Consider the following 52,891-nt stretch of genomic DNA (forward strand, 5'->3'; position numbering starts at 1 on the left):
TTGCTCTGGTTGTGGCATAGGCTGGTAGCTGTAGCTCCGATTAGACGCCTAGCCGGGAAACCTCAATATGCTGTGGGTGCAGCACTAAAAAGACAAAGAAAAAGAAGATTAATATTTTTGGAAGACAGAGGGAAATCTGTGTAAACTTGTGCTGTGCTGGTCCAAGGACTGAAGGAGCATGCAAGCTTTTCTGACTTTCTCTCTAGACACTAGCCACCCCCATCCATCCCTGCTCCTCTGATTAGAGTCAATCCTTCCCACCATAACAACAAAACTATGTGGTACAGTGGGTTCAGGATCCAGCATTGCTGCAGCTGTGGCACAGGTGGAAATCTCAGAGCAGGTGCAATTCCTGGCCCAGGAACTTCCACAGGCAGGGGTTGCAGCCAAAAGAAGGAGAAGGAGAAGGAGAAGAAACTATGGACTAACCTAGTAATCAAGGGTAAGAGCGATGAGGACAAGCACCCAGACAGTGTCAAACTTCCTTCCCTGGTCACTTCACATGGTGGAGTTGGGACTCAGACTGTCTTCTCTGTGCACACTTTGCCGAGGATGATAGAGCCAGTGTTAGTAGGCAGTACTGAGTACCTTGGAGGAGAGGCTCTGGGTTTAGATTCTATCTAAGTCAGCCACCCTGAACCTCAGTTTTCTTCTCCATGAAAATGAGACTAAGAGGTTTCACCTGGTGGCACAGTGCGTTAATGATCCAGCATAGTCACTGCAATGGTTGGGTCACTGCTATGGTGTGGGTTTGATCCCTGGATCCAGAACGTCCTCATGCCACAGGTGTGCCACACACACATCCAGGAGCCTGATGTGCCTGCCTTGAATCATTGTGGGGATTTTTTTTTTTTTTGGCAGCACCCTCAACCTGCAGAAGTGCCCTGACCAGGGAACAAAGCAGGGCCAGAGCAGTGACAATGCCACTCTTAACTTCTAGGCCATCAGGGAACTCTGGGGTGTCTATAGCCTCAGAATGAGCAGAGGAGAGGACACAGCTTATCCTAAGAAAAGGTGATTCCTAAGTGCTCTAGTCACTCTGTGCACATGGTTTTCTGTTCTGTCTATGTGTAAGGAGAGAGATCAGATTCCGCAGATCAGACCCGAGTCATACCTTTCCTACCTCCTTTCTCTTCTGGCAGGCACCTGAGAACAGGAACGGGAGGAGGAAGGTGTTGCCTATGCAGTGGGGCCCTCGTTCCAGTATCTGACCTGTGGGTTTCACACAGCTTGGGTTTTAGAATAATGGCAGGGCCCACAGGGCAAAGAGCGGCCTAGTGTTTGGGGAAGCAAAACTCACCCTGGCAGCCTCCCTACCTTGAAGACAGAAGCTATTCACTCTGCCGGAGACCCAGAGAGGAGAGGCTGGAGTTCATGAGAGCTAATACCCAACTCTTGCCCAGTGCAAGGTACACATTACAAACCTCAGCTTGGCAATTTCTGAATAAAGCATACCTCAGTGCACTCTGCCAGACCCTGCTGAACAGACTGCACCAGAGGGAAATTTCCGACTCGAGAGGTTGCTCCTCATCATTTGTTCCCGCCAAGCTTTGGTGTGAAGACTGCTTTCCAGGTGAGATCTCATGCCGAAAAATAAAAATAAAATAACCATTGCTTTGTGACAGCCTCTCCACTCACATGCCAAGTCGAAATGTTCACATTGTGTTATGCTCAGAATATGGTGACCAACATAGCTAAGGAATAGGAGGAACTTCCGCTGAAGAAGCGTATATCTGGCACCTGTTCTGTAAAAGGCACCTTGTTAGGTAGGTACGGCGAAAAATCCTTGTGGGTTTCTGATCTTAACTGATGAAGGAATAAGGAAAGATGTGGGCACTTTCTGGAGGCGAGCGGGTGAATGGAGCCCTTCATATGTGAGGACACGGTAAACATTCCCATATTTAACCTTTCTGGTTACAATTTAAAGTAGGCAGCTTTCGTTGCCTCCGTGACGGATAAGAAGGTTGTAATACTTAAGGTCAGAGAGGAAATGAGTAGATGAAAAAGGACACGAATACAGACCAGATTTATTGGGGGTTTTTGTTTGTTTGTTTGTTTGTTTGTTGCTTTTTGGCTGCACCAGCGGCATAGGAAAGTTCCCAGACCAGGGATCAAACCCGTGTCACAGCAGCAAACCAAGCCACTGCAGTGACAACACCAGTTCCTTAACCCTCTGAGGCACAAGAGAACTCCAGACCAGATTTATTGTTTATTTAAAGTGTATAATAAACATATTTACTCTCAACAGTTCACCCATACGGCTACCACCACAATCTATGTGTTTGTGTTCTCTTTCTCTCTCTCGCTCACTTTTTTTTTTTTTTTTTTTTTTTTGTGGTCTTTTTAGGACCACATCGGCAGCATATGGAAGTTCCCAGGCTAGGGCTTGAATTGCAGCTGTAGCTGCCAGCCTGGGCCACAGCCACAGCAACTTGGGATCCAAGTCTCATCTGCTCACAGGAATGCGAAATCCTTAACCCATGGAGTGAGGTCAGGGATCAAACCTGAGCCCTCATGGATACTGGTCGGTTTCATTACTGCTGATCCACAGTGGGAACTCCCTGTCTGTGTTCTCTTTTACATTTCTGCTTACAGAGTTTCCTTGTAGCTCAGCAGGTTAAGGATCTGGCATTGTCACCGCTGTGGTTTGGGTCACTGCTATGGCCTGGGTTCTATCTCTGGGCCAGGAATTTTCATATGTTGAAGGTGGGCCCAAAAACATTTTATGGTTTTATATATATATGGTATATGCCCTGTTTTGTGTCCTATGTGATCTCATTCTATTTTAACACTTTCCCATGTGTCCACACGTCTAGGAATTACGTCAATGTCATGGAGTTGCATCATATATTACATTTCTTTTCCCTGTTTCTAGACACTGGGATTTTGTTCAGCCCATACTTACTTATGCCTTATCAAATTCTGCTGAGCGTTATTCTTTTGACTCGTGTTCTTTGGATTAATTTCTCTTTCTGGGAATGACTAGGTCAAAGGTTCTGCATTTCCCTCCCAAGGACACCACCTGTTGCCCAATTCTGGCAGCTCACAGAATGTCCAGTGTCCTAGGAACATCAGGCTCCGTGGCTTTCAATCTACCTTATGTCTGAGGCACCATGCTGGCTTGTTGGTTTGTGGGCGCATCCTTGGAGGGTGGTTTCAAAACCTGTACTTTTCAGGAAATGTGGTAACATGACACCCCACCAATTGGATATGCATCTCTACATTGCATCTGAAACTTAGGTAACTTCCCCGTGAGTGGCCTCTAGATAAAAGGTAAGATTGGCCTTCAGGAATTCTACACTTTGTACAGTCTGAAGACCCTCCAACACACGGCAAGGGTATCTCTACCTTGGTCTGGACTTTTATTCCTGACACAACTTAGCACAAAGCAACTGAAAGTCTTTCCCAAGGCCAGCATATATTTATGCACTTGATAAGATTATCTCTCTATCTATCTATCTAGCTAGCTAGCTAGCTAGCTACCTACTATCTATCTATCTATCTATCTGTCTGTCTATCTATCTATCTATCTATCTATCTATCTATCTATCTGTCTACCTATCTATCTACCTATCTATCTGTCTATCTATGCGATCTATGCCTCTGAAAGTGGGAGTGTCTAGACAAGACAGGTAAATCCAAGCTTCTCCTACATTCAATCACTCACTACCCATTTATCGAAGGCATCCTATGTGCCAGATACTGTGATAAGCATCATAGAAAAGATAATAAATAAGATCGGTTGCCTTCCTTAGAGAAGCAATGGTCTAGGAAAATAAACTCTAACTCAATATAACAAGTTCTGTAACGCCGATAGGCATAAACACTTTTATGAGAGCAGAGAAGGACTAATTATTCGGTCTGAAGTAGGCCACCATAGAGGGAGCCACTGGGGCTGACAGGCCCTTCGGCTAGACTTGGAAGGATGAGTGGAAGCTGAGCTCAGCAGTGAGGACTCAGGGAATGGCAGATGGGGAGTAAAAGGCAGGAAGGACCGAGGTGCTACAGCAGACACCATGTTGAAGAACTGGCCTGTGGTCTTTGTGGTCAGGAGTAGCCTCAGAAAAGCGTACGGAGAGAGACCAGAGGCAGATGGTCAAGAAGGCCCCGTGTACATCTCCTTAAGTAAATCTCAAGGAGATCAGCAGCTGTGGGTCAGGTGAGTCAGAGCCTTTGTGGTCTGGCCGAGTCTGTCCTCCTTCTCCATTCTGAAGGAGACACAAGGGGCTATTAAGCACCTGCTGTTCTTGGAGTTCCCGTGGTGGCTCAGTGGCGAGGAACCTGACTAGTATCCATGAGGACATGGGTTGGATCCCTGGCCTTGCTCAGTGGGTTAAGGAGAAGGCATTGCCGTGAGCTGTGCCATAGGTTGCAGATGCGGTTTGGGTCTGGCAAAGCTGTGGTTGTAGTGTGGGCCGGAGGCTACAGCTCCAATTCGACCCCTAGCCTGGGAACTTCCATGTGCTGCAGGTGAAGCTCTCTTTAAAAAAAAAAAAAAATAGCATCTGCTCTTCTCTTCCAGTGATTGACAAGGTTCTGGGAAGGAAACAGGGGGACACCCACAGGGAAAACTTGAGACATTCACCAGTCCACACATTGCACAACATGTTAAAGCACCAGGATCCAAAAATCTAGGGAGTGAAGTCTTTGTACGCTTGACATGTTTTTCCATAGAAAGAAACTAATAATGGCTGCATTTCTGCAAATCTAAATCTTTTACAACCATCCTGAAGAGCCAGTAGTCCTGAGCAGTTAAGCTGAAAAGGAAGAATCCCTGAGTCCTGGGAAGTCAAAGCAAACAGAGAGCAGAGTCGGAACTGATGCCCTAGGGCTGAACACCTAATTTTGGCAAAGACTTGTAGCCAAAGATCCTTGGAACACGCCTGTAATCCACCAAAGTCGGGTTTACTGTCTCTTGCAATGAGAGAGACAGCACACCGCCAGGGAAATGCAGCGCCTCTCAGTAAGAGTGTGTTGGGAGGGACCTGCCTGGTAGGCGATTTGGGGGAGGGTTCAAGGACACCAGGGTTTGGTCTGGCTTGGATACTGCCAGGAAGCCTTACACTTCTGTTTAATCCTTTCATCTATGGAGCGGAAGGAGAAGAGTAGAGGCAAAGATAGAGCAGCTGCTTGTTAACTGGAGAGAGGAGTATTTGGCCAGATTTGCATAAGAGACAGTCTCCTTGTTTTTGTCTGTGTTCAAGCATGATTGTGACCTTGCATGATGTTGCTGTTCTGTGACAGGGCTATGTTTTAGGGGCTGATGTTTTTTCTTTCTTTGTCAAATTCAAGAAACACTTCTAAAGTGGAATGAGGACCTATTTTAGGTCGATGACCTGGGGAGCTGAAAGTAGCAGAGAGGCAAATAAGTACAGATGACAGGGACTTGCTTCCAACATGTACATTTTTCTACCAAGAAGTCCCCCTGACTGTTTAAAACTTCAAAATGATTTGTTGAAAAGACTCTCCCATTTCCATGTGCTTGTCTAGGCATCTTTGTTGAAAATCAGTTGACCGCAAATGCCCACCTACTTCTGGGCTCTCTATTGTATTTCATCGATTTATTTGTCTGTCCTTTATGCCGAGCCCATGATCACTCTATCTTTCCAGCCAGCCTTGAAATCATGTAGATTTTAGAATCAGCTTGACTTTCTACAAATGAAACTTGGGGTGTTTTATTACTAGCTTGAATCTATAGATCAGTTTTGGGGAAAGATGGTGACATATTAGCAAGGATGTGTCTTCCACTTTTTTTTTCTCTCCATGCTTCATTACAGATGGTTTTGATGGCTGTGTCTAGCTTCCTTCCTTTTGCCATGTCTTACATACTGTTAAGCACATCCAGTGTATTTTTCGCAGATGTATTTTTTCTTTTCTACAACCTCGATGTGCATTTTCTTTATATCTTCCATATTTCTCCTCATTATGCTCATGTGTTCCTCCATCTTCTTACATATGAGGTGGAAGTTAAGAACTATTTAAGATCCTTGTCTACAGGTTCCAACATCTCCGCAATTACCTACTTTTATTTTTATTAAAAAATATATATTTTTTTGGGTGTACTTGCAGGTTGCTGAAGTTCCCAGGCCAGGGATCGAAACTGCCCTACAACAGTGACCTGAGCCACAGCAGTGACAATACTTCACCTTAAAAAACTGAGCAACTAGGACCCTCCCTTTTTCTTTTTTAGATAAGGATAAACCTTATTCGCAAGGATTACTGCACTAGGGGGAGAGGTGCTGTTGCCATAAGAAAAATATTCCACAATAGTTGTGCAAATGTCTCTCCTGGGTCTCATTTTACTGATGTGTGTTTTTCTATTTTCTTGGGGTTTTATGTGGTTAGCATTTTTATTGACAAGTAGACCATTTGAATTATTTACTCTTTGTTGATGGATTTTTGTTATACTTACATATGGTATTGTCTTTTGTTCTGGTGCAGGGCTAAGTTACTGGAATCGATTGGATTATTTCAAGACTTGCTTGTTGCAAGTGTTAGGGTGGCTCTAGAACAGACAAGGCTGAATTTCACCCCCTGCTATGCCTGAGCATCTTACCCAAAGCCCAGTTATGAGGTCCTTCCATTCCAGCTCATGAGAACACAAATTATTCTCAGTCTTGTATGAGCAACAGCAATTTCCCTACCTACTCCTTTCCAGTGATTCTTTCAATAGGCAAAAGGCTGAGGTGGTTTCCCCTTAGAGAGATCAATCTGAACCAAAGAATTTAGGAGATTGCTCTTCCCCAAGAATTCTCCGGTTCTCCCTGTGCCTCTCTCTCTGAACCTCCACCCTGGTCTCCCCAAACTCCAGTCTCTTTATGCACAAGTTAGTGAGCTCCCATGATCTGGTCAATTTTCATTTCCCTGAGCTGCAGCCTTCAAACAATAAGTTGATTCCATCTCAAGTGCCACATTTCCCATTTCTCTGTTCTCAGGGATCATATGACTCTGCTGCCTGATGGCCAACATGGGAAAACTGTTGTTTCATTTACTTTGGTTCGTTTTGTCATTGTTGTAAGTGGGAAGGCAAATAATCTAGATCCTATTACTATACCTTGGCCTGAAACAGAAGTATCTTTGCTGCTCTAAAACACAAAGTTTACCAGTCCTGGAGTGTAGGTAGCATCTTCGGCATGGCCGGGTTTTTATTTTCTTTCTTTTCTTTTCTTTCTTTTTAGGGCGGCACTAATGGCATATGGAAGTTCCTGGGCTAGGGGACAAATCAGAGCTGCATTTGCAGGCCTTTGCTCCAGCCATAGCAATGCAGGATCTGAGCCACATCTGCAAACTACACCATAGCTTGCAGCAACACCAGATCCTTAACTCACTGAGCGAGGCTGGGATCGAACCCTCATCCTCACACAGACAACAGCAGGTCCTTCACCCACTGTGCCACAACAGGAACTCCTATGCATGGCAGGCTTTAACACAGTATCTTCTCAAAACACCTCTTTGGAGTCGTCATTACAAAGTAACTTTGTCCTCCTTCCAAATCACAGTTCCAAATACTTCTCTTCTTTTTTCAAGTCGATAGGATTTTATGGGCTATTTTGGCAATCCCAATTTGATGCAGTGAGTCAAATATGTACAAATGCTATTTTCACACCACCTAACAATTAGACAATATGTACTATAGATCCAAAGGTGAGTCTTAGGGATGGGGTAGAAGGTGAGGCTCCGTGATAAGGTGAGAGTAGCAGCTTGAAATATGACTTGGCACTTAAACAGATAAGCAAGAGTTAACTGTTTGTGGTTTAAACCATGTCAAAGTGCCCTATATGCAAAAGATGGCATCAAAATATCATGCAATAGGAGTTCCTGCTGTAGCTCAGCAGAAATGAGCCCAACTAGTATCCATGATGACATGGGTGCAATCCCTGGCCCTGCTCGGTGGGTTAAGGATCTGGCGATACAATTAGCTGCAGTGTAGGTCGCAGACATGGCTTGGATCTGGCATTGCTGTGGCTGTGGCATAGACTGCTGCCTGCATCTCTGATTCGACCCCTAGCCTGGGAACGTCCATGATGCCTTGCATGCAGCCCTAAAAGGACAAAAGTGGAAAAAACATAACCATGCAATATATAGCACTTTAACCCAAGTGGGGAGAAGGAGGAGGGAGAAAAGAGGATGGGGAGGAAGTGGAGGGTGAGGAAGAGGAAGGGTGGCAGGACTAAAATAATATCTGTCAATGCTTACTATATGGCAGATCCTTTTCTAAGCAGTAATGTCCTCTTTTAATGTATTAGCTCATTTAATCTTCACAAAAATTCTCTGAGTCGGATGGTAACATTACCCTGTCTACTTTGAGGAAATCAAGGCACAGAGAGGCTAGGTCACTTTCCCAGGTTTACACAGCTTATTCCTTGTACAGTCAGAAGTCCTGATGGAGCTTCAGAAAGCAAGCCCTGCGTTTTCTGCTTTTCTCATCCTCCTTTGGGATGGGGGAGGACTTTAGGGATGATAATACCACAAAGGAGACACTCAAGAGGGCTCTGGCATTTAGCATAGAATTTGAAATTAGCAGAGAACTTACTACTCTTGTTTCTGAATCTCCTCTGGCTCTTCTCATTTCTGGCTATTATTTGGTTGTCTCTCTAGGCTAAGACATCTCCCACGATGTTCCTATTGCAAGGTGCCCAGATGCTGCAGATGCTGGAGAATTCCTTGAGGAAGAGCCTTCCTACATCCTTGAAGGTGACAATGAAAACTTCTGAGAACCAAGAGGAAGAGGGACCAATATTGTTGAGCACTTATTCTGTGCCAGGCATCATTGCATGTTTTCTCTCACTTACTTTGCATAAGCTCTCTACAAAGATACTCGCTGTTATGACCATGTCACCAACGAGAGGGTGGATGCTGAGGGAAGTGATTTGCCTAACACCCCATAAATAGTGAGTTGCAATACTGTGGTGTGAAGATAGGAATGCCTGAGACCTCACACTGGTTTGGGCTGCAAGGTGATTCAAAAAGTATTCCCTGCCCCCTTTCCCAGAAACATTCCATAACAGCACTGGCAATTTGCCCCAGAGGTCTCCTGCAAAGTTAGCTACAACTACATGTTCGTTTTTAATCTGTTTTCCCTAAAAGAACATTTGCCAGGTGAGAGGTTGACCATCACAGGCTGTCTTTGAAATTAGAAATAACTCAATTTCTATTTGACTTAAATGTTCCAATTGCTCTGCACTTACTGCATATCAGGCTATTTTGCGGCTGACTCTGTACTCTTTCTGTTAACCTGGTACAAATGATCAGAAATCTCAGGATCAAGAAAGACATACACACAGGAGTTCCTGTTGTGGCTCAGTGGGTTAAGAATCTGACTAGTATCCTGAGGATTAGGGTTTGAGCCACAGCCTCTCTCAGTGGGTTAAGGATCTGGTGTTGCCATGAGCTGTAGTCTAGCTTGTATCTGGTGTTGCTGTGGTTGTGGTATAGGCTCGCAGCTACAGCTCTGATTTGACCCCTAGCTTGGGAACTTCCACATGCTGCAGTGGGGCTGTAAAAAAGACAAAAAAAAAAAAAAAAAGACATACACATAAATGCCCACATCCAGAACTGTTCAAGAGTAACACTGATGACAGAATCAAGTTTTTGATTGTGTTTTTCTTTAGCAACCAAAGAGATGGGATCCATCCCAGTGGAATTTAGGTATGACTCCGTGTGTGTGTGTGTGTGTGTGTGTGTGCAAGTGCGTGTAGAACAATTGTTTCTCTCTGAAACTTATTTTAGATAGACACAGAAACTAGGTTTCTACTGATTTACAAGACATTCCTATAAGATGCAAACATTCTAGGTAAGATCATCGCTTTCTCCTCCCTCACTCCCTAGTAGATTTGTTACTCTCTTCTTTCAGCATAAAGGAGAAAGATGTTAGTGTTAGGGTATTGATAGACATATGGCTTCCTTTTCATGTGTTAGAAATAGACTAATGAAACAACCTGCCCTGTTCTTTAACTACTGCCCCCCAGTAACCTCATATCAACTACTATAAAACTGTCAAGTCACTCACTTTGGTAGATCCCACTGACAGTCATCTCTGTTACCTAACATTGGTGAACTGTCTTCGCTTGCTAGTCCTTAAGATCCAGGCAACCGCTCGGAGAAACGGTCATTTTTCTTGGAGGTTACGTCAGGGATACCCTCTATGAACACTTGCCTAAGATGTATTTATGGTGAGCAGCTGTTTTTGAAAATTCGTCAGGCTTGAAGTTTTTCTTCCATGATCCGTTGTGTCGGATTTTGTGATTTAAACTTCTCTTAACTCCTTGTCTTAAATAGACCCCAAACACTTTGGGAAAACTCTCGGAGGTTCCCAAGTGTTCTTTCTTGGAGTATCTCTGTAGTAGTAAGATAAGTGGCCCTCTTGGCTCCTCAGCTCTTATGGAGAAATAACATCGGTGGTATACTAAAGATGTACAGTTTACCTAGGTTGGTAGCTAGAATAGTTGTTTGCCACTTACTTTTTTAAAATAAGATTTTTAGTCTTTCTATTATAGTTGATTGGCAGTGTTCCGTCAAGTTTGGCTGTACAGCAAAGTGACCCAGTCAAACATATACACATTCTTTTCCTTGCGTAATCCTCAAGCATGTTCCATCACAAATGACTAGATTAGTTCCCTGTGCTACACAGCAGGATCTCATTGCTTATCCACTCCAAATGCAATAGTTGCATCACGACTCCAAACTCCCAGTCCATCCCACTCCCTCCCCTTCAGGCTTGGCTCCAGGTCCATGAGTTTGCTTCTTTTCTGTGGATAGGATCATTTGTGCTGTTCATTAGATTCCAGATATAAATGATATCATATGGTATTTGCCCATCTCTTTCTGACTGACTTAGTGTGAGAGTCTCTGGTCCCATGCATGTTCATGCAAATGGCATTGGTTTGCCAGTTACTTTTCTTTTTTAAAATACTCAATGAATTTACTGCACATATAGATGTATAATGATCATCACAACCCAATTTTATAGCATTTCCATCCCAAACCCCAAGCTCATCCCCCCACCCCCCAACCTGTCTCCTCTGGAAACTCTAAGTTTTCCAAAGTCTGTGAGTCAGCATCTGCTCTGCAAAGAAGTTCATTGTGTTCTTTTTTTAAGATTCCACATGTAGATGATAGCATATACTGTTGGTGTCTCACCCTCTGGCTAACTTCACTCAGAATGATAATTTCTAAGTCCATCCATGTTGCTACAAATGCTGTTATTTCTTTCCTCTGAATGGCTGAGTAATACTCCCTTGGGTACATGCACCACAGCTTCCTTGTCCATTCCTCTGTCGATGAACACTTAGGTTATTTCCATGTCTTGACTACTGCAAACAGTGCTGCAAAGAACACTGGAGCACATGTGTCTTTTTGAGTCATGGTTATCTCTGGATAGATGCCCAGGAGTGGGATTGCTGGATCAAATGGTAATTCTATGTTTAGCTTTCTGTGGAATCTCCGCACTATTTTCCACAGTGGTTGCACCAGTTTACAATCCCACCAACAGTGCAATAGGGTTTTTTTTTCTCCACACTCTCTCCAGCACTTACTGTTTGTAGACTTTTGGATGATGGCCATTCTGGCTGGTGTAAGGTGGTACCTCATAGTGGCTGTGATTTGCATTTCTCTGCTAATGAGTAAAGTTGCACATGTTTTCACGTGTTTTTTGGCCATCTGTATGTCTTCTCTGGAGAATTGTCTGTTTAGATTTCCTGCCCATTTTTTGATGGAGTTGTTTTTTGTTTTTTGGTTTTTGGTACTCAGTGGTAGGAGGTATTTATAAACTTTGGAGATTAATCCCTTGTCAGTTGACTCATTTGCAAAGATTTTCTCCCATTCTGTGGGTTGTCTTTTTGTTTTGCTTAGGGTTTCCTTTGCTGTGCAGAAACTTTTAATCCTAATTAAGTCCCATTTGTTTATTCATGTTGTCACTGTCGTTACTCTAAGAGGTGGATCTGAGAAGATGTTGCTGTCATTTATGTCGGAGAGTGTTTGGCCTATGTTTTCCTCTAACAGTTTTAGAGTATCTGGTCTTGTATATAGGTCTTGAATCCATTTTAAGTTTATTTTTGTCCAAATTGTTATCCACATTCCACCAAAGGGCACCCCCACTTCACAAAGACAGTTCCACCTCTATCCCTAATAAGTACAGAATTATGTGCAAGATTTCAGGAATAGAAAGGCATTCTGGTGCTTCTAGAAAGTTGGAAAAGAGGAGTCCCAGCAGCTCCGAGGTGGCAAGAGAAGCAATTTCCAGCCACTCAGCTCTGCAAAGGCTCTTACCGCACTGCCCCCATCACCCCAGGACTCCCCACCACAAGCTCTCTGCCAGTTACGTTTAATGGAGGTGTGACCTAGAACTCAATAACGTGCTTTGGGTCTCAGTTGAGAAATCATCCAGTGGTTCTTCTAAGTGTTGGATCCAAAATACATTTTATTGTGTGTGTCAACTCTAATTGATTCCATTTAGATAGCTGCCTGACTCCCTGTGTTCTGAGTTCAGCAGAGGTGGAAAAAAAAAAAAAAAGAGTTTTATGTACTAAGGCCAGGGGGTTCCCGCTGTGGCACAGTGTAGTTAAGAATCCAACTGCAGCGGCTAGGCTTGCTGGGGAGGTGCGGGTTCACTCCCCAGCCAGCAGGGAGTTAAAGGATATGACGTTGCTGCAGCTGTGGCTCAGATTCAATCCCTGGCCCAGGAACGTCCATAGAATGTGAGTGAAGCCATTACATAAATAAATCAATAAATGCCAGGGGAATAAGGACGAGTAACAGTTGCACATAGTTTCAGATCTCATAATGTATAGCATATTAGTTAGTGTAAAACAATTTTGCAGAACTCCAAATGCAAATGTGTAAAAAGAAAATGTCTCTGCTTTGCAAAACTATACTGAATTTCCATATCAAGCCTCCATTCATGACTGAGAGTGGAATAAATTGGGATAAACTCAGCCGACTTAGGGAAATGTTTTCCCCCTCTTTATCTGCGTGATCTAACACCAGTAGTTCCCGTGGGGAGGAGGGTAGTCAGAGGGAAGGAAAGATGTTGGTACAGTCTTTGGTCATCATTTGTCCATGGCAAAAATCATTAAACTGTGTATCTTCTTTCTTTTGACTTTTGACCTTTGGTCATTGGCAAGTGTCCATGCTGGTATCTGCAGAGGCCTCTTGTTGACCATAGTCACGAGGCCCACGCTGGTATCCACTGCTGCACTCCTCAGCCCCCAAGCCACCAGGCCACTGAAGGTCCATAGGCTGTTTCATTCCTCCTTTCCCCCTTCCTCTCTCTCTTTCAACATGGTGGGATGGGAGATCCAACACTGGACTGAGGCTATGGGACCCCACACCCCTTTCTCTTGATCACTATGCTGTAGCCTCTGCTTATTGGTGGGGGGAAATTACCTTTCCAGGAGGTAATATGGACATATATGTTAAAGAGTTTCAAACATGTCCCTAACCTTGGAGCCAGCAATCAGCCTTACGGATAAACGAAGAAAATATCAGGTGCCCAGGCTAAGACTTCTCTGCAAGCAGGCTCTGTGAAAAATGGCTGGTTCAAGTGAAAATTTGTAAACCACTGAGATGACCGTCAACAGGCAAATGAATACATGAACTGTGGCATATGCATATAATAGGGAATCCTATGGAGCCATTAGAACATAATCGAAAAAGTTTGTGTTTATGAACATAGAAATAAGCCCACAATGCACTCAGTGGGGAAAACCACCATAGATCCAATTGATTTACATTTGTAACATTGCGTATCTCTGTATAGTCTACAGAAGCAAGTCTGGGAAAAGATAACATTAAATCCTACAGTCAAGAGTGGTGTTCTTCAGATCATTCACTTTATTTGCACAAAGATTTTACTGTACTAGATGTATGGTTTACATTAGATGGGAAGACAAATCTCTCACTTGAGGTGAAAACAAGGTAGCATCTGGAGATTTTTGATGTAGAGGCCTATTTTTCCCTTTTCCACCATAAAATTTCATGAAATCATAGAAACAAACCTTGTCCTGATCAATGTCCGTTGTCATACTTCTTCTTCTTTTTTTTTTTTTTCGTTAAGGCAGCACCTGCAGCATATGGAAGCGCCCAGGCTAGGGATCTGATCAGAGCTGTAGCCGCTGGCCTACGCCACAAGCACAGCAACACAGGATCCGAGCCACCTCTGTGACCTACACCACAGCTCACGGCAATGCCAGATTCTTAATCCACTGAGCAAGGCCAGGGATGGAACCTGAATCCTCATGGATGCTAGTCAAATTCGTTTCCACTGAGCCATGACAGGAACTCCTGCCATTCCTTCGTAATAACCCAATCCTCTCCTTTCTCGGGAAACTGCAGGTTTATGGCACCGTCTTCCACATGAACCAGGGAAACCCCTTCAAGCTAAAGGCCTTGGTGGACAAGTGGCCTGATTTTAATACAGTGGTTATTCGCCCTCAGGAGCAGGTAAGATGCCAGATGTAGAACACATATGTGCCCATGTTCATATTTGCTGGGTGCCTACCATGCGTCAGGCAATGTGATAGACCCTGGGAATACAGAAATGAGTCACAGTGATGGTAGATAAGTCCCTGTCCTCAAGAGCCTCCCAGCCTGGAAGAGAATGCAAACAAGCAAATAAATCACAACTCAGTGTAAAGTGTTCAGGAGAGTGTACAACATACAGATGCAGCACAGGCAAGAGCTCGTTAAACTGTGGAGGATGGAGTGGAGGGAGTTCCCTCTGTGGCTCAGCAGTAACAAACCTGGCTAGTACCCACTGAGATGGGTCCAGTCTTGGCCTTGCTCCCTGGGTTAAGGATGAAGCGTTGCCATGAGCTGAGGCATAGGACGCAGCTGTAGCTTGGATCCTGCCTTGCTGTGGCTGTGGCTTAGGCTGGCAGCTTCAGCACTGATGCAACCCCTAACCTGGGAACTTCCATATACCATGGGTGTGGCCCAAAAAACCAAAACCAAAACAACCAAAAAACTCTGGTGGTTGGAGATGGAAGTTACAGGATCAGATTAAAGATAACTTTCTTCCCCCCCCCCCCATGCCGGGCTGTACAGCATGGGGATCAAGTTATTCTTAATGTATACATTTTTCCCCCACCCTTTGTTCTGTTGCAATGTGAGTATCTAGACATAGTTCTCAATGCTACTTACTCAGCAGGATCTCCTTGTAAATCTATTCTAAGTTGTATCTGATAACCCCAAGCTCCTGACCCCTCCCACTCCCTCCCTCTCCCCCCAGGCAGCCACAAGTCTATTCTCCAAGTCCATGATTTTCTTTTCTGTGGAGATGTTCATTTGTGCTGGCTATTAGATTCCAGTTATAAGGGATATCATATGGTGTTTGTCTTTGTCCTTCTGACTCATTTCACTCAGGATGAGAGTCTCTAGTTCCATCCATGTTGCTGCAAATGGCATTATGTCATTCTTTTTTATGGCTGAGTAGTATTCCATTGTGAATATATACCACTTCTTCCCAAGCCAATCATCTGTTGATGGACATTTGGGTTGTTTCCATGTCCTGGCTATTGTGAATAGTGCTGCAATGAACATGCGGGTGCATGTGTCCTAAAGATAACTTTCTTGATGGATGTTTCATCCAAACTGGATTTTATATGTAAATATATTTTTGTTTGGCCGAGAAGGCGAGGACATTCTAACCAGAGAAAGTAGCAAGGAACAATATAGAGAGGTATGAAATAGGATGCATAGGATGATCATAAAAAAACAAATGCATAATATTTGAATTGTCATAGGCTCTCTAAGGAAAAAAATTAAAAATAGTGAAACTAGATAGTTAATTCCTTTCAAAAACAAAAAATCCTCAGCTTGTTTGAAAACATCCAGTAAAATTACAAATTTCTAAAAACACATCTTGCCTACAAATTGATAAAATATTTAAACACCATGAAATTAAGTGATGTATAAAAGGAAGAAATTTATATTAATAATAGAACTGAACTGGAATAAAATTGTTTGATCTTTTATCTTAAGTGGGATCTTCACAGAACAAAACGGGGTAGTGCACCATTGCTGCCTTGGGAGAGTATTTTCGTGCAACATATTTCAACTATTTCTAAAAATATTTTTGATACTGCATTCGTTGTGGTAATAGTTTCCTGTGCCTGCTTCTTCCCAATAATCTCAGCTCTTATTTAATAATTATAGGGGCTCTTTCTAAACAACTGGTTTCTTTGATTTTCTGTAACCACAGTTTGTTCAACTATTGTATTTTTTTATTGTTTTTGTTTTTTTACAGCCGCACCTGTGGCTAGGGGTTCAACTGGAACTGTAGCGCCAGCCTACGCCAGAGCCACAGCAATGTGGGATCTGAGCTGCATCTGTGACCTACATCACAGCTCACGGCAATGCTGGACCCTTAACCCACTGAGTGAGGCCAGGGATTGAACCCGCTTCTTTGTGGATGCTAGTCAGGTTCCTTAACCACTGAGCCATGATGGGAACTCCCTATTGTATTATTTTAAGAAAGCATTTCTAGATGGTCTTCATCTTCTTCGGCGTCATTAAGTATAGATAGAGATTTCAATCCAGAATTATCTATAACCAAACTCAATACTGTCATCTTCATCGTCCATGCATTCTGGAAGTATTTGAAATGTGGTACAGTTTCTCCTTGCAACAGATGCTCGTCCTCATCAATTGCTGTTCTCTTCTTCTGGTTGAGGAAGATGCCCATGTTGAAGAATGCTGTGTCTCTGAGTTGAAATTTTCACACAACATATGCGTAGAAAATAGGATCGTTTTGCAATTTTCCATCCTCGTTGGAATCCTGAATCTCTCATCTTGATCTCATGGTTTAAATGATTCAGAAAAATTTGTAATGCACCAGTACAAATACTAATATTTTAGTACCTAAAAATACTACAGGAGTTCCCATTGTGGCTCAGCAGGTTAAGAACCAGACTAGCATCCACGAAGATGTGCGTTCAATCCCTGGCCTTGCTCAGCGGGTTAAGGATCCAGGTTGCTGCACGAGCTGCGGCGTAGGTGGCAGATGCAGCTCAGATCCGGCATTGCTATGGCTGAGGCATAGGCCAGCAGCTGCAGCTCGGATTTGACCCCTAGCCCAGGAACTTCCATGTGCCACAGGTGTGCCGCCCCCCAAAAAACAGCAAAAACAAAATACCCAAGACAAAACAAAAAAATAGAGTAGAGTGGAATGGTTTTAGCTGTCACCATCATGAAACACAAGGAATTTATTTTATTCCCCTTTTCTCAATGACAACAGGAGATGACAGACGACCTTGATCACTACACCAATACCTACCACATCTACTCCAAGGACCTGAAGAACTGTGAGGAATTCCTTGGCTTACCAGAAGTCATCAACTGGAAACAGCATTTGCAGATCCAAAGTAACAGGAAGGGCTTATGTACTGGCTCACATCTCCATCTGCAGCAATTGCTCCTAGAACACATATCTCCTTTGCCCAAGCTCCACTCCCTCAGCCTGCTGTCAGCTTTTTTATTCAGCTGCAACCCTACCTGGAGAGGGGAAAAAACACCCTTGAAGCTCGCGCAGAATGGGCTTCCTATAGAGAACCATAGCATACTCCCCTGATAGCCAAGGATGTATGGCGTATTTTGCAGACGTAGCCAGGATCCCTTAGGGTGTACTGGGTGTCAGAGCAGAGCTTTCCCTAGGGACTTTCATTCCTGGGATAGGATGGCTATGTCTCAGAACACCCCCCCCCCATCATAAAGAACAACTGTCATCACTGTGAGCACGCCCTCAGAATCAGACCACCTAGGAAGGCATTTGCCTGTTACTTGCTGTGTGGTCCTAGCCAGTGACTTCTCCTATCTGAGATCATGGTTTTCATATGTACAAGTGGGGATGATAAAGGTAACTACAAAGCAAGAGTACTGAACAGAGTAAATGAAATCTCTGTTTTTTTGTTTTTGTTTTTGTTTTTGTTTTTGTTTTTTGGCTAGACCTGCAGCATGCAGAAGTTCCAGGGCCATGGATGGAATCCATGCAAACAGCCGTGACCCTGGCCACATCAGTGACAAGGCCAGATCCTTAACCTGTTGCACCACCAGGGAACTCCTAAATGGAATCTTGAGTAGAAATTGCTTAGTACAATATCTGGATGCTTCAGTTAACGTTCACCTCCTAAGTCTCAAAGTCCACAATTGGTCTGGGCTTTGCAAAACAGTTCTGCTAATAGCTTCTGGGTTTAGCTCTACAGTTGCAGTCAAAATTGACAGGTGGATTGTGTGTGTCTGAATGACGGTTCTGGCTGTCAGTGCTGGCTGTGCTGATATCATGATGGGAGTATGTGTCCTCAGCAGACTCCCCTAGGCCTAGTCACGTGGTATTGGCCTCCGTGTAACCAGGAGCACAAAGATATGACAAGCCCCAATTTGCAAGCACTTGTAAGCCTCTCCCCACATCAACTTTACTCTTTCTCTGACAAACAGCATGATATTGCTTATTACATGGAATCTTAAAAAATGGTATAAGTGGACTTACGTTGGAAAGTAGAAATAGACTCACAGACATAGAAAACAAACCTATGGTTACCAGACAGTAAAGAGGGGGAGGAATAAATTAGGAGCCTGGAATTCAAATATACACAGTACGGGAGTTCCCGTTGTGGCTCAGCAGGCTAAGAATCTGACCAGTACCCACGAGGATGTGGGTTTGATCTCTGGCCTCACTCAGTGGGTTAAAGGATGCACAATTGCCAAAAGGTTGTAGGTTTCAGATGCTGTGGCTTGGACCCTGCATTGCTCTGGGTGTGGCGTAGGCCCCAGCTGCAGCTCCAATTCGACCCTTAGCCCAGAACCTTCCATGTGTCGCATGTCAGCCCTAAAAAGAAAAACACAATCATTGCATTTCTCCTTATGATCCCACCTAGGTTCTCAGTCCAGCCTGAATGAGGTAATACAAAAGCTTGCAGCCGCTAAATCCTTCAACGTCCAGCAGACAGAAAACATTCTCTACATGACGCTTGAGACAATAAAGGAACTGGCTCCTTCCCTGCTGGATGAAAAGAACTTGTCCCTTACCGATGGTAAACCCAAGGCCATGTGAGTTTGATGAAAGCTACCCCTCACTTATTACTCCTCTCACCCCCAAAACAGCCTCCCAAATTTTCTCCTCCCTTTCATGCTGGCTCCCCACCAGCAATCTCCTTGAAGGCAGCCAGAATAATCTTCTCCTAAAAAGGTCTCTCTCCCCTCCTTAATATACCCCACCATTTCCTTTCTCATCTGGTGTACATCAGGCCTGGGTAAACGTCTTTGACCTGTCTTATTCTCTCAGCTCACGCACCCCCAAAAACGCCTTTTATTCTCTCCCTCTCTCATTACAAGGTCACTCGCACTCCAGGATCCCCATTCACTTTTTCCTCTGCCCGCTCTGTGTCTCAAGATTACAGAGGTAAGAAGAACAAACATAAACCTCTTTACTCATGACCTTTGCTTTTCTCTTGGAACCTCCCTAGTGACCAAGAGCAGTTTCAACTCTCATCCCTGGAACCTTCCCACGCTGCCTTGGTGAATCAATTATGGCAATTCGGTGGCAATGAGAGGAGCCAGAGATTCATCGAGCGCTGCATCCGGAACTTCCCCTCCGTCTGCCTGCTAGGGCCTGAGGGGACCCCGATAGCTTGGTCCCTGATGGACCAGACAGGAGAGATGCAGATGGCAGGCACCAAGCTTGAGTACCGGGCCCAGGGCCTCGTCACCTACGTCGTCTTTTCCCATTCCCAGGTTCTGACCAAACTCGGTTTCCCCTCCTATTCTCACGTAGACAAGAGAAACAAAATTATGCAGAAGATGAGTCACACTCTGAATCACCTTCGCATGCCCTGTAGCTGGAATCAGTGGAACTGTGTGCCTCTGTGAAGCAGCCCTGAACCCAGGACAGTGGGGATGGGCCTGAGGCTGTGGGTAGACAGAGGGGGAGCCTAAACTGTCATTGTAATCATCAATAAAGTAGTGGATGCTGTCCGTATAAAAGGTATAGCCAATATGCCTATCCGGGACTTGGTCATTTAGAAACAATGAAACCACCCTTTTAGAAACGAATGAAACTGGACTTCCTGTTGTGGCTCAGTAGGTTCAGAGCCCAAAAGAGTTCCATGAGGATGCGGGTTCAATCCCTGGCCTCAGTCACTGGGTTAAGAATCCAGCATTGCCGCAATGCTGTGCTGCTGTGGCTGTGGTGTAGCTGCAGCTCCGATTGGACCCCCTAGCCTGGGAATTTCTGCATGCCACAGGTGAGGCCTTAAAAAGGAAGAATAAAACAATTATACTCTAATGAAAGAAAGAAAGAAAGAAAGAGAGAGAGAAAGAAAGAAAGAAAGGGAGAAAGAAAGAGAGAAAGGGAAAGTCAATTCCTGCAGAATTTTATAACCAGACAAGATACCACCTTTGGATTAAAATAAGATGAACTGAAGAATCAGTATTTGTAGCACCCACAAACTCTTCCTTGAAAAACACAAATACAGCATTTTACTTTTTCTAAAAAAAAGAATAAAACAAACCAAGACGGAGGGACATTCTACCATACAACTGCCATGTACACATAAAAATTCTAAATATCATGAAAGAATAAGAAATGTGGAAGAATTATTCCAGGTAAAAAGAGTCCAAATAATGTGAGTCGTTAAAGCAATTGGAGGTTCTGGATTGAAAGCTGGATCAGAAAAAAAAATGCTTTAAAGATATTATTGTTATAACTGGCAAAAGTTGTATCTGGTCTGTGTATCAGTTACCAGTAATAAAGGAACGTTAAATATTATGGATTTGATCATTATTGTGTGTTGTGGTTATGGAAGCGAATATTTCTCCACTGTCATGATATATGCTGAAATAATTGGGGGAAATGATTGGAATGTCTGCAACCCACACAAGAAGTTAAATGTACTTGTAAAGCCAAATGTGGAAAACTATAACTGGTGAACATAGGTAAAAAGTATGTGCGCGTTTAATGCATTATTGTTGCAATGTTGTGGAGGTTTGCAATTTTTACAAACGGAAAGCACAAATAAGATGAATTTTCACATTTTTTCCAATGGTCCAATAAATAAATCAGTAATACCACGTGACTTTCTGAGACTCTATGTTAATTTTCTGAGTATCTTTCTATGTGTCAGTATAGACTCGTGGCTCTTCACAGATTCAATATATTTCAACCGTAGCCCTCACTCTCCATTATTACAGCTTTAGAGATCTTGGTTGCTTTAGAGATCTTGGTTACTTTTCGTGAAAAAAAAAAAAAGTAGTATTAGAGGCCAAGACACTGGTGACTTAAACTTTTGTGTGGAATGCCAACAGAAGCACTCCCCACTACATTGAGTAGTTACAGTGAGTAAATGAGATCATGCGTATAAAGCACTGTGTATACAGTCTGGTCGACAAAATATCCAACAAATGTTGTCTATCAGTATTATTATTACTAAAGTAGTGAAAATACGGGATGGATTCTCTGATTACTACAATTCTTCCAAACTTGGTGAGGAATTTGCTTAACTTAGTTACTTCAGAAAAGGCTCAGATGGTTCACACAGGATAATCCTTTTAATTTCCCTTCCAACTCTTCTGACATCGTTTGCTTTCTTCCTTTCATTCTTTCTTACTTTTTTTTTTCTTCTCTTCTTACAGCCGAATCTGCAGCATGTGGAAGTTCACAGGCTAGGGGTCGAATCGGAGCGGCAGGTGCCAGCCTACACCACAGCCCAGCCATGCAGGATCTGAGCCATGTTTGCAACCCACACCACAGCTCACAGCAACACCAGATGCTTACCCCAACTGAGCTGCAGCTGCCAGCCTATGCTGCAGCCACAGCAACACTGGATCCAAGCCGCATCTGCAACCCATGCCTCAGCTTGCTGCCAAACCTGATCCTTAACCTACTGATTGAGCCTAGAGATCAAACCTGCATCCTCATGGATATTAGCTGGGTTTTTAACCTGCTGAACCACAACAGGAACGCTCTCCTCTGACATCTTTAATATTTCTTAAATCTTCCTTGAGCCAGACTTCCCAGCCGCATTGCCCCTGCTTATGAGCCTTACGGATGCCAAAGATACTGTGGAGTTCTTTGGAAGGGGCTCTCCAATGTCTCTAAAGATGAAGGGAAGCTATTTTATGGAAAACAAGACTTTTCGGCCTTTAGGGGGTTTACTTGTGTGCCCTCTTAGTGTGCTGATTCCTTTACGGTTTGAGGTAGGTGGTGAGAAAACATCCTGGCTACCCCAAGATTTACTCTTTCAGTCTTCAAGTGTACAGACCTGAATCTCATCGCCCAGTTGTCTCTGCTAATGTTCTTATTTGTTTTAATTCCAAGATGTCCTGTCTAGGGTAAATAATGATGCTATATCAGGGCCTTTCATGAGGAAAGATAAGGCAAATTATGTCAAAGTGCCCTAGAACTCTTACACGTTGTATAATTACCGAATCCTGCTTTAATATGCCTAAATCTAGTGCCTGGGGAATGCGGTAAAAATATGGATTGGGGGAATTCCCTGGTGGCTCAGCGGGTTAAGGATCGGCCTTGTCACTGCTGTGGCTTGGGTCACTGCTCTGGCACAGGGTCCCTCCTTGGCCTGGTAACTTCTGCATGCTATATGGCAAAAAAAAAAAAAAAAAAAAAAAAAACAACCATGGATTAGGGGTCAAGAGTGTTGTCTGAGTTACAAGGGTGGCTCAGCCCCTCAGCAGATGGTTTTGGGCACATTACAGCAACATGGTAGATTTGGAGTTCCTCTTTAAATGTTTTTCATTGTTCATTTTTTATGGTTGCACTCATGGCATGTGGAAGTTCCCAGGCCAGAGATCAACCCGAACAGCTGCAGTGACAATGCTGGATCCTTACCCCACAGAGCCACCCCAGAACTCCTGGGTTTCCTATTTTTAACACCCATATTAAAAAAAAACCTTGCATACATTAAAATGGATATGAAGAGGATTGCATGAATACAAGCTAGAGAATTGGCTCAAGATGGCAGATGGAGCCTTTATCTTATCATCTGCCTCAGCCTCACTATATGATTACATGAACACCAATAAGAGCCAGGAAAGAACAAAAAGAATGTGTTGATGCTCCAGATGTGTTGAGGAAATTCTATAAGCTGGAGAAGGAAAAGGAGCAAGCCTCGAGAGCAGTAAAAGTGCAAGAAACTGCACAGGTGTGAAAGTGTCAGCTAGAAGAGCATGTGGGGCTGAATCAGCCCACAGTACACAGATAAAACTGGTGTAAACCCAACCAGACCTATTGCCTGTTAGAGCTAGATTGGACAAGTTCATATGGATTGATCTTTGACTCCAATCTGACTCTTGCTAAGCATTTTGCAAAGCAGAAATTGGGGATGGGATTGAGGCTAGAAGCAACAGAGAGGTCTGACTCTTGGAAGAGGGGAGGGCTTCACACAAAGAGGGCAAACTATTGCCACAACTTGCAACACTCCAGGCTCACCTTCCAAAATACCAGGGGCATGGATTCGTAAAAATGTTCTAAAATTGTGAAAAGGAAGTCTCAAGCTCAAAGATAAAAGAAAACCGGGAATGACCAAAGACCTGACAAGGAAAGAGAGGCATCAAACTGTACCTATGGATGAATTCACACCTGCTGAAAGAGAGACAGAGCAATTAGGAGGCTTTAGAGAAGGATGATTGTGACATTTTAGTTTACATTCATAAAAAATAATCAACTAGAGATTTTGGAAATTAAAGACTGGAAATTTGAATAAACATCTCCAGTGATGGACTGAGTAGCAGAGTGTTCACGGGTGATAGAGAATTAGAAAACGGGGGAGTTTCCACTGTGGCTTAATGGTAATGCCCTTTACTAATATCCATGAGGACATGGGTTGGATCCCTGGCCTCGCTCAGTGGGTTAAGGATCCAGCATTGCTGTGACCTGTGGGGTAGGTCCCAGAGGAGGCTTGGCTCTGGCATTGCTGTGGTGTGGTGCACGCTGGCAGCTGCTGCTCCAATTCCAACCTTAGCCTGGGAACTTCTATATGCCATGGGTGCAGCCTAAAAAGACAAAAAAAAAAAAAAAAGAAAAGAAAGAAAGCTGGGAGGTTTTGGCAGAAGAAGGTATAGCTCAGAGCATCACACAGAATGAAAATGAGACGGAAAACATGAAAGAAAATAAAATATAAGAGAACTGAACACGGACAAGTTTGAACATCTATCTAAATGGCCTTCTAGAAAATGAGAACAGAGCAAATGGAGTTTTGAAAACAATGTAAAAAGAGCAAAAAGAAAGAAGGGGTTGGAGAAGAAGCCACAGATTTTCCCCAAGTAAGGAATGACTTACAACAGAGATAACTCACTTTATACATTCCTGCGAAATTTCTGAGCACCAAAGGTGAAGACAAGATCCTACAAGGGTCCAGAGAGAGAGGAGAGACTGGTTATGATGAGAAGAATCACACTGACTTCACACTTTCACACTTCTCCAGAACAGCCCAAGGCACTTGTCCAACAGGTAAGTGATACCATCAAAGTTCTTGGGAAAGGTTTTGGGGTTTGTTGTTTTTATTGTTGTTTTGCTTTTTAGGGTGGCAGATGTGCCATGTGGAAGTTCCCAGGCTAGGGGTCAAATCAGACCTACAGCCTATGCCACAGCCACAGCAATGCAAGAGCCAAGCCACATCTGTGACCTACACCACAGCTCACAGCAATGCCAGATCCTTAACCCACTGAATGAGGCCAGGAATGGAGCCCACATCCTCACAGATCCTAGTTGGGTTCCTTACTGCTGAGCCACAATGGGAACTCCAGAAAAGGTCCTGAATGTTCACTCATACAGGTGGGCAAACCAGTATTTAATTAGAAAGGATAAATTAAAGAAACATTTGGACATGTAATCACACAGGACATGAAATCCAGAGAGAGTCTCTAAATACAGATCAATGGAACAGAATGGAAAGCCCAGAAATAAACCCAGGCATCTACGGTCATTTGATCTATGACAAAGGAGGCAAGAACATACAGTGGAGGAAAGAAAGTCTCTTCAACAAATGGCGCTGGGAACACTGGATAGCTAACGTAAAAGAGTGAAATTCCAACATTCTCTAACGCCATACACAAAAATAAACTCAAACTGGATTAGAGACCTAAATGTAAAGCCACATATACTTCTGGAGGAAAACATAGACATAATGCTCTTTGACAAACTGCAGCACTATCTTCTTTGATCCATCTCCTAGAATAATGACAACAAAAACAAAAATACGCCAATGGGACTTAATTCAACACAAAGGCTTTGGCACAGCAAAAGAAACCATTCATCTCAAAAAAATCAAATACCTCAGAATACACCTGACCAAGGAGGTAAAAGACTTATATGCCAGGAATTATAAACCGTTAATCCAAGAAATCAAAGAAGATGTAAAGAAATGGAAAGATATCCCATGTTCATGGATTGGAAAAACCAACATTGTAAAAATGGCCATACTACCCAAAGCAATCTACACATTCAATGCAATCCCTATCAAATTACCCATGACATTTTTCACAGAACTAGAACAATCCAAACATTTATATGGAGCCACAAAAGACCCAGAATTGCCAAAGCAATCCTGAGAAACAAAAACCAAGCAGAGGGCATAAAATTCCCAGACTTCAAGAAATACTGCAAAGCCACAGTCATCAAAACAGTGTGGTACTGGTATCAAAACAGACAGACAGACCAATGGAACAGAGTAGAGAACCCAGAAATAAACCCTGACACCTATGGACAATTAATCTTTGGCAAGGGAGGCAAGAACATAAAATGGGAAAAAGAAAGTCTATTCAACAAGCATTGCTGGGAAACCTGGACACCTGCATGCAAAGCAATGAAATTAGAACACACCCTACACCGTGTACAAAAATAAACTCAAAATGGCTGAAAGACTTAAATATAAGACAGGACACCATCAAACTCCTAGAAGAGAAGGTATCTCTTCAACAAATGGTGCTGGGAAAACTGGACAGCTACATGTAAAAGAGTGAAATTACAACATTCTCTAACGCCACACACAAAATCATGAATATTTTCTCAGGTCAGTCTCCCAAAGCAATAGAAATAAGAACAAAAATACTCCAGTGGGACCTAATCAAACTGAAAAGCTTTTGCACAGCAAAGGAAACCCAAAAGAAAACAAAAAGAGAACTTACAGAGTGGGAGAAAATAGTTTCAAACGATGCAATGGACAGGGCTTAATCTCCAGAATATGTAAGCAACTTATACAACTCAACAGCAAAAAAGCCAATCAACCAATGGAAAAAATGGGCAAAAGACCTGAATAGATTGTTCTCCAAGGAAGATATACAGATGGCCAGCAAACACATGAAAAAATGCTCAGCATCTCTGATTATAAGAGAAATACAAATCAAAACCACCAAAAGATACCACTTCACACCAGTCAGAATGGCCATCATTCGTAAGTCCACAAATAACAAGTGCTAGAGGGGGTGTGGAGAAAAGGGAACCCTCCTGCACTGTTGGTGGGAATGTCAACTGGTACAGCCACTATGGAGAACAGTTTGGAGATACCTTAGAAATCTATACATAGAACTTCCATATGACCCTGCAATCCCACTCTTGGGCATATATCCAGACAAAACTCTGCTTAAAAGAGACACATGCACCCGCATGTTCATTGCAGCACTATTCACAATAGCCAGGACATGGAAACAACCCAAATGTCCATCAACAGATGATTGGCTTAGGAAGAAATGGTATGCATACACAATGGAATACTACTCAGCCATAAAAAGAATGACATAATGCCATTTGCAGCAACATGGATGGAACTAGAGACTCTCATCCTGAGTGAAATGAGTCAGAAGGAGACAGACAAACACCATATGATATCCCTTATAACTGGAATCTAATAGCCAGCACAAATGAACATCTCCACAGAAAAGAAAATCATGGACTTGGAGAAGAGACTTGTGGCTGCCTGGGGGGAGAGGGACGGAGTGGGAGGGATCAGGAGCTTGGGGTTATCAGATACAACTTAGAATAGATTCACAAGGAGATCCTGCTGAGTAGCATTGAGAACTTTGTCTAGATACTCACATTGCAACAGAACAAAGGGTGGGGAAAAAATGTATACTTGTAGGGGGAACTTGATCCCCATGCTGTACAAAGGGTGGGGAAAAAAATGAAAACAACTGAAAAAAAAAAAAAAGCAAAAAACAACCCACTGAATGAGAGAAAGTCTTTGCAAATGATGCAACCGACAAGGGCCCAATCTTCAAAATATACAAACAACTCACACACCTCAACAACAAAAGGACCACCCAATCAAAAAATGGTCAATAGACCTAAATGGAAACTTCTCCAAAGAAGACATACAGATTCGCAGCAGGCAAATGAAGAGATGCTCAACCTCTCACTAATTAATGGAGAAAGGCAAATCAAAGACTTCTCTCTCTTTTAAAATAAGGCATAGTTAGCAAACCCCTAGATCTCATGTTGCAGTTCTGTGACATTAAAATAGGCTTACTTATGCTTGTGAAACCTGCATCCCTTTCAAAAAAGCAAGCAATTCTGTCACCCCTGAAACTTCTTTCATGCTCTTTGCCCATGAATCTACAGCCCTACCAGAGGCAACCACAGTTAGGATTGCTTTAGTGACTATTTTTCAGGTTCTTGAACTTCATAAGATTCACAGCATATACTGAGTACTATTTTAAGGCTGGAATTTCCATTCCCCTAATGCCTATGAGGCGTATGTACCTTGTCGTGTGTGTCAGGGTTTCATTCATTTTTTTACTGTGTCCTATCCCATTTTGTCCCATCCGAGATGGTATGATTTGCTCACTGGCAGGCCTGTGTCATAGGAAATAGCTCCATCAATACTAAAGTACAACATTTTGAAAAAGACAAGGTTGGTTCATTCTGCGTGAGCTTCGATAGGAGTAGGCTGCTTTTCCTCATCAGTTACCTGATCGATTCTTAGATCATCTAAATGCAGGTGATTCTGGAAAAGAACCCTGAGAAGGACTGCCCCTGGAGCCTTCCTGGAAGGGACGCCTCTCTCAGGTATTCCTGACCGATTCAGCTGTAAGCTTACAAGGACTTATCTCCAGATGATAAGCATGAGAAAAATATACAAAGAAAAGTCTTCAACGTCAGCTTTCCAGGGAACCTCAGAAAGAAGATGGTCCACAGAAGCTGACTGCCTCAAAACAAATAAAACCTTGGGAGGTCCCTTGTGGCACAGTGGGCTAAGGATCTGGTGTTTTCACTGCAGTGGCTCTGGTCACTGCTGTGGTGTGGGTTCAGTCCCTGGCCTGGAACTCCCACGTGCTATGGATGTGGACACACACACACACACACACACACACACACACACAGAAATCTCCATAAATTAATCTGCTTCTACCAAAGACCATTGACATAAGATTCTTCCAGATTTCTCAACCTACTAGTAGGCCCATTCTCCTTTACATGATTTTATCCTTTACTGTTTTGAATACATCATTCCCTTTTGCAGTTTAAGGGTGTACGGTTCTGACTGCCCACAAAACGTTTCCCTTAACTGCTGATACCTTGTTTAGGGTATAAGGACAATCACACCCTGACTCTCTGATTTACTTCCTCCAAGTTATGCCTGGTTCAGTCAACTTAAAGACTCTCTCCCATGGCAGCTCCTTAAAAAAATTCCACAAATGACGGACATACATTCAGCTGATGCTATTAAACTGAATTTTTAACAGTGATATTCTGATCAACAATTTTTAACAATGGTATTTTGATCAATGTTAGAAAGATACTATTGGAGTGGCCGTTGTGGCTCAGGGGATTAAGTACCCAGCATAGCGTCTGTGAGGATGCGGGTTCAATCCCTGGCCTCGCTTAGTGGGCTAAGGACCCAGCATTGCCACAAGCTGCAGTGTAGGCTGCAGAGGCAGCTCGGATCCTGCATTGCTGTGGCTGTGGGTAGGCCAGCAGCTGCAGCTCGGCTTCAAATTCCAGGTTTGGCCCTAAAAAGCAAAATAATAATAATAATTACAATAATGCTCTTATCAAAAGGGGCTGGGTCTATAACCACAGGGAAAAAGTATTTCACTCAAGATTTGGAGAGACATATTTACACATCTGGCCTACCCTACATTCAGGTAATTTTGTTTTGCCTTGTTTCCTTTAAGAAACATTAACACATGTTTTATATTTGTCAGGCACTCACCTGAACATTTCACAAATGCTAGCCTGTTTAACTCACAAAAACAAAACCCAAAACCTAGTAAGAGGAGGTAGCATGAGTACACGAGGAAACCGAGGCACAGAGAGATTAGATAACTTGGCTATAAACATACAACCGGTAAGTGGTGGGATCAGAACACAAACTCTGAGTTTCAGCCAGGCTCCCAAACTTGCAGAAGCAGCAGAACATGTGACCCAGAGGGAGGGACCTGGTGCCACTGGACAACACGCCAGCTAATAGAAGCTTCTCCACCCTCCCCTCTTAAAGAGGCAAGGTCTTTGTTAACGGCTGCAACTCAGCTGTTTCTGGAGAAAAATTACCAGAACACACTTGCAAGTCCTGGCTGTGTGGGCCAAGACAAAAAGAATTCCACATTCTGGAAAAGTCTGCTGCTTCGCATTTGGTCCTGGGGATCTTTCTGCACAGAGACAACTTTTCAGGTGAGGCCCGAATGGTGAGAGAATCATTGTTTTGAGACTTGCCTTCTTTTTCACCCACGACCAGGGGAAAAATCAGATGATCTTGTTGGTTCTAGATAAGAGGGCTGAGCTCACTTATTGATACACTTTGAAGGAGAGGGAGTTGATTCAATCTGAGAAGTAATCTGTCCCATGTACTATGTGTAGAGCAGAAAACATTCTTGGAAGGGCTAAGCCGGGTTTCCATTCTGAGCAGATCAACGATATGGAGGGGGGTGGCATGGAGCGGTAATAACAGCTGCAAGGAAGCCTCCTGATCCAGATGATGTGTATCTAGCACCTACTGTCGAGGTATGTGCAGACATTATTCGATTTACTCCTGTAGGAAACACTCTAAAAGAGGTGGCCTGTTCCTTAGTTAAAGGTTAACCGGGAAAGTGAAATAGTCTGTTCACAGTCAGGGAGGACATATGCAGAGGAAAGTGGACTGGGATGCAGACCAGATTTATTGTTAATTCAAATCATGTGAAAAAGAAAGGAAATTCAAAAGATTTTTATCAGTCATGGTATGGCCATGAAATGCCTTTTTCCTATTTTGTTTTCCCTTCTGAATTTCTCTCTCCACATCCTTACAATTCTCACCTATATTGCTTATTTAATATCTATAAGCAAAGATTTACCTCTTTTAATCAAGAACTGTGTACTTTTTTTCTTCTCTATTTTCTCCTTTTGTTTGAGTGTTGTCCTTTGTTTGTGTGACAGTTATTGTCTTGATGGTTCCTAGAGTTGCCACCAACTGATGAAGCCAGTAGAATGGTAGTGAGGTGTCAGGTCTGTCTCGGCACAGAAAGAATTCAGTGAGAAGCAGAGCAACAGGTCAGGAAAGAGTTTATTCGTATAGGAACGCTTGTGAGAAATACGAGCCTGCTGGCAAGGGAGTGCTCCATCCCCTATAATTTAGTGGGCTACAGTTTTATCATCAAAGGAAAAGTGGAGAGGGCAGAAGACCGCCTTCTTCTTCCTTCTTGAGTAGACGTCAGCCTTCATCAGCAGTGCCTCTTCTGTGTCGGGCAGGGGAGCGTTCTTGTCCCAGCAGGGTCCAACCGGGACTGTCATGCCATAGTAGAAACCGGCAAAAAGGCGGGCTTTGCTAAAATACGATAAATCATCTCAGGTTTCAGTAGAACATCACCTTTTCCTGTATTTTTTATTTTTACTGTGTGCAGAAGAGCATATCCTAGGACTCATGGTGTTACCAACCTCACTGGGTAGGATGAGGGTCTAGTTCCACCAGTGCTTTATTATCTGGGAGCATGCCTTATGTGCTGTGTCATGCTTTTGTTTCCAAGCAAGCCTGCTGGGTTTTATTGTTCAGTAAGCTGGTTTTCTCAAGTCAGCATTAACTCACAGGGGCATCCCATACTTTTCTTCTTTCCTTACAATCCCCTGGTGAGATGAATTATTTAATCACCTACTTTGTCTCTTTACTCTGTCGCTATCTGCTATGCGAACGTGATTGATGTGGCCTTATCCTAGGGACAGATATTGAGACTGTCTTGTTTTTTTATTGTTTGTCTTTTTTTTATTACTCAGTGAATTTAGTACATTTATAGATGTACAACGGTCATCACAACCAAATTTTACAGCATTTCCATCCCAAACCCTCAGTGCATCTCTCCATCCCCAACCTGTCTCATTTGGAAACCATAGGTTGTTCAAAGTCTGGGCGTCAGTATCTATTCTTCAGAGAAGTTCACTGTGCCTGTTTTTAAGATTCCACATGTAAGTGATAACCTTTGATGTTGGGGTCTCACTGTCTGACTGACTTCACTTAGCATGATAGTTTCTAGGTCCATCCATGTTGCTGCAAATGCAGTTATTTCTTTCCTATTAATGGCTGAGGAATATTCCATTGTGTATATGTACCACATCTTCTTTATGCACTCGTCTGTCGATGGGCAGTTAGGTTGTTTCCATTCATGTTGCCTTGAATATTGGAGTAGATGTATGTTTTCAAGTCATGGTTTTCTCTGGATAGATGCCCAGGAGTGGGATTACTGGATCAAATGGTAATTCTGTTTTTAGCTTTCTGAGGAATCTCCATATTGCGTTCCCCAGTGGTGGCACCAATTTACACTCCCACCAGCAGTGTAATGGGGTTCCCTTTTGTCCACACTCTCTTCAGCATTTACTGTTTGTAGACTTTTGGATGATGGCCATTCTGGCTGGTGTAAGGTGGTACCTCATAGTGGTCGTGATTTGCATTTCTCTACTAATGAGTGATGTTGAACATCTTTTCATGTGTTTTTTGGCCATGTGTATGTCTTCTTTGGAGAATTATCTGTTTGGATCTCTTGCCTATTTTTTGATGGGGTTGTTTGGATTTTGTTTTTTTTTTGTTTTGGTATTGAGCTGCAGAGGGTGTTTATAAACTTTGGAGATTAATCCCTTGTCAGCTGTGAAGATTTTCATTTGCAAAATCTTCTCCCATTCTGTGGGTTGTCTTTTCATTTTGTTTAGGGATTCCATTGCTGTGCAGGAACTTTCAGTTTTAATTAAGTCCCATTTGTTTATTTTTCTTTGATTGTCATGATTCTAGGTGGGGGATCTGAGAAGATATTGCTGTGGTTTATGTCAGAGAGTGTCTGGCCTATGTTTTCCACTAAGAGTTTTAGAGTATCTGGTCTTACATTTAGGTCTTTAATCCACTTGGAGATTATTTGTGTGTATGGTGTTAGGAAGGGTTCTAATTTCCTTCTTTTCCATGTGGCTGTCACTAGTTTTCCCAGCACCACTTCTTGAAGGGGCTGTCTCTTCTCCATCGTAAATTCTTGCCTCCTTTGTCATAGCCTAGCTGGCTGTCGGTGCATGGGTTTAACTCTGGGCTTTCTCCCCTCTTCCACCCATGTATATTTCTGTCTTTGTGCCAGTGCCATATGGTTTTGATGATTGTAGCTTTGCAGTAGAGTCTGAAGTCAGGAAGCCTGATTCCTCCAGCTCCATTTTTCTTTCTCAGGATGTCTTTGGCTATTCTAGGTCTTTTGTGCTTCCAAATAAACATTGAACTATTTGGTTCAAGTTCTGTGAAAAATGTCCTTGGTAATTTGATCGGGATCACATGGCATGTGTAGATTGCCTTGGGCGGTATGGTCATTTTGGTCATATTGGTTCTTCCAATCCAAGAGCATGGAATGTCTTTCCATCTGTTTGTGTCATCTGTTTGGTTCACCATCTTCTCATTCCTGCCTGTTTTCTTGGTCCTCTTCTAGGCTAAGGTACCTGCCAAGATGCTCCACTTGCAGAGTGCCCAGATGCTGCTGAGGCTAGAGAAATGCTTGAGGAAGAGCCTTCCCGAGTCCTTAAAGGTGAGCACGGGGCATTCTTAGGGAACCAGAGGGTTGTCTCTTCCTGTAACAGGAGGGAAAGAAAATGAGCGTTGACTGAGCATGCCTTCGGTAGCAGAAACTCACTCATGGTACATCTCATGCAGTCCACACCACTTCTTGGCAAGGAAAAGATATTTGTCCTGGAAGAGGAAGGAGGTCTCAGGAATGTGACATGTCCAAATACATAGATAGATAGATAGATAGACAGATACAGAGGTAGATAGATAGATAGATACATAGGTAGATAGATAGATAGATAGACATATATTTGCTTTTTAGGGCTGCCCCTGTGGCATAGGGAAGTTCCCAGGCTAGGACTCGAATCGGAGCTACAACTGCCAGACCATGTCACAGGCCACAGCAATGCAGGACCTGAGCCGCACCTGTGACCTACACCACAGCTCATGGCAATGCCAGATCCTACACCCACTGAGCAAGGCCAGGGATGGAACCCATGTCTTCATGGTTACTCGTCGGGTTCATTTCTGCTGCACCACAATGGGACCTCCATGCCCAATATTTTTAAGTGGCCCCAAACTGCTCTCTGCAGAGGCAAAAACATTTCCTTGGTTTTTCCTTAAGAGGTTCACCTAAGACATAATAATTTTTCAACCTTTCTGCCTGAGGTGAGGTTACCACCATGTGTCTTTGGGGAATATTTCATAGGCCAAATCCTATCTCTTTGACACCCAAAAGAAGGTACACTATCCATGGAGAAGACCTAGAAATGATTACATACCCTTCATTATTTTACTGCAACGTTTGTTACCAAGGGGCTGGATTTACACGTATTTCACTTATATTTTCATTTTTACCACTCAGAGGATTGACAAAGCTAGGAAATGCTTTGTATTTTGTTTTATTTTATTTTGGAACTGCTCTTTTAAAAAGCTACTTTGATAGCTAAAGATAGAAGCTCAAGTCACATGCAACCACTGTCCACACCAGCACCACCTGGGTATGTCGGGGCCAGAAACGGTGGCAGAGTAGTCCATCAGAAGCAATAGGAGGCAGTTATCACCCTTACTTCATCCCAGCTCCTGGGCTTTATCTGTGAACTCACATACACTTCCAAACGCCCACATGGGATGGGTATCAGGCTTCTCCCTGTGTTGCAGAGGAGGTCTCTACGGCCAAGAAAACAAATAACTTGCCCAACTGGTTATACTGCTGGGGCCAGAAATATAAGTCACCTACCCAATTTGAACTTTCCTGAGCTTGCCTGAATGTTTGGAGCAAAAACGTCTCTCAACTTCCGATGGTAAAAGTGAGGAGAAACGGGATCTCTCATCTCTTGCTGGTAGGAATGTGAAATGGCACAGCCAGTCTTGGAAAGCAACTTGTCTGTTTCTTTAAACACTCCCTGTCCAACCAGCACACAACCAACAATCGCAGTTCTGAGCATTTGCCCCAGAGAAATGCAAGTTTATGGTCACACAAACTCGAATACACAAATGTCTATGAGAGCCTTATCCCTCAGAGTCAAAAACTGGAGGCAACCCAGATGTCCTTTCATAGGTGAATGAACCATGGTACATCCATACCACGGAATACCACTGAATGATAAAGAAGGAACGAGCTATGGATACCTGCAACAATCTGGATGCATCTCCAGAAAATCATGCTGAGTGAAAGCAAGCCAGTCCCAAAGGGTCACGTGCTACGTGACTCCATTTATCTAAAATTCTTGAAATAACAAAATGGCAGAAATGGAGACCAGATCGATGACTGCCAGAGGCTGTGGGGGAGGTGGGGCGTGGGACGGTAATGGGAGTGCCTATAAAAGAGCACCCCGGGCGGGCGATCCTTGTGATGATGGAAAAGTTCTGCAACTTGACTGGATTAAGCACCTCCAACATCCTGGTTGTGGTGCTGGACAGGCGCAGAGCCTGGAGGTCTCTGCACGCCACCAAGTTCACCGAGCATACAGCCAGGATTTTACTCCAGGCAAGTTACCTCTTGAAACCAACAACTAACCATTATGCTCATCCACTTGGCACAAGGCCCTGGACATTGGTCAATAAAACTTATATATTTCAACTTCCATTAATCTTTTTTGTCCACACCATGCACCCTGATGCTACCACAGGGTCAAATATTAGCCACTGTGCAAATATTAGCTGCTGTTTCATAGATCGGACCATAAGTCTACAAGGATGTCAATCATGGTGACATCTCTTTCTCTTATTGGAGGCTAATACTCTGAAAGGCTTGGCATAATTTGGGGGTGAGCTGAAGGTATTCACCTTCCTCAACCTTATCCATTGGTAACCATCCTTTCACGCTGGGGAAGAGAAAGGTAATCATTCTTTCATAGGTTGACCCTCTGGCTTACTTTTTATTTACTAGAAAAGGACCAGAGACTTAGGGGGAGAGATAAATTAACCAGGGGGCAGAGTTCCCATCATGGCTCAGTGGAAAGGAATCTGACTGGCATCCATGAGGAGGCAGGTTCGATCCCTGGCCTTGCTCAGTGGGTTAAGGATCCAGCGTTGCCGTGAGCTGTGGTGTAGGTTGCAGACATGGCTGGGATCCCGCCTTGCTGTGGCTCTGGTGTAGGCTTGCGGCTACAGCTCCGATTAGACCCCTAGCCTGGGAACCTCCATATGCCGTGGGAGTGGCCCAAAAAATGGCAAAAAGACAAATAATAAATAAATAAATAAATAAATAAATAAAGGACCAAAGAGACATTGCCCCGATCTTTAATGACTAAAGCCCCCACTTACTGGTAGGAAATATTTACCTTGCCCAGAGGATAATTTGAAAGTCTACGTTAAAAACATGTAGATAACTGTAGACCCAGCAATCTTTCTTCGAAAAACCTTCCCTGGGCGCATAGTGGGTACCTATGCAAAGATTTCTGCAAAAAGATATTCTTTGAAGAGTCAGTTTTCACATTGAAAATTGGAAACACCTAGAGTGTATCTGAAATTTTTCATTTTTGTGAAATTCGATGTGTGTGTACAGGAACAGAAGGAAATCTACTGAAGATCTTACTAAATGCTGTAATGGGAGAGTTCATACTTTTTGTCATAAATTTCATTGGTCTGAATATTTTGTAGGTAAATATTTTTGAAAGATACATTTGTTGGGGAAAAAAGTCAAACCTAAAAAATGATCTGCAGAAATTCTCATTAGGTACCTTCCAATCAAAAAATTTCCTTTTTCATGGGAGTTCCTGTGGTGGCACAGTGGAAATGAATCCCTCTGGTATCCATGAGGAGGCAGGTTTAAACCCTGGCGTGGCTCAGTGGGTTGGGGATCTGGCGAGGCCGTGAGCTGTGGTGTAGGTCCCAGACTCAGTTCGGATCCTGAGTTGCTGTGGCTGCAGTGTCGGCCGGCAGCTTTAGCTCCGATTCAACCCCTATCTGGGAACTTCCCTATACCACGGGTGTGGCTCTTAAAAGAAAACAAAAGGATAATTTCATAGAAATAAACCTTGCCCTGATTAAATGATGCTTTTGGTCCTCTCCTCTCTCGGGAAACTGCAGGTTTATGGCACCGTCTTCCACATGAACCAAGGAAACCCCTTCAAGCTAAAGGCCTTGGTGGACAAGTGGCCTGATTTTAATACAGTGGTTATTCGCCCTCAGGAGCAGGTAAGATGCCAGATGTAGAACGAATATGCATCTGTGTTCATGTGTGCTGGGTGCCTACCACACGCCTGGCCACGTGCTAGTCCCTGTGGATCCAGAAATGACTTTCTGGAGATGGTGGGGGGTGACGGTTGTACAATGTTGTAAATTGTCCTTAACGCCACTGAACATTAAAAACGGTCAGTTGGTACGTGTCATGGTAAGCCTCTTTTATCACAACAATAAAACTATTGTTGAATGAACGTGTAAATAGTTAAGTAGTTTTGAACCAGGTCCTACCCATCTCTAATATTTCAATGCAATAAAGAGTCATAGGGTATTCCTGTGGGTAACATAAAGCTAGGTGAAGGTAAATATGAATAATGTTAGGGCAATATTAAGGACAACTTACAATACTTGTATTTGGGAATATAGTTTCAGTAGCAGCCTTTTAAATCACTCAGACGAAGGGGCGATTCAGGTTCAAATATAAATCTGTTGTGAGCGTATTGAAAAACATAAAGTAAAAATGCCTCCCTGCAAAACTATGTAGCCATATGAGGTCATTTGGATACAAGTTCTTTACAAGTAAAATTTAAATATAGAATGGTTCTTTCAAAATTCTTTAAAAAAATAGATGAAGTTCCCATTGCGGCACAGAGGGTGAGGAGCCCAACTAGTATCCAAGGGGATGTGGATTCAATCCTTGGCCTCGCTCAGTGGGTTAAAGGGTCTGCTGTCGCCATGAGCTGTGGTGTAGGCTGCAGATGCAGCTAGGATCTGGCGTTGCTGTGGTGTACACTGGCAGCTGCAGCTCCAACTTGACCCCTGGCCTGGGAACTTCCATAGTCCCTGGGTGCGACCCTAAAAAAAAAAAAAAAAAAAAAAGGTGGGAAGTCCCCTTGCAGTGCAGCTGGCTAAGGATCTGGAGTTGTCACTGCAGTGGCTCGGGTCACTGCTGTTGTGCAGGTTCAATCCCTAACCTGGGAATTCCTGCATGCCACAGGTGTGGCCAAGAAATAAACAAAAATACCAAATTAAACACAATGCAAAAATAATTTAAAGTATAGAAATCGAAAAATGAAGTAATGTTTGCTTTGTTATGAAATCTTGAAAACACGGACTGTCAGCCGTATTAATGCTGAGTACTTTGATATGTGTAAATTAATGTCCAATACTTTCCACTAGTCTACTCTTTTGGGTGGTTGTTCTCTGATTCCTTCCTTCCTCTTCAAGTAATCTCATCTTTTATATGTGAATTCTGAGGAGGTCTCTTTGAGCAGCTTTTGTGGTTCATTTTTTTGGGGAATAGGAATTATTTTTTAAACAATAGTTCATTGTGGTTTACGTTTTAAAGACATCATGTGCCTTCATTCTGTTCAGCTTTACCATGTGTAAGTGAAAATTCTGATGGAGGGGTAGCCACATCAATTTCCATACTCTTTTGTTCAAACTCCATTTGTTCTAGGACCCTTTGAACCAAAGTAATATGTACTCTTATAGCAGAAGCTTGTCTCCGATGAACATCCGTTCTTTTTCCTGAGTGGTACAGAATTATTCAAGCATACTTCCTAAACTGGTGCATGTTTGGTTGATCTGAAATTGCAATGCATCCTATAAATACCTGGTATAGGTACTTGCTCATAGTGGAATAATCCATTAAATCTGTAACTTACGATGGATTATGATTATATTATGATTTGCATCTCGTGATGTCAAGGATTCAGCAGGATGACCATGCATCTAGAAGAATGTAATGTTCAAGCCTGTAAAATAGCACCATATGATGAAATGCCAAGCACAAGTATTCCAACCCCTGGGTAATCAGTGTGATTTATTTACATCACCCAACCAAACAGGAGATGACAGATGACTTTGATCACCACACCAATACCTACCAAATCTATTCTAAGGATCTCAAGAACTGTCACGAAGCCCTTAGCACATCAGATGTCATCAACTGGAAGCAGCATTTGCAGATCCAGAGTATGTAAGGGATGTGGGATGTGTGCCGGCTGCTGGGACTGCTCATGCCTATACCTGCAGGGTCACTTTTTATCCTGAGTACATTCCCCCTACAACCGTTATTTCTTTTTACCACCTCCCCGCCGCCCGGACACTGGATGGGATGTTCACTTTTCATATCCGCTGCCACCATCTGTTCAGCAGGGTTGAATTCAAACATTGCAAACTGTGAGGTCCTTCTAAGAAACTGTGGGTAGTGTAAGTTCTCGTTAGCTGAGGATTCATGATCTATTATGCAGACGTAGTTGGGGTCTCTTACGGTGATCAATCCCTTAGGCGGGAGAGCAAAGCTCTCCCTCTGGCCTTCCATTCCTAGAATTAGATGATAAATCCCTGTGCCATGGAACCCCTCCCTGGTCACAAGGACCACGGTCCCTGAAGTCAGCTTCCCTAGGCTGGCATCCTTGCACTGCTTGTACTTGCTTTGTGATCTTGAGCAAGTCATAGAACCTAGCTGTTATTCAGGTCCCTCACATAAAAAACGAAGATAAGAAAAGTACTTAAAACAAAGGGTTAATGGGAAGGATTTAATTTGCTATTTGACCAATACCCAAGCATGTCATATGTGCATGTAAGGTACTATTATTTTTAAAATGCCACTTCTGGGAGTTCCCACTGTGGCTCAGTGGAAACGAATATGACTAGCATCCATGAGAACGCAGGTTTGAACCAAGGGCTTCACTCGGTGGGTAAGGAGCCGGTGTTGCCACGAGCTGTGGTGTAGGTCGCAGATGCAGCTTGGATCTGGCGTTGCTGTGGCTGTGGCGGAGGCCGGCAGCTACAGCTCCGATTCCACTCCTAGCCTGGGAACCTCTGTGTGCCACGGGTACGGCCCTAAAAAGACAAAAGACCAAAACAATGAAAATGATGTAATGCCACTTCTTCTTGACGCCCATGGTCATGTAGTCAGGAGTTCTAGTATTACCTCTGTGCTGCATAAGAGAAAACATGCTCAGGGAGTGATGTGGCCTTGGTCACATGATCAATGGCCACACCAGAAGCAACACTGTGTGACTCCACATCCTGCCTATGTCTACTGGGAAGCTTCTTGAAGCATCTAAATGGGCAATGACTTCTCTCCTAACTTTACTCCTCTCTAGGTTCACAGCCCAGCCTGGACGAGGTTATACAGAATCTTGCAACCACTAAATTCATTAAGGTCAAGCAAACACAACGCATTCTCTATATAACGCCTGAGATGGCAATAAAACTGCTTCCTTCCCTGCCGGAGACAAAGAACTTACCTCCTGGATACAGCAGACCCAAAGCCAGGTGAGTCTGAAAAAAGACGCTCTGCCCTACTCACCTCTTTCGCTACTCAAGTAGCCTCCCAACATCTCTCCTTATCTCCCTACAATCCATTTCCAAGCAGATGCTTTTTTAGTGTGTATAATGTGGATTCTGTTAACTAACCTGCTGAAAAGCCCCTGAGGTTTCCCAGCTCACCTTGAATAAAATCAGACTCTTCTTATGGACTTCCAAGGTCCTATAAGACCTGGAACCCATTCCCTCTTGGGTTTCATCTTGCCCCTCTTGCTTACTCCCATCAGCAGCTCTAGCCATCTTTTGGCAACTTGATCTCATACACTCACCCATGCCTCTGGGCCATTGCCTTTTTGCACTTTGATACCTTGTCCTTCCCTCTGATCTTTATCTAAAGACCTCTTTCTTGCCATCCACATGCTCCAATGTCATTTCCTGTGAGTTCTCAGAGCATCCTGTGTAAAACCACCGCCCCCTTAAGTGTTCATCACTAACCCAATTTGTCTTTTCTTGATTGCATTTATCACGATCTGACATCAGCTTCTTGGTGTACGTATCGACCTGTTTCTTGTGTGACCCTCTGCTCTACAAGGGCGGAGAGCTCCTTTATGTAGTTCACTGACAAACCCTCCAGAGCCAGAGCAAAACGCAGAGCAGATGCTTGCTCTATGCGCTTTTCATGAATTCACTCCACAGAGCAACAGGTTTCTGGTAAAGAAAAATGAAACAAATGATGGGCTTTCCCCCATTGATGTCCAGCCTAACACTGACTAGAACTGAACACTGCTGGTGAGGACGTGACCTGGAGATGCCCACTCCTAGGGCGCCCTGTGTGCTAAGATGCCTGGAAAAGCTTCATTCACACAGTTTCACACACGACACCTGAAAAGCACCGCCACATCTAAAATCTCATTTGATTCTCTTGTCCACCCCATGATATAGACAAGAGAGGAGATATTATCCCCGCTTTCATGACAGAAAATGGGATCAGATGAAGATATATTTGTTCAGGTCATGTGGACGGTTAAGGACATGATGGGCTTGAGTCTAGACCTCATAATTCCTCATCGTGGATTCTTTTTTTCCCTCTCTTTCTGTTCCCTCTGGCATATGGGAGTGTTCGGGCTAGGGCTCGAATTGGAGCTGCAGCTATAGGTCTACACCACAGCCACAGCAAAGCCAGATCCAAGTGGCATCTGCAACCTAGGCCACAGCTGACACCGCTGGATCCTTAACTCACTGAATGGGGCCAGGGATCGAACCCACATTCTCATGGACAATGTGTCGGGTCCTGAAACCACTGAGGCACAATGGGAACTCCAGGATTCTTTCTAGGTCACCTCCTAAAGCCCCTTTATGTCTTGCAGAAGGCTTCACATTCAGTGCTCTGTACCCTAGGGGCTGCCTGTCCTCATCACTGCCCTTCTCTGGTCTTCAGCTTCCCACAGTGGCCAAGGGCCCCCTGACACCAACATTCTAAGATTTCGGGATTCCAAGCTCGATCTTCATAAATAGCTTGCTGGCATGTACTTTGGGGCACTTGTCTCTTTTCTGTTTATGTATGTTTCTTACCTGTAAAATAGGGGCCCTAGCACATCTCTCATGTTAACTGGAGAGTCAGTCACTGTGTTGCTGAGAAGAACTATACATTTTACTGTGTGTGAGCACAAGTCTTAGGTACTTCTGATGGAATTGCTCTTATATTCATATCAGATTTTGAAGAAGGTTCGGTGAATAGTCCCACTTTATAAAGAAGAAATGGAGGCATAGGAACATTATACAGCCTCCTGAAGACAACTCAGTAGCCAGACGATGGGTCCAGGCCATCTGGATGCAGAATCTATACCTTGTGCTCTGATTGTCTGAAGATGATTTGGGGGCAAACAAATACATCACTCCACAGTATGTGTGGTTTATGGGCTGTTCTATTCCCTTGTTTTCAATAGTAACCAAGAGGTGTTTCAAGTCTCATCCATGGATGTTACCCACGCTGCCTTGGTGAATAAGTTCTGGCATTTTGGTGGCAACGAGAGGAGCCAGAGATTCATTGAGCGATGTATCCGCAACTTTCTCTCCATCTGCTTGCTGGGGCCTGAGGGCACCCCTATATCTTGGTCCCTGATGGACCAGACAGGAGAGATACGGATGGGGGCCACCCTGCCTGAGTACCGGGGCCAGGGTCTCATCTCCAATTTGCTGTGTGTCCACATCCAGGCTCTGGATGAACGTGGCTTCCCCACATATATGCATACAGACAAAGCCAACAAAACCGTACAGAAAATCAGTCACAATCTGCATCACATCTCCTTTCCTTGTGGTTGGAACCAGTGGAACTGTGTGCCTCTATAAAGCAGCTCTGAAGCCACCATTGTGTTGGCCAGAGACATGCATGGGTGGCTAGAAAGAAAGAAAAAAGTATAATCAGCAGTAAAGCAGTGGGTGTTGTTTGGGCTCTGGGAAAGCAGCATGATTGGTCCACAGAAGCACTAGAGTTCCTGCTCACAAATCACTCATGAAATCTCTTGCTTCCAGCAGACCTGGCATGACCAGACCTGCCTATTTCCTCCACATCCCAACCCTGGAAACCACCATGCTATTCTGTGTTTCTAGGAGTTCAACTTTTTTTTTTTTAATATTTCACATATAAGGGATATAATGCAATACTTCTGTTTCTGTCTGGTTTATTTTCCCGATTCTCAATTTTCTTCTAATGCATATGGCTAGTAAGGAAAGTATCCATAATCAATAAAGCATATGTGAACCCACTATTCTGGTGGTGCTGCTATTCTTCTGTTGGCAACAACATCATATGCACCTCTCTTTAGGGCATGCACAGGGAATGCAGAATCAGAGAATGTAGGTAGTTTGTCTTATCACATCAGCAGGGCAATTTAACATTGTGACTTCCAGAAATGGTACACAAGCCAAATAACTGTCATTTCACAAGAACTTAAGATCCGAATGACAGAGATAGTTTACATTTAAGGTAAATCAAGAAAAAATAGCGACAGGATTAAGATGGTGGGATAGAAGGCCTGGCGCTCATGTTCTCTCACAAAAACAACAGAATTACAACCAAATGCTGAACAACCTTCAAGTGGGCTGGAAACGTTCAAAAAGATATCCTACTCCAGAAGACAAAGAGGTGGTCACATCATGATGGTAGGAGGGGCAATTACCTGATATAAGCAACACCATACTTGCTGGGTGGGAAGACCCCCAGACTGGAAAGTAACTGTATCAGAGAGACTCATCTACAGGAGTGAGAGTTCTGAGCCCCACATTAGGTCCCCATGCCTAGGGATCTGACATAGGGAGAAAGAGCCCCCAGAGCATCTGGCATTGAAGGCCAGTGGGGCTTGTGTGCAGGAGCTCCATGGGACTGGGGGAAACGGAGACCCCATTCTTGAAAGGCACACACAGACTTTCATGTGCACTGGGTCCCAGGGCAAAGCAGAGGCTCCATGGGAAACTGGGTCTGACCTGATTGCAGTTCTTGGAGGATCACCTGGGAAAAATGCGGGTGACCATGGATCATTGTAGGGGAGGAACATAGGAGGCAAAGCTCTCAGAAATATTCAACAGTGTGTGTTCCTCTGTTTGGGGAAAATCTGGCCCCACCCTTCAGAGCTGAGAAGCACCAGGCCAAACAATAATCCAGGGGGGATCACAGCCATGCCCATCAGTAAACAGGCTGCCTAAAGGCCCCCCCCAGGCACACAGCCACCTCTAATCTCACCCAGAGACAAAGCCCTACCCACCAGGGGGAGACAAATCTGCCCCACCTACCAGTGGGCAGGCACCAGACCCTCCCATCAAGAAGCCTACAGCAAGCCCCCTAACCAAGTTCAACCACAAGGGGGGCAGACACCAGAAGTAAGAGAGGCTACAAGTGTACTGTCTGCAAAAAGGACACCACACCAAAAACCTATACAAATGAAAAAGCAAAGAACTATTACTCAGATAAGGGAGCATGAAGAAATCCCAGAAAAACAGCTAAGTCATCAGGCGATTCTCAGCCTCCAGGAAAAAGACTTTAGACTGATGATGCTGAAGAGGATGAAAGACATTGGAAATAAACAGGAGGCAAAACTGATAATTTACAGCAAATGCTGAGCAAAGAAATACAAGATTTAAAAGTCAGGCAAGCAGAGATGCAAAATACAATAACTGAAATAAAAAATTCATTAGAAGTAATCAACAGCAGAGTACACGAGGCAGAAGAATGAATAAGTGAGGTGGAGGGCAGTGTAGTGGAAATCACTGACGCAGAACAGGAAAGAGAATAAAGATCGAAAGGAAATGAAGACAGTCTAAGAGAATTCCGAGACAATGTTCAATGCACCAACATCTGGATTATAGGAGTGCCAGAAGGAGAAGAGAGAGAGAAAGGGACAGAAAAAAATATTTGAAGAGATAATAGCTGAAAACTTCCCTACCATGGGAAAGGAACCACTCACTCAAATCCAGAAAGCACAATGAGTACCATATAAAATAAACCCAAGGAGGAACACCCCAAGACACATATTAATCAAACGAACCAAAATTAAAGACAAGGAGAAAATATTGAAAGCAGCCAGGGAGAAGAAACAAATAACAGACAAGGGAACCCCGATAAGGTTATTGGCAGATTTTTCAGCAGAATCTCTGCAGGCCAGAAGGGAGTGGCATCATGTACTTAATGTGAAGAAAGGAAAAAACCTCCAGCCAAGATTACTTTACCCAGCAAGGCTCTCATTCAGATTTGAAGGAGAACTCAAAAGCTTCACAGATAAGCAAAAGCTAAGAGAATTCAGCACCACTAAACCAGCTTTACAACAAATACTACAGGAACTTCTCTAGGCAGAGCAGAAAAGGCCACAAGTAGAAACAAAAGTACCACAAATAACAAGACTTGCCAGTAAAGGCATAAATACAGTACAGGTAGGAAATCACCCATGCACAAATATGCTACCAAAATCAGAAAGCATGAGAAGACGAGGGTACACATGCAAGACACCGGAGATGCACCTGCAATTAAGAGACAAACAACTTAAAACAATCATATATATGTATATATATGTACTCCTCAATCAAAACATCAGGGCAACTGCAAACCAAAAACCTACAATTGATACACACACACAAATAGGAAAATTCAACTCAAATACAACACTAAAGTCAGTAATCAAAGCACAAGAGGAGAGAACAAGAGAAGAAGGGGGGGGGGAAGAGCAACAAAACTAATCCAAAACAGTGAATAAAATGCCAATAAGACCACACATATCAATAATTACTTTACCTGTAAATGGAGTAAATGCCCTAACCAAAAGACACAGACTGGCTGAATGGATACAAAAAGGAGATCCATATATATGCTGGGACACATACAACTTGAAACTGAGAGGATGGAAGAAATTATTCCATGCAAACAGGGATCAAAAGAAAGCTGGAGTAGCACTACTCATATCAGACAAAATAGACCTTAACATAAGGAATACTATAAGTGACAAAGAAGGACATTACATGATGATCAAAAGATCAATACAAGAAGAAGATATAACAATTGGAAATATATATGCACCCAACACAGGGTCACCACACTATATATATAAGGCAACTGCTAACAACCTTAAAAGGAGAAATCAACAATAACACAAAAAGAGTGGGGGACTTTAACACCCCACTTACAGCAATGGACAGATCATCCAGACAGAACATCAACAGGCCCTAAAGGAAGCATTCGACCAGATGGACTTAATAGATATTTATACGACATTCCATCCCAAAGCAACAGAATACACATTCTTCTCAAGTGCACATGGAACGTGCCCTGGGATTGATCAAATTCTGGGCCACAAATCAAGCCTTCGTAACTTTCGGAAAACTGAAACCATATCAAGCATCTTTTCCGACCACAATACCATACAACTGGCAATCAACAACAAGAAAAAACCTGCAAAATACACAAACATGTGGAGACGAAACAACATGCTCTGAACAACCAACGGATCACGGAGGAAATCAAAGAGGAAGTTAAAAAATACCTAGGAGAAAATGACAACAAAGATACGACACTCCAAAACCGATGGGATGCAGCAAAAGCCGTTCTAAGAGGCAAGTTTCTAGCAATCCAAGCCCACCTCAGGAAACAAGAAAAAGCTCAAAAAACAACCAAACTTTACACCTAAGGCAGCTACAGAGAGAAGAACAGACAAGACCTAAATTTAGTAGAAGGAAAGAAATCAGAAAGATTGGAGCAGAAATCAATGAAATGGAAATGAAGAAAACCACACAGTAGATGCATGAAACTAAAAGCTGGTGCTTTGGAAAGATCAACAAAATTTAGAACCTCTTAGCCAGACTTATCAAGAAGAAAAGAGAGAAGACTCAAATTAAGAAAATCAGAAATGAAAAGGGAGAAGTTACAACGGACATCACAGAAATACAAAAGATCATAGGAGACTACTCCATGCAACTATACGCCAATACACCAAAAAACTGAGAAGCAACGCACCAGTTCATAGAAAAGTGCAATCTTCCAAGTCTAAAGCAAGGTGAAATAGAAAAGATGAAGGGACCAATCACAAGTACCGAAATGGAAGCTGTGATTAAAAAACTTCCAACAAACAAACGTCCAGGACCAGATGGCTTCTCAGGTGAATTCTATCAAACATTTAGAGAAGAGCTAACACCTATCTTTCTGAAACTATTCCAAAAAATTGCAGAGGAAGGAACACTCCCAAACTCATTCTATGAGGCCACCATCACCCTGATACCAAAACCAGACAAAGATACCACATAAAAAAGGAAAATTACAGGCCAATTTTACTGATGAGCATCAGTGCAAAAATCCTCAACAAAAGACTAGCAAACCAAATCCAACAATACATTAAGAGGATTGTACGTCATGATCAAGTGGGATTTATCCCAGGCATGCAAGGATTCTTCAATATCCGCAAATCCTTCAGTGCCATACACCCCATTGACAAACTGAAGAATGTAATCCATATGATCCTGTCAATAGACGCAGAAAAAGCCTTTGACAATATCCAACGCCCATTTCTGACAAAAACCCTTCAGAAAGTGGGCATAGAGGGAACCCACCTCAACGTAATAAAGGCCATATATGACACACTCAGAGCTAACATCATTCTCAATGGTGAAAAGCTGAAAGAATTCCCACTGAGATCAGGAACAGGACAAGGATGTCTGCTCTCGCCACTACTCTTCAACATAGTTTTGGAAGTCCTAGCCATGGCAATCAGAGGAGAAAAAGAAGTAAAAGGAACCCGAATTGGAAAGGAAGATGTACAACCACCACTATGTGCAGATGACATGATACTATACCTGGAGAATCCTAAGGATGCTACCAGAAAACTATTAGAGCTCATCCATGAATTTGGCAAAGTTGCAGGATACAAAATCAATACACAGGAATCAAATGCATTTCTATGGACTAACAGTGGAAGATCAGAAAGAGAAATTAGGGAAACTATCCCATTTACCATCACATCAAAAAAAATACCATACTGAGGAATAAACCTACCTAAAGAGACGCAAGACCTGTACTCTGAAAACATTAAGTCACTGATGAAAGAAATAAAAGATGACACAAACAGATGGAAAGACATTCCATGCTCTTGGATTAGAAGCACCGATACGACCAAAATGACCATACCACCCAAGGCAATCTACACATGCCATGCAATGCCGATCAAATTACCAAGGACATTTTTCACAGAACTTGAACCAAATAGTTCAATGTTTGTTTGGAAGCACAAAAGACCGAGAATAGCCAAAGACATCCTGAGAAAGAAAAATGGAGCTGGAGGAATCAGGCTTCCTGACTTCAGACGCTACTGCAAAGCTACAATCATCAAAACCACATGGCACTGGCACAAAGACAGAAATATACATGGGTGGAAGAGGGGAGAAAGCCCAGCGTTAAACCCATGCACCGACAGCCAACTAGGCTATGACAAAGGAGGCGAGAATATACGAAGGAGAAAAGACAGCCCCTTCAAGAAGTGGTGCTGGGAAAACTAGTGACAGCCACATGGAAAAGAAGGAAATTAGAACCCTTCCTAACACCATACACAAATATAAACTCAAAATGGACTAAAGACCTAAATGTAAGACTGAATACTATAAACTCCTAGAGGAAAACACAGGCTACACATTCTCCAACAGAAACCACAGCAGTATCTTCTCAGATCCACCACCTGGAGTGATGACAATAAAAAAAAATAAACAAATGGCCCGTAGTTAAACTTCAAACTTTCTGCACAGCAAAGGAAACCCTAAACAAAATGAAAAGACAACCCACAGAATGGGAGAGAATCTTTGCAAATGCAGCAACTTACACGGGATTAATCTTCAAAAGTTATAAACACCTTCTGCAGCTCAATACCAAAAAACCAAACAACAAACAAAAAAACCCATCCAAAAAAAGGGCAGAAAATCTAAATACACCATTCTCCAAAGAAGACATACAGATGGCCAAAACACCGCATGAAAAGATTTCAACATCACTCATGAAATGCAAATCACAACCACTCTGAGGTCCCACCTTACACCAGCCAGAATGGCCATCCTCAAAATGTCTACAAACAATAAGTGCTGGAGAGGGTGTGGAGAAGAGGGAACCCTATTACACTGTTGGTAGGAATGTGAATTGGTGCAACCAACCACTGTGGAAAACAGTATGCAGATGCCTCAGAAAGCTAAAAATAGAGCTACCATTTGATGACCAGGATTTCCATTTTTGGCAATCCCACTCCTGAGCATCTACCCAGAGAAAAGCATGACTCGAAAAGATGCATGTATTCCAGTGTTTATTGAGCACTATATGCAATAGCCAAGACATGGAAACAACTTAAATGCCCATCAGCAGAGGAGTGGATAAAGATTTGGTACATATACTCAATGGAATATGACTCAGCCATTCAAAGGTAAGAAATAGCAGCATTTGTAACAACATGGATGGACCTAGAAATTATCATTCTAAGTGAGGTTAGCCAGACAGTGAGGCACCAACATCCTATGCTATCACTTACATGTGTAATCTTAAAAAAAGGACACAATGAATTTCTTTGCAGAACAGATACTGACTCACAGACTGACTCACAGACTTTGGAAAACTTATGAGACAGTTGGGGGTGGGGGGGGATGCGCTGGGGGTTGAGGATGGAAATGCTATAAAATTGGGTTGTGATGACTGTTGTACAACTATAAATGTAAAAAAGTCATTGAGTAATGTTAAAAATATTTTTTTAAAGGCAAAAAGATCAGGAAAAATCTCTCAAACTGGATTTTGCTTGTGGGATTCCATCACATAAAACTTTTGTCCATTCTGTGAACTACATTAGCTATTTAAGTATTGACTATGACTTTTTTTTTCTACATTGACAAGAGAAAAGTAATGTGGGCATGTTCTCAACTTGTTTCAAGGATGAACATGAATTATTTGCATCAAGACACGACTACTATGGGTGGAAAGGGATACTTGTAAAGCAATGCTTTGTTGTATGCAAGGAATTTTGTCCTATCTGCCACTTTCCTTATGGCAAGCTGTAGGACATTTTATACAATGGAATAAAGGATATCACATATTGAAACCAACCCTCCAACGAACATTGTGTGCTATGCACTAAGGTTCTGTGCCGTTTCAGAAAATTAAAGCTTCAAAATGTTAAGGGTGATGATTTCACACTCAGCTTTCTCTTGAAATACAACCCACCCTTCTAAGTGTTCAGACAGCAAGCAGGCTAGATAAAGGACAAAAATCATATACGTTCTGGAACTCATTAAGGATTTGTGGGCACAGGGAAATCCACTAGCTGGATTTCCACGTAAGGACGGGCGCTTCTTTCGTAAGAAAGGACACGTGGACTGTCTTATCTGTGGCAGAGCACAGACAGAACCGACTTTTCCTCAAAACCCTACACAATGAGAACTGTCATCATCATCATCATTATCATTATTTGGTCTTTTGGGGGCCACATCTGTGGCATGTGGAAGTTACCAGGCTAGGGGTCGAATCAGAGCTTCCGCCACTGGCCTAGACCACAGCCACAGCAAAGCCAGATCCGAGCTGCATCGGCCACCTATATATACCACAGCTCACAGCAATACTGGATCCTTAACCCACTGAGCCAGGCCAGAGATCGAACCTGCATCCTCAGGGGTGCTAGTCAGATTCATTTCCGCTGAGCCACAACAGGAACTCCGAGTACTAGTATTTTTTTCTACGTTCTAGATACAGAAACAGAGGCATGGAAAGATGTACTCATTTGTCCAAGGTCACACTCAAGATTAGAGGTACAGGTAGGCTCTCCACCCCATTAGTTGGGCCCCATCATCCAGCCTGAGCCCCTCCGCTGTGCTGCTCCTTTTGTCATTGGCGACCCTAACCCAGCACCCAGAGAAACACTTCCATGAAGACGGATGCCATATACCCACAGAGGTATGTGGAATAATTGGCCAGCACAGAGATCTCTGTTCCATGTTCTGCAGTGATCTATGTGGAAAAAGACTCTGAGAGAGGATGGATGTGTGTACATATAGGACTGGGTCACTTTGTTGTACAGCAGAAATCATCACAAGCTTGTAACCTAAAACGTGTGAAAAAAAAAAAAAAAAGATTGACACCAGTGCTCCTGGACCTTTTTCCTTCTATCTGACCCCAAAGGGTGTGAGAAGATGAATGTCTCTTATCTCAAATAGCAGCAAAGATAACAACTGCAGAGTCAAGGAAGGGTCACCAGCAAAGTCCACGAACAAGTCTCAGGGAATAGAAATTGAATCTGGGGATAAAGTCTAACCTTTTGTTCCTTTGTGCTTGCTTCCTTCAGTCTCACTTGCTCACAGGGTGCCCACAGCAGAGGCCTCACGCATGGTGCTTTGACTGCGGTGCACACGGCCTCAATCCAAGATGGCAGCATCTGTAGGGCTGTGTGCAGAGACGCGGCACCTGGCACTGTCATCTGGAGTTGTGAGCAACATGCCTGTGCCAGACCCTGGAGAGCTCCGCCCCCTCCCTGCTGCCTGGAACCCTATGAAGCAGCCCCACCCACAGCTTGTCAGGGAGCCAGTGTGCTCTAGAGCTAGAGCTCTCACCTGTCCAGTCTCTGATGGAACAGTAATCCTTTTCCTTGCTTCTAAACCAAACTTGTTCACTTTCTGTGGGCACCAGCTATCCCAGGCACAAGGACGCTTATTGGGGACTGACTTGGGAGGGCTGTAACAGAAGAGTAGGAAGAAATCCTTGGTTACCTGGCACAAGAACACTTTTTTCCAGCGGGGGAAACCATCTGGAGAGTTTAAGGGACTGGTTTAGGCGTTCCCATTGTGGCTCAGTGGGTTAAGAACCCCACATAGTGTCCATGCGAAAGCGAGTCCAATCCCTGGCCTACCTCAGTGGGTTAAGGACCCAACGTTGCCATGAGCTGTGGTGTAGGTCACAGATGCCGCTTAGATCTGGCATTGCTGTGGCTGTGGCATAGGCGAGCAGCCCCAGCTCCAATTCCACCCCTAGCCTGGGAACTTCCATGGGCTTCAGGTGGGCCCTAAAAGGAAAAAGTAATACAACGAGAGAGCGAGAGCGAGAGAGAGAGAGAGAGAGAGAGAGAGAGAGAGAGAGAGAGAGACTAGTTTAAGGGTTTAACGTACAAGGATAGTAGAGACTCTTGAATCTTTGGATGGACTGAGTGTTGGGGCTGAAGAAGACAGAGGACCAGGGGCCGGCTCTGGGTGGGACACAGAAGGACTCTACTCTTGTGTTGTAGACAGACTTTGTGAGCTATGGACCCCTCAGGGGCCAAGGGGATCCACTAGGCTAATCGTGACAGAACAGTTTCAATGACCTTGGAGAAAGTAATGGACAATGACAGTGACTTCAACCCCAGGATACAAGATTAAGAATTAAAATATTAGGGAATTCCCATCGTGGCTCAGTGGTTAATGAGCCCAACTAGTGACAATGAGGTTGCGGGTTCAATCCCTGGCCCCGCTCAGTGGGTTAAGAATCTGGCATTGCCCTGAGCTGTGGTGTAGGTCACTGACGTGGCTCAGATCTGGCGTTGCTGTGGCTTTGACGTAGGCCAGCAGCTGTAGCTCCGATTAGACCCCTAGCCTGGAAACCTCCATATGCCATGGGTGTGGCCCTAAGAAGACGGAAAAAAAAAAAAGAAGGATTAATATTCTAGGGAAATCTGTGTAAACTTGTGCTGTGCTGGTCCAAGGACTGAAGGAGCATGCAAGCTTTTCTGACTTTCTCTCTAGACACTAGCCACCCCCATCCATCCCTGCTCCTCTGATTAGAGTCAAACCTTCCCACCATAACAACAAAACTATGTGGTACAGTGGGTTCAGGATCCAGCATTGCTGCAGTTGTGGCACAGGTGGAAATCTCAGAGAAGGTGCAATTCCTGGCCCAGGAACTTCCACAGGCAGGGGTTGCAGCCAAAAGAAGGAGAAGGAGAAGGAGAAGAAACTATGGACTAACCTAGTAATCAAGGGTGAGAGCGATGAGGACAAGCACCCAGTCAGTGTCAAACTTCCTTCCCTGGTCACTTCACATGGTGGAGTTGGGACTCAGACTGTCTTTTCTGTGCACACTTTGCCGAGGATGGTAGAGCCAGTGTTAGTAGGCAGTACTGAGTACCTTGGAGGAGAGGCTCTGGGTTTAGATTCTATCTAAGTCAGCCACACTGAACCTCAGTTTTCTTCTCCATGAAAATGAGACTAAGAGGTTTCACCTGGTGGCACAGTGGGTTAATGATCCAGCATAGTCACTGCAATGGCTTGGGTCACTGCTGTGGTGTGGGTTTGATCCCTGGATGCAGAACGTCCTCATGCCACAGGTGTGCCACACACACATCCAGGAGCCTGATGTGCCCGCCTTGAATCATTGTGGGGATTTTTTTTTTTTTTTTTGGCAGCACCCTCAACCTGCAGAAGTGCCCTGACCAGGGAACAAAGCAGGGCCACAGCAGTGACAATGCCACTCTTAACTTCTAGGCCATCAGGGAACTCTGGGGTGTCTATAGCCTCAGAATGAGCAGAGGAGA

The 52,891-nt window shown here is 43.5% G+C and overlaps 2 protein-coding genes across 8 annotated transcripts; both read left to right on the top strand.

Annotated features, from left to right (window-relative positions):
* Positions 1-1,353: 1,353 nt before the first annotated feature.
* On the top strand, positions 1,354-21,065 carry LOC100518109 (glycine N-acyltransferase). Of its 5 annotated transcripts, none has more exons than XM_021082998.2 (6): positions 1,354-1,573; positions 8,599-8,694; positions 14,332-14,439; positions 17,234-17,360; positions 18,870-19,041; positions 19,458-21,065. In XM_021082998.2, the coding sequence occupies exons 2-6, from the start codon at positions 8,617-8,619 to the stop codon at positions 19,858-19,860; spliced, it is 888 nt and encodes a 295-aa protein (XP_020938657.2). In that variant the 5' UTR covers positions 1,354-1,573; positions 8,599-8,616; the 3' UTR covers positions 19,861-21,065. The 5 variants fall into 5 exon arrangements, with proteins under 5 accessions (XP_020938657.2, XP_084867231.1, XP_084867230.1 ...); XM_085011105.1 differs by having other exon boundaries at positions 17,234-17,300; XM_085011104.1 differs by lacking the exon at positions 1,354-1,573 and adding an exon at positions 3,175-3,273.
* Positions 21,066-29,434: 8,369 nt separating this feature from the next.
* On the top strand, positions 29,435-42,607 carry LOC100517803 (glycine N-phenylacetyltransferase). 3 transcript variants are annotated; one of them, XM_003480697.5, is made up of 6 exons: positions 29,435-29,611; positions 32,860-32,955; positions 36,468-36,575; positions 38,411-38,537; positions 39,677-39,848; positions 41,786-42,607. In XM_003480697.5, the coding sequence occupies exons 2-6, from the start codon at positions 32,878-32,880 to the stop codon at positions 42,186-42,188; spliced, it is 888 nt and encodes a 295-aa protein (XP_003480745.3). In that variant the 5' UTR covers positions 29,435-29,611; positions 32,860-32,877; the 3' UTR covers positions 42,189-42,607. The 3 variants fall into 3 exon arrangements, with proteins under 3 accessions (XP_003480745.3, XP_084867223.1, XP_084867222.1); XM_085011097.1 differs by lacking the exon at positions 29,435-29,611 and adding an exon at positions 29,722-29,941; XM_085011096.1 differs by lacking the exon at positions 29,435-29,611 and adding an exon at positions 30,059-30,156.
* Positions 42,608-52,891: the final 10,284 nt, after the last annotated feature.

The sequence above is a fragment of the Sus scrofa genome, chromosome 2, assembly GCF_054392235.1.
Source record: "Sus scrofa isolate SSC_HxYL_T2T_F1_AM1 chromosome 2, Sscrofa_HxYL_maternal_Yorkshire_Landrace_v2.0, whole genome shotgun sequence".
In the NCBI taxonomy this organism is placed as follows: Eukaryota; Metazoa; Chordata; class Mammalia; order Artiodactyla; family Suidae; genus Sus; species Sus scrofa.

Coding starts and splice junctions, on each gene's coding strand:
- LOC100518109 (XM_021082998.2), top strand. CDS start 8,617: ATGTTCCTATTGCAAGGTGCCCAGATGCTGCAGATGCTGGAGAATTCC. Junction 8,695..14,331: donor GCCTTCCTACATCCTTGAAG/GTGACAATGAAA, acceptor GGGAAACTGCAG/GTTTATGGCACCGTCTTCCA. Junction 14,440..17,233: donor TTATTCGCCCTCAGGAGCAG/GTAAGATGCCAG, acceptor CAATGACAACAG/GAGATGACAGACGACCTTGA.
- LOC100517803 (XM_085011096.1), top strand. Junction 38,538..39,676: donor GCAGCATTTGCAGATCCAGA/GTATGTAAGGGA, acceptor ACTCCTCTCTAG/GTTCACAGCCCAGCCTGGAC. Junction 39,849..41,785: donor TACAGCAGACCCAAAGCCAG/GTGAGTCTGAAA, acceptor TGTTTTCAATAG/TAACCAAGAGGTGTTTCAAG.